The 72,089-nt window shown below is 44.3% G+C and overlaps 1 protein-coding gene across 1 annotated transcript; it reads left to right on the plus strand.

Annotated features, from left to right (window-relative positions):
- The first annotated feature begins 14,236 nt into the window (after nt 1–14,236).
- On the plus strand, nt 14,237–37,503 carry NUAK2 (NUAK family kinase 2). Its single transcript, XM_073666985.1, has 7 exons — nt 14,237–14,551; nt 22,326–22,446; nt 28,405–28,556; nt 28,649–28,714; nt 32,486–32,605; nt 34,691–34,823; nt 35,008–37,503. The coding sequence occupies exons 1-7, from the start codon at nt 14,402–14,404 to the stop codon at nt 35,970–35,972; spliced, it is 1,707 nt and encodes a 568-aa protein (XP_073523086.1). The 5' UTR covers nt 14,237–14,401; the 3' UTR covers nt 35,973–37,503.
- The last annotated feature ends 34,586 nt before the right edge of the window (nt 37,504–72,089 follow it).

The following is a 72,089-nucleotide window of genomic DNA, read 5'->3' on the forward strand; positions in this document are numbered from 1 at the left end:
TTGCCTAAAAAAGACTTTTGCACTTACCTGAGAGAAGCTTCCCGCCATCTGTACCCGTCTTCCCGCCATCCGGAGCCGTTTCCCGCCATCTTCAGCCAGTTCCCGCCATCAGACGCCATCTTCAGGACGCCGCGCGGGAAGAACAGGGGCGTGGACATCGAAAGAGCGCGAGAACTGAAGCCCCGCCTTACGTCTCGACGCTGCGCAAGGTCCTGGAAGGGAGAGAGAGCGACACTGACGTCACAGGAGCGTGACGCAAGGTCCTCAACCCCGACGATCGACTGCGGAGCCGCGGCCTACGGAAGAGGATCATCGCAAGGTAGGCCACGGTCCACTAGGGGGGAAGGAGGATGTCGGATACAGAGGGAAGCTCCACCGCTACAGCTGCCGCCAGCGCAACCGCTGCTGCGGTCATGCCATTCACCATGCCATATAACCCGGGGGCAACCTGGCTACCCCAGTACTCAGGGGAGTCACATACCCTATGTGACTTTAGGGAAAGACTGGATAGCCTCTTCCAGGTATACCCCCTCACGGAAGAGCAAGAAGTGAGCATCCTGGTGGCCCAGTTAATCGGGGCAGCGCAAAGGGATGTAAAGTCCTGGCCACCTAGGAAGAAGAGGACTGTCAGAGAAATACTAGCCCGGCTGAAAGACACATTTGATACCCGAACCTCAGCCGAAATAAAACTCAGATTTTACAGGTGCAAACAACGGGCACACGAAAGTATAAGAGACTATGCTCTAAACCTACAAGAGGCCCTGGGAGCCATTAAGCAGGCAGACCCTGACAGGGTGGGGAATGAAGACAAGCTGTTGACCGAACAATTTATTGAGGGTCTACTGTGCAATGCCCACCGAACCCAGTTGCGGGCAATGGCCTTACAGGACCCTGACCTGGACTTTGCACAGTTCAAGGACAGAGCCATCCGGGTGCTCCGAGAACCGGCACCAGGTGGCTCTGTGACCCACAAGCGCCCTGCTATCACTTATCACCAGGACGCGGCGCCCTTGTCTGCAGGGCCTGTGGGAGCTGATGCGCAGGCTTTGAGCAATAACCCGGCTACAGACCTGCACCATCAGGTCCAAGAGCTGACTAAGAGCGTTGCCGCGCTAACCAGAACTGTGTAGTCTTTACAGGTCTCTTCTCCAGGAAAGATCCAGCTGGCATCCGGACCGGAGGACGTCCCGTGGCGCCGACTGAGGAGGACCCCACCGGCCAGAGGAAGACCCAGCGACCGATACAACGAGGACGGACAACCCATCTGCCGCCGCTGCAATCAACCCGGACACATGGCAAGGTACTGTCATTTAAACAGGCACAACCTGGGGTAGAGGGCCAACCCCCAGGCCTAAGATCATCAGGCCCATCGAACTGGCGTGACAAATACGTAGGGGGACGTCCGGTCTTGCCTGTGGTACTGGATGGCATTCCTATGAGTGCCCTACTAGACACTGGGTCACAGGTGACTACTATCCCGTACGTGCTCTTCAAGCGGTACTGGAATGACTCGGACATAACCCGCTACCCAGATGATGACCTGAGCATTATCGCCAGCAATGGTCAGCCCGTGCCACAGATAGGATTTAAAGATGTGACCATCAAGGTCGGTAAAGTTGAACTGCCGGCACAAGTACTGATCATTGTGGACATTGACCGTCGCAAGAGTCACCCAAAAATAACCCTAGGTACTAACGTAATTAAAAACTGTCTTGCAGAGGTGATTCTTATTTTGCAACAGGTTGCCAAGAACACCAGTTCCAGCCAGCAGCGTGTCCTCCAAAAAGAGATCCGGGCACTGATGAGACGGCAACAGGTGGAACTATCTGGTGGTGAGATTGGTAGCGTGAGAATGTGTGACCCGTTCCCTATTGCCATGCCCCCGAAAAGTGAGATGATGATTTGGTGCCGGGCAGCTATTGGTCTAAGGGGTAGAGACTACCAAGCGATGGTAGAACCCGTCTACTCGGACAGTAGGCCCACCATTTTGACAGCACGGGGGGTGGTCGATGTACGCCATGGGAGGGTGCCCGTTCGCATCATAAACATCAGGGAGAGAGAAGTACACCTGCCCCGGTATGCCACGCTAGCCAAATTGTTCACCATCAACCAGAACTCTGTAAAGGCCTTGGAACCCTTGCCTCCAACTCAACCAGAGGAAGGTAAGGGCTCTAAGAAACAAATGGGGGACTGGTGCCAGCAACTGCATTTGGGTACTGACTCCACTCCCTCACACCAAAAACAGGGAGTCTACCGGGTGGTTCAGGAGTACGAGAGAGTGTTTAGCAAACACCCGCTAGACTTTGGGCGAGTAAAAGGGGTAGAACATCACATCCCCCCCGGGAGACCATCCTCCCATAAAGGAGAGATACCGACCCGTACCCCCGGCACACTATCAGCACGCCAAGGGGATGCTAAAAGACATGAAGGAGGCTGGGGTAATCAGGGACAGCTGTAGCCCCTGGGCAGCTCCACTAGTCTTAGTGAAAAAGAAAGACAACACCATGAGAATGTGTGTAGACTACAGGAAGGTCAACCGTATCACACACAAAGATGCGTACCCGTTACCAAGGATAGAAGAGTCCTTAGCTGCATTAAAATCTGCTAACTTCTTCTCTACTTTGGATCTCACTAGCGGGTACTGGCAGGTTCCTGTAGCAGAGGCGGACCGGGAGAAGACCGCATTCACCACCCCGATGGGACTCAGCGAATTTAACTGTATGCCGTTCGGGCTCTGCAACGCACCTGGAACCTTCCAACGGTTGATGGAATGCTGTCTGGGACACCGGCACTTCGAGACGGTCCTATCATACCTGGACGATGTCATCGTCTATTCCAAGACCTATGAGGACCATCTGGAACACCTGGCAGAAGTGTTTGAAGCCCTGGCAAACTATGGCCTAAAGGTAAAACCCTCAAAGTGTCATCTACTGAAGCCAAAGGTACAGTACCTGGGACACGTGGTGAGTGCTGACGGAGTGGCTCCCGACCCTGACAAGATCACCGTGATTAAGGACTGGCCAAGACCATCCAGCATAAAGGAAGTGCGGCAGTTCCTCGGGTTGGTAGGCTACTACCGAAGATTCATTCCCGGTTTTACCAAGAAGGCAGCTCCTATGCAGGACCTCCTGATAGGCCAGTCCAGGAAGGCCAAAAACCAGAAGCCACCCTTCAAATGGGAAAAGCTGGAAGAGGAGTCATTCCGCCAGCTGAAGATGGCCCTCACGGGGGATGAAATTCTGGCGTACCCTGATTACAGCCAGCCCTTTATCCTCCACACGGACGCAAGCAACATCGGGCTAGGAGCCATACTGTCCCAGATCCAGCAGGGGAGAGAAAGGGTAATTGCTTACGCCAGCCGAAAACTGCGACCCACGGAAAGAAACCCTGAGAATTACAGCTCGTTCAAGCTAGAGTTCCTGGCAGTGGTGTGGGCGGTAACCGAACGTTTTAAGCATTACCTTGCCTCTTCCAGGTTCACCGTGTACACGGACAACAACCCGTTGACACACCTGGACACTGCAAGACTTGGTGCCCTGGAGCAGAGATGGATGGCCCGCCTGTCCAATTATGAGTTCACTATCAAATACCGGGCAGGACGCTTCAATACCAACGAGGACGCCCTGTCCAGGATGCCAAACCTACTGGACGGAGGGGAAAATCCAGAAGAACTGGAAGAGGTCGAACTCCCTGCATTCCACAGTCATGGGATTACCCAGTATTCCCACCGTGTGAGGGGCCAGCGATCCGCTACGTTCAACCCCTTACCCCACTACAACTGGGTGGAGACGCAAGACAGTGACCCCGCAGTCCGTCTGGTGAAGGAGATGCTGACCCAGGCTGACGCCCGCCTGTACCCAGACGCTCCGGAAGAGACCAAGCAACTGTGGACGGAAAAAAGCAGACTGTTTCTCTACAAGGAGAAGTTGTGCCGCAGAATGGTCAACTCCCGGACACATGAACTGATCTGGCAGGTTGTGGTACCGAGACGGGACGCAGCTATGGTGCTGGAGGCCTACCACAATGGGGCAGGGCACTTCGGATGGAAGAACCTGGAGTTCCTGCTGCGTGAATGGTTCTACTGGATAGGCATGAGAGGAGCCATTGAGAGATGGTGTAGAGACTGTGGCCCGTGCAATCTAAGAAGACGGGACCGTGCCAGCCAGAGGACTCCCCTGCAGCCCATCATCACCAGGCAGCCGCTGGAACTGGTCGCTCTGGACCATGTTAAACTGGCTCCAAGCAGAAGCGGGTATGTCTACGCCCTAACCATCGTGGATCACTACTCCCGGTTCCTAGTGGTGGTCCCCGTCAAAGACTTAACAGCTCAAACAGCAGCTAGGGCCTTCCAGCAGCATTTCTGCCGCCCACACGGGTATCCGGAACAGGTGTTGACAGACCAAGGACCAGCCTTCGAAGCGGAGGTCTTCCAGGAGTTCTGCAACCTGTACGGCTGCCGGAAGATAAGAACAACGCCCTATCACCCCCAAACCAATGGACTCTGCGAGAAGATGAACCAGGTGGTGATAGATCTGCTAAAAACATTGCCCCTGGAAGAACACAGCCTGTGGCCTGAGAAACTGCCTGATCTGGTGGACCTGTATAACCGCATCCCGGTAGGTTCCACCAACTGTACCCCGGCTTACCCAATGCGAGCAAGACCTGGTAAGCTGCCTGTTGACCTGGATATGGGAGTCCTGACACCCGAGGACACCTCGCCAGAGGCAGACTGGGATACAGAACGGCAGCAGCAGTACCGGAAAGTACAAGAGAGCGTCGAGCAAAGTCTCTGTCAATCAAGAGAAAGGCAGGAGAGGACTTATAACCAACATGCTCCCGCTGTTCCCCTGGTACCTGGAGAGCAGGTCTTGAAAAGAAAAAGGCGGCTCCATAAGTTGGACGACCAGTGGGAAAAGGACCCGTACACCGTACTGCCCTCAAGCCACAATAATCCAAAGGTGTACGTCATTAGCAAGGATGGAGGAGAGACCACAGCCACTGTCTACAGAGACCACCTGAAAAAGTGCCCCGAAAAGTTGCAAAGCGTGGATGGAGATCAGGAAAACCCTCAACCCGTAGAGGAAAAGGAGGAAATGATCAGCACCGGAGACTTTCCCCGGTCCTGGACACAAGTAAACAACGCTATTGTGGTGCCCGTCCTCACCTTTCTCCAGCCAGCCCCTCAAGTGCCTACAGAAGACCAGGTAGAGCTGGAAGAGCAGCCGGCCCAGGAGGCAGAAGAGTCCACACCAGCAGCGCAGGAGGATCAACCCTCTGCTAGTAGTGAGCCTGCCGTGCCCCCAGTGAGCCAAAGAGTACGCAGACAGCTGCCCAGCTTACCCATAACACCTCCTACACCCTGTAGTGCAGGACAAGTTAGTGAGCTCCGTAGGTCCACTAGAGTCACTAGAGGTCAGATGCCCGCCCGCTGGAGAATATAAAGCAATGCACTGTAAATTTACCTGTTTCTTGAAAATGTTTATGGTTTTTGTTGTTGCCTGTTATTAATTATGTTTCTCAGTTACCATGCAGGGTTCTTTGGACTAACAGGTTATGGACGCTGGATAACCGGAACAATTTTGTAGATAGTTGCACATTGTGCCTCTTGCGAAGACGGCCGCGGAAGAGAAAACCTGTCTGGCATGGCCTCCTTGCGGCCCAAAGTAGTTAGCTTCAGCCTTGCAGCCACGCCCAAGGCCAACGCAAGGGGTTTTCTTTGGACAGGTCCCCTACCTCTTCTCAAAAACTTCACCTTGGGTGATATGGACACCCGGTTACGGACACGCCGTGACCTCTAAAGACTAAAGCTTCTTGTATATATGTTGTATTATTGTTTAACCCTGTATTTGTGTTTTCTTAAAAATGTGTTTAGTCCCAGAGTACTAAAATTCACTAGGGGGGAATGTGGCACCCCATGGGTCTGGCTGCCACAGTAATAGAAATATTATGTCTGAGAGCAAGTGGGAGTTTTCTCTGGTCAGGAGCCCTAAGCATGCAACACCGCCCGCCCAGACTTGGGAGGGGAGGAATCTGCCCTTATAAACTTGGTCTGGGGCGGGATTAGCAGAGTCAGAGTCTGGGAGTTAGAGCCTGGAGAGGGAAAGCAAGAACTAGGAGCTCTGTAGGAGGAGGAGTGAGTGCCAGGGGCTGGAAGCCAGATAGATTCTTCTGCCAGGGCGAGCTAAGACCGGACATGGAGTCCGAGGCTGTGGGGACCTCCAGGTCCAGCAGCAGAATCCAACCGGCAGGTGATTCCAGGTCCTCTGGCCATAGAAGCCCGGAGGCACGGTCACAAGCAAGGGACCAGCACCGCCAGCATGGAGCGGAGGCTAACCGAAGGCCCCGAGTCACCGGCCATACAGGTGAGCACCACACGGTATACTCAGGGACGTGGGCTACTTCTACCCGCATACAGCAAGGTAGCCAGGAAGAGTACAGATAGACGGGGAGGCCTACAACTCCACCTGGCCAGGGGAACTCCGGGTGGCAATCCACGGGTGGCGCAGTCGGACCATTATCATACTAATAAGACTGCCACTGAATTGACCACCCTGGGCACGGACCGGGTCATCGCCACGGAGACTACAACCCCCAGCGATCCGGCTCCGGCTATTCCCCGCACACACGTGCACGCACAACACAGGCCCAGGGCGCGAGTCAAGAGCGTTTCAGAAGACAGAGAAGCGGGATGGTGACCCTAATTATGGCATCATCGCCGCTCACCATCTTGGTGGAGTCCTCAAAGTTTTGGAGGATGGTACAGTGCTGGCAAAAAAAATCTTTACATTTGTGCAGTAAAAAAAACTTTACGTGTAAAATCCGCATCATGATTTCACTTCTTAAAAGTGCACACAATGAAGGAGATAATCAAAAACTATATAATAGCAAAACTGGCTTAGTAAAATGTAAATATCAATACTAATTAATTAAAATACTAATTGTAACGAAATAGCCACAATAAAACACTTGAACGTTAAGATTTTGTGGTTTTGTTGAATTTGTAAAGATTTTTTTTGCCCGCACTGTACATATGTCTGACATTCATGTCCACTCCTGAGGTCTTATGCATCTCGCAAGTACTCGGCGAGTACAGAGTACTTGCGAGTATGCTCGCTCATCACTATGTGTAAGGCAAAGTTATTTACTACTGATGCAATATATATTTTAATAGTAAAAAAGGTGAGGTTCACAGATGTGTAGCATTCTAAAGAAAAAGAACAGAAAGTAAAACATTTCAAGTATTTGGGTAGGTTCTGTTGTACACACCAAAAGGCAAGGGATACAATAAACAAGACCTAAAGGCATGAGAGCATGTGTCAACAAAAGCTTATCTTCCATCAGCATAGACTCTGCAGACAACCATATGGTTGGAGTAGGAGCTCTAGGGGATGTATTCTCATCAGTACATGCATTCCAAATCTAGGTCCACTTCAATTTGGGAGTTTACAGATGGTAATGGTCTGCTGAACGTATGCCTCAGATGTAGTCAACTATATACCAACAGAGCTGCATATGTCTGCTATTGATAGCAATAAAAAAAAAAAAAAACATACAAAATCTATATAGACTTCATTTTTCATACAGAAGTATAGGGAAGATTGTTAAACTATTCTTTTTGAGGCTATGGTATCCTATACCAGCTAAACGCACATCCAAATAATATTTGTTTGGTTTTGAAAGTAGGTGCGTAAACATATGCAGAATATTCTCCCACCATATGCACCAAATGTGATCATATCAAGGTCATTCACCCTAACTACACAAAGCGATGATAGTTATAGTCAGTCATTTTCATTCTAATCTTACCAATAATTGCTACGTGTAAATTCAACTGAAGCGTCAAGCATATCTTATCTACATTGAATGCAAACAATTTGTTCTTCCCTGTAAGTAGCAATTTCAAGTAGAGGAAAGGTTAATTGTAGTCATCCTCACTAGTAATGGAAGCAGTGCATAAAAAAAAAGTCTTCCTCCAGGGTCACTACTTTATCTCAGATTTCCAGAACTTTCAAGAACAGTTACATACAGGATTTCTATGGTTGTAGTCACCATCATCATAGTACTGCATACTGGTTTTAAGGCTTGATCGTATGTCGCAGTCCGAGTCAAGACTTTGATGCAAAGGCTGTCCATGAGTCTCTCTAAAGTAGCTTGACAGTTTCATAGGAATATATATAACTATCAATTTGAGGTCAGGAGACCTGTGATCAGTCTGTATATCGAGGTCTGTGCTCAGACCATGATGCATGGACGTCTGTCCAAGATTTTTGATAAAAAGAGTAGAGATCCTAGATCCCCAGAAAGATAGACATGACTCCCACATAATCAGAAGTCTTTTAGGGTGGGTCAGATGCTCACTGATCGTTCCACTGAACAGAGATCTCTTTTGTTGCACTAAATTATCTAGCTCACTGTTCCCCAACTCTTTTGACTTTGGGGCACCCCTGGGGGAAAAAAAATGTATCTCTTGTACCCCTACCAAATAGTTTTGTACAAATAATCAAAAAACCACATATTTTGCCCACTAAATACATGTATAAAAATATACACTGGCCCAACAGAATTGAACGAAAAAAAAAAGTCGCACTGTCCTCTCTAAATATATGTATAAAATATACAGTGTGCCTTATGGAGCCAAAGGAAAAAACAAACTTTGCAATCTGTAACATCCCTGGCGGCGTACTTGCATGGTGCACCACCTCCCACCATGCAAGACCGCAGTCTTACCTGTCAGTCCATGCTGCACTCTTTGCTCCAGTACCTGCTCTGTCCATATCTCTTGGCTGATTGCTTAGGGCGTCGGCGCAGCTTTCTGCTTGTTTCTTATAGCTACTGTGTGCACAGTCCTAATGCGTCTCCAGCCTATTGCTGTGAGTCACTGGATACTTCAACCCCCTTCACCCAGTAGGAGGTGCCTGAACAACACTTTCTCTCAGTTTGTCCTTTGCAACTGAATTGCCAGGTCCTGTCCTGTATCTAGTCTGTTCTGCCACCCTGGGGGCTGTATACCCAGGCCTGTTACCTGTCTGTTCTGCTACCCTGGGAGCTGATTACCCAGGCCTGTTACCTGTCTGTTTCCACCACCCTGGGGGCTGAGTTCCCAGGCTCGTTTCTGTATCTTGTTTCTGTTTCAGTTCCAGTCTGAACAGTGTCCTAGCCCGTTTCTTGTTTGTTTCCATGTCTGTACCTTCCCTTTTCCTGCAGTGTCTGAACCTGCACCTAACTCCAACTCGTTGTCTCTGTACTTCTGTTTGTGAGTTTTGTGTCCACTCGCTACTTCATTGTAAGTACTTTGTGTGTATCTGGTTCCGCTCGTTCTGTTTCCCTGCCTCTGTATTTACCTCCTGTGTTCTAGCTATCTTCCTGTATCTTCCAGTCTGTTCCATGTGAACAGAGCCCTGTCCTGTCTGCCTTCACCTTCCGCTTCGCTTCTTCACCGCACCTGCGGTTTCGCGCCGCTCCGCTTCTTCACCGCACCTGCGGTTTCGCGCCGCTCCGCTTGTTCACCGCACCTGCGGTTTTGCTCCTCTCAGCTTGTTCACCGCACCTCCGGCTCTGTTCCTGTATCCCAGTCTGTACTGGTCCCTATCCAGCCTGCGTTCATACCTGCCAGTATCTGCCTGTCTGCATTCCAGCCGTGCCTGTCAGCACCCGCCTGCCTTCATACCAGCCGTGCCTGCTAGTACCCACCTGCCTTCATACCAGCCGTGCCTGCCAGTGTCCACCTGTCTGCATACCAGCTAACCTGCCTGTTCCTGCATTCCACAGTGTGGGTCAACAGCTGTGACAGGGGTCTGACCTGGAGTAGCAACTAGTCCCTCTGCTCGGTTCCTCCCTGGTTCACGGAGTCGACTGAGCAGCCGTGTGACCTTGGTCGGATCGGGTTGATACTTAGTTACGCCCCTCCAGGCACTCCTCGGTTCATGGTACAGTGGGATCACTAATCACGCTCACGCCAGTCAGTCCGGGCGCGAGCGTAACACAATCTAAATATATAAATAAATTTAAAAAAAAAACAGTTTGCCCCCTGAATATGTATAAAATATATACTGTGGTCCCTCAATATATGAAGAAATATGCACTGTGCCTCCTGAAATAAAAAAAATAAAAAAAGAAAATCACTCATTTCACCTCAGATACTCCCATGTCAGCTGTCGCAAATCTACAACATCCAGCAGAGTTTGTGACTGTCAGATATGAAGCCCACACGTAAAAACCCTCTAATTGTGCCTTTACTTATCTTTATTCTTACTTAATATTACTGTACACTTGGTAGTTATTACATCGCACCAGTTTTGGACACATAATAAAAAAACAGTCTACAAGTCCAGACATAAAGGACAACTTGTAGTAGACAATAGATGTGGGAGCTGAGCCAATGTCTGTTGCTGATGCTTCAAATCTGAGACTTGGCATCTGGTATTCCATTGTATGGGGTTGAATCACAGATGGCATCATGCTATTTGCCCAGAGAAGAATGTCAAGACTACAGTTCAGGCTAGTACAGTCCTCAACCACCATAGCTTTCCAAGACCAGCTCTGTTTTGGGCAAGTGCCAGGCCCCCACTCTGCCCAGATTTCAGCTTGCGATGTTTGCCAACCAAATACGACAGATGTGCCTGGTACATGTACAGAGTGCACGTCTATACTGAGCGTGACCTGTGTTATACAGCAAGAACCTGTGTCTAACTGCTGAGAATGGAGCTAGCTCCGATCGCAGATGTTTAATCTCTTAGATTCTGCTGTCAATCGAGAGTCATTTAAGGGGTTGGAAATGGGGGGAAAGTGTCCCTTCTAGAGATGTGTAGATCGCTTTCTGTGAGCCTAGACGCATGGTCCAGGTCAGTAGTCTCGGGCTGTGTATATGAGCTGTGTGAATTTCCTTACCTCCAGAATCCCAGGTTCAGCGTATGAAGCTGCCAACGCTACTGTCATAGCAGTCAGAAGCCCACTGATGGCCATGTTTGTATGCCTGTGAAGACCAACTGAGATTAGTAGGAGATTGGTAATTTTACAATACACTAAAATATTACAGTATTGCAGTGTACTGTACAAGCGATCACGTGATCTCATGTTCAAGTGCTTTAGGTGGTCCTATAAAAAATACATAAAAAAAAAGAAGAATGATGAATTTTTACAAAAAATAAAAGAAATATAAAAATATTCAAAGAGTTCATACAACTCTGCCAAGAAATAAAGTAATAACTTTTAGAAAACTGGGAGAAAAATTAAAAGCAAATTGGGGCCCACTGGAACTCCCCCAAGAACCTGCATAAATCTGGAGCTGTCCCTGGCTCGGGTTATTCAATTCATATTTGCCATGATAAAACTGAAAGAAATAACAGCTAGGGAGTGATGGTGTGAGTAAAGAAACTTTTTCTTTTAACGCTTTGTATACCTTCATATGTTGATTGCATTGTTCTGTTCCATCTCAGAAGCAGAGAAACTAAATTAATGGCAGTGCCTTGTTCCATTAATTGACAGACATCGGTGGCACCTGAGAGTTGCCACTGACGATAATCAGAGGCCGCCAGGTTTCAGACATGGTGTCCATCATTTTGCCAGATAAAATAGCACAATGCACTGCGCTATTCTGTCCAGTATTTAGGGTGGAATCAGCAAAAGTTGTCTTTTTCAAGTGGACCCTGCCTGAAAAAGAATTAAAAATATATATACAATAGAATTAACATATGCACTGCAATGTCAAGACTACTCGCAGTGTAAATGTTCAGCCTTTAGTAATTTCTTTTAACCGCCCCTGGCTTTGAAAGCTGCGGAGCAGATAAAGAAACTACTTGTTCAATTTTCAGACGGCTTCCACTTGGAAGCCACCACTATTTTATACATGCAAAAATGACAAAAGAGACATTAAAGAAGATGCTTCAGAAAAAAGACCACTGGCATTTTACTGAAGCATCTTCCTATACCAGAAACTATGCAGGTACACTAGTACATAAAAATCGCTATGTGCACATACCATAAAGGGAACCGGTCATGAAAACAACGCTATTAACCTGCATATATGGGGTTAACCTGCAGGTTAATAGCGTTCTGAAGCTTCAGTCACCGCTTAGTGAATAGTGAGTGGCAGCTGTAACCACATCCCCGCACTGACTGACAGCCAGCTCTAATGCTGACCCCAAATTTAAAAAAAAAAAAAATTTTTTTTTTTTGTCGTTTACCCTTTTTTGCAAAAATTTGCACGTTTCACAAAATGGCGCAAAAATAACGGACGCGCATGAAATCACTACGGGGGAAAGAGAAACGGAGGTACATTTGTGCCAAATTTTGCAACTTTTTAAAAAGTCAGGTTTGATTAATCAGTTTAAAACATCAGGAAAAGCGACATTGATGTAACAGGAAAACCAACTAAACCAAAGAATCTAAAAAAGGTGCAAATCAAAAAGTCACTAGTTGAGAAGTATTTACACCAAAAAACTGGCAAAAATGCAATGATGAATCGGGCCCAATGTGTGCAGATCTGGCCACTGACATAGCTATTAGATACCCCTAAGGTCGTGCAATGCCTGCACATGAGGAAAGAAACAGTGAATCAGAACACTATACTACATTTCTAATCAGAAGTATTTGCTAATATTATTATTATTACACCTACTACATATTGGGATAGAATATTAAAGATAGGAACACCTCTTTAAATGTATAAATAACCAGATACTGGGAAAACTCCTTTAGACCTTCACATGTCCTTGTTTCCAGTATGTGTTGTATCCATTCTTTTCAGGGATACCACATGTACCCATTATAACCTATGGTGCTATTCACAGGCCTGTGCAAAACACAGAGACAGGTCTGCTTTTTCTTTCTGGCAGCAAGGATGTCCATGTTTAACCTTGCAAAGTATAAGAGAAGTTTTGCTAATTCTTTCTTTCTTTCTTTATTCATACTGGTAAACCACTGATGGTAAAACGGACACACGATTACACCCTGATCCACAACACTGATGTCACCGGTACCATTTTTTCATGTACGTGGTTAAACACAGACGTGACATCCGTTTTTATACATCAGCAGTGAATACAATTTATAACAGCAAGTACAGTTTCCTATGTTAAAGGGTTTATCCAGGACTATATTAATTTTTACTATGGGCCTATGAACTAACGGGCAGGTGGTTGCTAACTACCTGTTCTGCCCAGTGCAGATGTCACTGACCGCTCCTGCTGGCGATTCTAATGTCAAGTCGACAGAGCAGAAGCTTCTTTTCTGATGGAGTGTGACTGCTGATCGACAGTGGGCTCCCCGCTCCCTGATGAGGTCAGCAGTAAACCCCATAGACATGGCAGCCTGGAAGAAGAAGAGCTGCTCTGTTGACGTGGAGCAGCGGTCAGTGACTGCTGTGCGCCGGATAGAACAAGTAGGTAGTTGATAACTAGTTAGTAACTACCTGCCCGTTATTTTTTTATTTTTACTATGAGGGAAAAAAACTTAGCCCTGGATAATCCCTTTAAGAGCTGCAATGTATTGGTAAAAATCAGCCGCTGTACGGACGATCCATATGGGATTTCTTTACGCACCCATAGACTTGAATGGACGAGTCTCATCCAAAATACAGAATGTGGACATTCAATCCGTGGGGAAAAACTCTCCAGCATCTGGTCCGAAAATACAGTCGTGTGAATGGAACTTTAGATTTCAGGACTGCACAATTGGTGGCCTATAATAAAGACCCCTATATCTTGAGAATTTCTTCAATGTGGTCCTAAGCAGCCCTCATGTACTGCAGTTTGAGGGGTGCACGGTAGAACAAGTAGCATATGATATTTAGAGGTGCAAGGGGTTGCCAGCTGTGATTTTGTTGCTCACCTAGCAGCACAAGACATCAGTAATTGCAGTGTAAGGCCACATTCACACATTGAGTATTTGGTCAGTATTTTTTCTCAGGAGTGGGAGACAAAACCAGGAGTAAATACAGAAGTGGTGACCTGTTTCTATTATACTTTTCCTCTGATTGTTCCACTCCTTGCAAATACTGATGAAAATACTGAACGTGTGAACCTAGCCTAACATGGGACTGGCGCTGTTGGCTCCATGCTGCACAGGACACGGCCGCCTCACGGCTTCTCCTCTGTGCTCACCTGCTGCTGCTTTTCCCGTAAAAGGTGTAGGCGCTTACTACATCTGGACGAACAACCAATCAGTGGTGGAGGAGGAAGGCGGCGAAGCCGTAGGTGACCAGCCCAGCCAATCAGCATCAAGTGGGCGTGGAGGAGGTTAGGGCTAGCAGAGCGTGCCGCTGTGCATTACCTAGTGTTTAGTGTTGTGTGGAGGCAGGAGGTGCGCTGTGTCGCCCGGTGTTATCGCGTCCTGTTATACGGTATTCTGCTGTACGGTGCCCGGTGTAGTAACGTCCTGGTACACTGCACTCTCCGCTCCCGGGATGGAGCTGAGGGAAGCCGGGCTGCGCCGCCAGGCCGTCAAGAGACATCTTCATAAGCACAACCTGAAGCACCGCTATGAGTTCCTGGAGACTCTGGGGAAAGGCACGTACGGCACGGTGAAGAGAGCCCGGGACAAGCAGGGGAAGGAGGTGAGACCGAGCCCTGCATATACTATACGCTCGGGTGTGAGTGCGGGGGTTGTGTGCAGCGCCGGGCTGGGGAACACGAGCTGCCAGTGTTGTGTGCAGGCACGTGCCTAGTGTATGCCCACCCTCACCGCCTGTGCCCAGGGGCTTCTCTGCTCATCGCATGGCGTTTCTGTATATTGTACACACTGCATGTGTTGTTTTTTTTTTTTTTTACTATTTTTGTAAACTAATGTAGAGACTACTTACTGCTGATCACAAGCAATGTTCACACCTGCGTTTTGATTTCCAATTTGTTCATTAAAAGACCAGCTAAATGGAATTGCTGTCAAAAATGGATCTGTATGATCTTGGATGCAAACAAGGTGAGGACCCATTTTTAGACTGGGGAAAACTGCATCATTCATAACTTCTTCCATTTAAAAAAAAAAAAAAAAAAAAAATGGAAGGCAATAGACCCCCCATACTACTCAATAGAGCCCCTCTGCTTCTGTTTGCATCAGTGATACACGGATCCTTTTTGACATTAATTCATCTTCTGTTCCTAGTAAAACAATGTCCAAAACACATATGTAGATAGGCTAAGGGCTTGTGCAGCATTTTATAGTAGCCGCAAAATAAATGAGCTTTCTAAAGTCTCATTCGCTGTTTTGTTTTTGTTTTTATTTTTTTTTACTCATTCAGTTGAATACATTTAAAAAAAAAAAAAAAAGCATTTCTTTCCAATGCTGCGCTTTTCATGCGGGAAAAAAATGCTGCAAAAAAACAAGGCACTGTGTGAAGAGACACTAAAAGGATCTGTTTACATGGCTCCACTTACAGACATGTCCATGTGGCCAGAACTTGGCGATCCAGTCTTATCACTTGCTATTAAAAGAACAGAGAGCAGCATGTGTTATATGTAACTGCAGCTGACTTGCATAAAATATTACTAAGTGGACAAATAACAATGTGGGTTACAGTTAAAGTAGACAAAATGTAAAATTGGGGGAGGAAGGTTGAACTTGATGGACCTAGTTCTTTATTCAACCTACATTACTATGAGGATACAACCCCCACCCCACTAAATTGCCCAGCAGTTATCGGTGGTCTGTAGGGGGTGTCTTCTGCCATCCTGCCCGCTCAGTGTTGGATTCTGGTAATGATATTTCAGTGGATTGTTATTTGTGTGATACATGAATATTTGCTTCCTGCCCAGACTAGCCTCCTTTGCTTTTGCAGATCAACAATTGCAGACGCTTGTTTGTAGGTCTGTTTTGTTTGTGTTCCTCAGACATTACAGCCCTACTTGGCATTGCCATGCGTCTTGCCCTTGGGACTTGTTGGCAGACATATCCGCTTAGTAAATGAGATTTTTGAAGTCTTACTTCCTTATGACTAGAACTAATGATTAGTTAAGGTTACAGTAATTTACTGGTGTCCTATGTGACCCTTGTATGTACTGCTGTGCCAGGTACTCTTGGCACAGCATTCTTGTATAGAGTGGGCATTTCTATAGTCTCCATATTTCTTTGTAGTTTTTATTTATTGCTTTTTATACTTATTAGTAAACATGGGAACAGAACTCTGTTATTGACTTGAATGGGGAAAGTACAGGCAGAATAGGTTGTGAAATTGAAATAGCGAGCTGAATGTGTGCTTGTCCCTTGCTGTACTGATGTGTGGTCAGGACTCTCCCACTACAGAGACCTTATGGCAGAATACATGTTGTGTGGTGCCATGGCTTTGGTAAGTTGATAGTATGTGTAACCACTCTAGTGCCTGGTGATGGTGGATTCGGGGATGGCATTCCTCTTCGCACACTCTTTGTTGTTGCACGGTTACGCACAATAGCTGATTGGCTTGCAAACATTTGCACTAGCCGCTAATCTGTGGATAAAGGCTCAGTCTCTTTTATGGAGCAAATTCCAGGCTGTGTCCTGGCCTACAGTCACACGCTCTGCTCTTAACCCCTTCTCCATATCACCGTATTATATATGCGCACAGGTGGCTTTATAGCCCTGATGCCAGAACAGGGGGAAAGAATAGTGCTTATAAGACTGTGCTGATGGCTACCTTTTGTGGATAATTTTTCTCCTGATTGGATGTCCTTCTACTAAGTACAAGGGGTGATCTCATCATGTTTAGGGATATCCTTTGTATACAGAACCTCCTTTGTCATCTGCCCCCTATCTGTCTCATGATCCTTCGTCTGAAATTCCCCCATGCAGTTGTGTCCATTCTATCAACACAATGACACATTGCACTTCTGGGAACCGGCCAACTCAAAGCAAGTGAGCTGTGCAGAGCGTGGGTGCAGACGACTTGTTAAAAATAGCCCTCGAGTTTCGGGATTCCTGTTTTTCTTTGGGGTTATTTCTCTTTTACTACTGTTGACTTTTCAGTGGTGAATGAGCTCACAAATTCAGGATTTTTTTTTTAGCATCATTGCCAACAGGTGCCGCTCTGGAAATTCCAAGTTTTTTTTATTTCTCATAAGCTTTCCAGTTTATACATGAAGACAAACTTCCCATAAACTGCAAATGAGGTGAAGTCTATTTTTGCCCAGTTGTTGTCAGTTTTATTTATGTGCTGGTGCTTGTCTAATTGTTTCGTGTGACTAATTCTTAAAGGGTTGTCAAAGATTAGAAAAACATGGCTGCTTTCTTCCTTAAAATAAAAAAAAATTGCACCACACCTGTCCATAAGCTACTTCTGTTATCACAGTCTGCTCCATTGACTTCAATGGGGTTTAGCGCCTCAATTCTTAGCGTGCACCATTATAATACGTTTGGCACACACAGGAAGGAACATCTTGTGGTGTTTTGTTTTTCCTTTGAGGTCGTCTTTTTACAATGTCATTACTCTACTAAGGATAAAAGCGGTGTTCCAGATGACAGAATTCTACCCCCACATACTGTCACAATGTTTTGCATTCCCTATTTCTCCCTAATTAAACCTTGGCAAAAAAGAGTTGAATGGAGCAGCTGGTCAGATATACACCATGCCATCCAATAGAGTACAACACTGACAAAGATAGCAGAGTGCAGTGGTGCACATGGCTAAATTCATTTCTTCACTACCATTGATTTAAGGCCCCCCCCATACACATTGGACTAACTTCGGCCGATCCTGTCTGTATTGATGGGTTCAGGTGACAGTCTGTGTATGGAGACTTTCTGATTGCCCCCTAAAGATGTTGGGGGACAGAAGGATCTGGCATGTCTGATTTCGGACTGCTGATCCTTTTGTTCGCTAAGCGATAATCCACCGTCAGATTAGTCTGGCAGCGGCTCTCGTAGAGAACACAGGAGCATTCGATCAGCTAAGTTCAACTCTGTATGGGAGAGTCGGAGAAGATGGCTGTAGCCAGACCCATCGTTTTTCCAGCAGCTATCTAAAGTCTGGGGATTGCGTGGGTGTTAGAATAGCAGGAACATGCCAGGTGATATTTATTCAATAGCGGTAGGGGATCCAGCTCATGTGAATCGATAAAATCAATGTTTATTCCATAATTGTTAAAAACATCATCAGTGTATATTCCATAAAAAGATTAGGCAAGCGGTCTTTAAGACATGAGTTATTAATGTCTTACAGACATATTATATATAATATTTATTTCTCCATCAATCCCGAAGAGGGTTTCTGAATAGGACCCCTTAGGTAAAGTTTTTTTTTTTTTTATGAGCCCAATCTACACATGAAAAAAATCATGACATCTACTAGTTTTTTCCATATGTTAGATGATACTGGCCTATTTAAGTCGATAGCTGTACAAAAGAAAGTCGAATTCCAAACAGCCACTGTCTTGCATCCCATTTTTATGAACTCGTTGTAAGTCTTTGACATGGATAAAAGTAAATGGACTTGTACATTTTTAATAACTGCTACTGTATAAAAACGAATGTAAAAAAAAATTGCTACGTTTTCTGGATGAAAATCAGATGACTTTTTTTTTTTCATTTATACGTTCTGTGAACTGGGCTTCTGGGTAGGTTCACATGATCGGTGTCTCCACGTCCGAGAAAAACGGTTTGATTAGGCTGATCACACTTTGATCAGAGCAGCACCAGTTTTTTTGGAATTTGGAGAGCAAAAAAAAGTTTCTCCATTCTGTCAGTCAGTTTAAAATACGGCCACACTCTGATGTCATCCAAGCACGGTATGACTTTTTTTCATGGACCCATAGACTTGTATTGTCAATATTTTTTTGATATCAAAATTGGACATGTCTCTGATTTTTTTCTGATTACCACTTGGTCCCAGGAAAAAATCGGACATGTGCGCAGCCCCATAGAATATCATGGGTACTCGTATGAGAAGATTGGTTGTGTGCACGAGCCCTATGTATTTATCCATAGATTGGAAATAGGGGCCTGTGTATAGATCCTTTTGTTTGTGGATGACCATAATAAAACAAAACCTGTCTCACACGTTGGCAACCTCAGACTGATAACCATCGCTTAGTGTGACTACTATGCGTGATATCACTATAATCACAAGAAGCCTTTATAATTATGTTCTATCAATTTTATGAGTTTTTATTAATGCACTGTGATTAGCACCCATTAACAAGGTATCATCATTATATAGAGAATTTTCCAATGTAACAGCTGTCAGTCCACCAATGTATAACGATCTGTTTCTGTGTATGGATAAGGCCAGAAACCAGGATGCGCAGTCTCCTCTAAAATAGTTCCTGTTTCCGGAAAGCTAAAGAACAATATTTGTGTTTGAGTGCAATATATATACCCATGACTATCACCTAACAGGCTTGTCATGCTTATATTACCTGCTTTCTTGTTTATTTTTAATAATTACATGGCTTGTTTTGTATAGAGGTCATACTGTATAACTGAATGTCATGTGTCATCTATCTACCTGACATTAACATTCAGTGTCTGAGCACTGATCACCAAGGCTCTGTTGTGTGCACATCTATATGGGCTGTTTGCTTAGTGAGCAGCCAAAAGCCTAATCATTTTTTTTAAAAAGATCTGTTCATTATCTATGGAGCTGAAACCATAGTTATTGATATGTTGGACATACTGGTCATTGATTCATAATCTGCCATCAGATGGGTGCTCTTCAGCCTAGGGGCATCTATCTCCATCTCCCTATTGGGCAATTTTTAGGGTACATTATGAGATCTTTGTGTGTGTGTAGCCCATAGGCAGCCTAGCTTGTAACACTCAGTTCAGATGGTACTTGAATAGAGTAAGGATCAGACATACACAAAGCCTGTAATTGAATCCTACGAGTGATGCAACACATTTTCCACTGCTGCACCCAGCAAACGGACGCCCACCTGAAACAACAAAAAAAGCATGTCTTTACCAAATGTTGTCACAGCCCTTACTTGCTCCAAGCCCCCTGAGATAACAGTTGCCTTGGGAATAGGAACACTTGGGGTCAAAATCTCCTTCCACCCCCCATATGTGACACACATCCTCTGTCTGTCTGTGCACTGGGTTACTTCCGCATTCCTGCTCCTACAATTGATTTGGAGTTTCTTTTGTTTTCCTTTGTTCTGTTTTTCTTTATATATGAGGTATGCCCCCTCCCAGCCTATGAATTCCAGAGGAAGGAGGAAACTTTAAAGATTTGCGCTGCAGAGCATCTCGCCCAAAAGTGAACGTGCTGTTCCTGACAGCTGTAATATTCTGCAGGCTGTGTGCGCACATAAAATATTAAAATGACTCAGTTTTGTTTCTGAATAACCTGTGTTAGCCTCAGGAGCATATCTCTGCTTCCTACGTAAAGCCGAGACAGATGCAGGGTGTACATTTCAAGCTAATACACGTATACACTGCCCTCCGTTCATGTGATGTTTGATTGAAGAGTTTTATGCTTCATGCTTCTCAATAAACATTATCTTTTGTGCTGAAAAGGGTAAAGCTCCTTTTTTGGCAGCCCGCCACAGTCTCTCCTTCCAGGGGCATGGCCTGTACTATGGAGAACTGTGAAGATCAGGTTCTGTTAAACCTGGCAGGTGATAGAAACAAAGAGCAAAAAAATAAATTGCTGGAGTGCTACTTTAAATTTTTTTTTTTTTTTTGTGGCCATTCAGAAAACAATGAACACGTCGGAGAAAAGACGTGGCGCTATCTAAGTGTAGTGAGTGTGTAGTCAAATGAATAGGTGAGTAGAAAGAAATTTGCTCGCCTGATAAGGTTGTGCAATGAGAGGTAAAAAATGCAAGTGACTGTCGCTGTCCTGATGGAGTGGGGATGATCTGCTTGATCGAATTCCCCATGATGTGAAAGCCAAACCAGAAACTTAGAAATGGCGCTGTCTTTGCCAACAAAGAAGTTCAAGGTGAATGGCTTGATCCAAGCAATAAAAAAATAAGATTTTATGTTGGAAGGTATGAAGCAATAAAAGCTAGTATACACAATGCGTTTTCACTTTATAAATTTATATTTTAAATTATATATTAAAAAGTTACCTCCCCTTCATGTGTGTCCCCTCTCTCAATTCTCCGCCAATTTTTTTGTAAGCGTTTTATAAGATGGGTTAAGTTCATTTTACTCATACACCTGAAGAAGGCTTTAACCGAACGTTCATTTTAACCAATAGATTTTGGAATGATAATAGCTTCCACAATTGGATGTGCTTAAATAAAATGTTCCTGTGCTGAGATAATCTTATAAATGTGCCCCTGCTGTGTACTGTGTAATGGCTGTGTCTGACCGTACAGGAACATGGTCTGATCATACCACAGCTCCTGGGCAGGGGAGGAAGCAAAAGAGTATACAGACATTACAGCACGGGATCACAGCTGATTGCCTTAACGTTTTGCTGCTCCCAAAATGTTTTGTCATGTTGGCTATGGAATTGGACTCAATGTATTGTTCTCCTTTCTCCTTGAGACGTGTGCGTGTATGGTTGTGTTTGGCATTATTACAAATTCCATCATAAATGCTGGGCTGACGCCATGACAGAAACTATAGGGTCCAGCCCCATAATAGTCAATGGGGTCTGTCAGGCGCTGTGTGCATTCTTTTGTGGGTTTGAAGCTGCGTGTTATGCAGCATTAAACCTGCTACCGTCAGATGTTACGGCATAGTGAATGGGATTTCTAGAAAACCCTTGTCCTCTATTCGTCTCTACACGCAGCATGTCAGTTACTCTTGCGGGTCCGCTAGCAGTCTTTACCCGTAGACTAAAATCTATAAGGAAAGTCCGCAGGTGAAAAAAAAATAAAAATTGCGCCACAAATGCATATTGAGCGGAAGCTGCGTTTATTGTGATTAGGATTATATTTGCATAAATAATTTGTTCTCCCCTTCCTTAGGGTTAGTTACTCTTGTTTCCTTCAAAAACCTAATGGGTTGCCCCAACAGGACAACTGTCATATGCAGTTTTGGGTCATTATAAGAAATGAGGAGGGGAGTCCCACATTCGCCAGCTTCTTCAGTAGACAGGTCCTACTGGAAAGCATAGATTCCCAGTCTTTTAAATGGGCCCCATGTCATGAAAATGGTGACCATCCACAACTTCTAAGGCAAAGAATATCTCAACAGAACCCAACAGACCCTCTAAGTCCATAAATGTGAATACAACCCAATAGCTGACCCTTAAATTGGATTCCTTTGAAAAGAGGCCATGTGCCTGTATGTATATGAAGTAGGGAACATTGTGAACCTCCAAGGGGGCAGCACTGTATATACATGAATAAATTGACGTTTTGCAGGCAAACGATAAGCTGGCAATAATCATCATTGTTAATCTGCTTTGATCTAAGCTGTGTACTTCGGTATCATTCTTTAATTCTTCCTTCTCATTGTGTTACCAGGTGGCTATCAAATCAATCCGGAAGGACCGCATAAAAGATGAACAGGATATGCTACACATTCGAAGAGAGACCGAAATTATGAGTTCCTTGTGTCACCCTCATATCATTTCTATATATGAAGGTAAGAAGAACTAGGCATGTGTTCAGAGTACCCATCCATAAATCTGCCAGCTGTATACAGGCTGATTAATAAAGGCCACGTGAGCACATCAATTGTAGCAGTGATAATGACGGTCTGTAAGTCCAGCGGCTTCACAATAAAAAGACTGTGTAATTAACACTAATGGAGCACATAAGGTAACACATAAATAATAGTATGAGTAAGGAGCTTTCACATGCTTCATATTTATATAAAATTACCAAAAAACATACCCACCCACACAGAGTGGCATGCTGGCACAGGCTGGCTAGCTGCAGGGTACAGGGCAGGCCTGTACAGGTGCGCTGCATCATCTATTCCTAGCATTTACTGAGAAGATTGTCTGTCTTGGGAAGCAAAGTAAAGGCTACAGATGACTGTACTAGACAGACTGATGACCTGCAGGCAAACAGCAGAGAGATTACTCATAGGGACTCTTTTAGCATGTAAATGGGACTTTTAGTCTTCTCTACAGTCTAGAAAGTGAAAATAACTTATTTCACATTTGTGAGTTTTGTGCATCAATACTGGTACTTTACACAATGCCTCTAAGCTTGTTATTTATTCCCCATTGTAGTTTAACCCTTTCGCAACCCTGGGATTTTCCTCTTTTGCACTTTCGTTTTTTGCTCCCCTTGTTCCCAGAGCCATAACGGTTTTTATTTTTTGGACAATATGGCCGTGTGAGGGCTTATTTTTTGCGGGATGAGTTGTACTTTTCAGCGCCATTACTAATTTTACCATATCGTGTACGGGAAAACGGGAACGGGGGAAAAAATTCCAAGTAAGGTGAAATTGCAAAAAAAGTGCAATACCACAATGTTTTTTTTCTTTTTTTTTTTACCACGTTCACTGAATGCTAAAACTGACCTGCCATTATTATTCTCCAGGTCATTGCGAGTTCGTAGACACCAAACATGTATAGGTTCTTTTTTATTTAAGTGGTGGAAAAAAAATCCAAAGTTTGGTTTAAAAAAAAAAAAAAAAAAAAAAAAAAGCGCCATTTTCTAAGACCCGTAGCGTCTCCATTTTTCGGGATCTGGGGCCGGGTGAGGGCTTATTTTTTGCGCACCGAGCTGAAGTTTTTATTGATACCATTTTGGGGTAGATCCGATGTTTTGATCGCCCGTTATTGCATTTTATTGCAATGTTGCGGTGACCAAAAAAACGTAATTCTGGCTTTAAGATTTTTTTTCTCTTTACGCTGTTTACCGATCGGATTAATTCTTTTTTTTATATTGATGGATCGGGCGATTCTGAACGTGGTGATACCAAATATATGTATGTAGGGGTTTTTTTTATTTTATTTTGAGTACGGTGAAAGGGGGGTGATTTAAACTTTTATATTATTAAAAACATTTTTTTTTTTTTTTTTTTTTTGCTTGCTTCTTTAGTCTCCATAGGAGACTAGAAGCAGCACTTGTCTGATCACCTCTGCTACATTCAGGTCACCTGTATGTAGCAGTAATGGTTCTGTGCTATGAGCGCCGACCACTAGGTGGCGCTCATAGCGACCAGCTCATGACAGCCACTGGAGTCTGCTGCAGACCCAGGGTTGTCATGACCACCTATCGGTGACCCGCGATCACGTGACGGGGTCACCGATGGGCGGGGTAAGTGACGCGCTTCCGGCACGGCGCTGCTAAATGCCGCTGTCAGAGATTGACAGCGGCATTTAACATGTTAACAGCCGTGGGTAGATTGCGATTCCACCTGCGGCTGTTGTGGGCACATGTCAGCTGTAATAATCAGCTGACATGTGCCCGGTTCAGTGAGGGCTCAGCGCCGGAGCCCTCACTGAACCGAGGGATTACAGCCTGTGCGTACTAATACGTCACAGGCTGTAAAGGGGTATGTTTTATCTGGTGGATCTCGATGAACTTTTTTACATAGATCTGTTTCTTTTGATAAGAGAAATATCATAAATATGAAATGTACTCGAGCACAGTGAAACCTATAGTGAGGTTTCTGTTGCTGTGCCGTGCTCAGAGCGAAAGTGCACAGGATCGAAAGAGCACAGGACAGCTGCTTATCAGTCCAGGGAGATAATACTGCTGTAAAGACATAAAGCAGGCCAGCCACCTGGCACAATTACGCAGGAGGCTGCCACTTTACTGTAAATGGACCTGCTGTCATTTTCGGTCATTTCCTCCTAAAAGCTCTTGATGTATTGTAAGGAGCCCATAGATCCTTATACTGCATGCAGGAGGCACTGACCTACATTGCAGATATGAATCACATACTTTTTCCATAATTAGTTGTAAGCTGCAGATTTTAATGTTTTGTAGTGTTTTCTTATGTCACACAAGGTGTGGGAAAGACTAAGTGCAACACGAAGGGAAGAGGGAGAGGAAGCCCAAACACTAGGGAAAGGGGGAGTGGAGACCCCTAGGTAGATCTAATAGCACCCTGCCTACCCTACCGTCCCTATATAGGTTCCACAACTATCGCCAAGCAGGACCCTAAACCCTGAATGTCCCTAGAGCTTGGCCCTAGATAGGGAGGGGGATGGGTGAGCACTGGTCAGGCCCCACTACAAACTAAAGACAACAAGCTAGACCATTAAAGGGTATAACTTAGCTTGAGCAGACACCAGAGGAGTAATGCCAACTGTCCTCCAAGGGCACCAGAGAAGAAGCCAGCCAACAGCTAATGCTCCAAGCATGCACAAAGTTACATAGAACTATCACTGGTGATTCCCTGGAGCAAACTGAGTTTATAACTCCCATGCAAGGGTCAATTAGCAGCATTAGGGAGGTTGCACTGGGTCTTAAAGGAAAAATGATTAAGAAGGTGTCTGCAATGCCAAGCGCAGTGACCTTCTACAGCCAGATCCAGAGAGACTGTCTATTACACCTGACACACCCCTGACTCCTTACATGTGTTAGGGCATATGCATCTCTAGTCTTGGTCACATCCCTTCTAAGCAGAAGTATTCTGAGCTACAAACCAAAGTGGCAGCCTGCCTTCTGCTGAAAGGGAAATGTTTATGAGGTAAACACAAGTGATTTGATTTTCCTGCTTTTGCCTTCCTCCAATTCTTTAAGGGGTCATTCAGACATCAGTGCTTTATCATGTACGCAAAAAAAGTGCCATCAGTGTTTTCTCATCCAAGTTTCGTCAGTGTGTCAGTTTTTATCATGAGTGTTTCATCAGTGATTTTCACATATAAATAAATTAGAAAGCTCCTATCCTTTTTTAAATATTTATCACTAATGCTGTCTGGATTCTTGAAAATCACTAGATTTGTACTGGTAATTTTGATCCGTGATGTGAAGCCAAATCAGACATGGTTTGGTTTTGTTTGTTTTGTGCATACATGGCCTGCAGAAAAACAGACATGTGAACCGCTCCATAGACTATAATGGGTAGTTGTCCAATCCGTGAAAACCATGGATAGAACTCGTCCATGAAAAATGGACGTCTGATCAAGGCCTTGTTTTCAGTTTGGTAGGGAGTTGGTTTCTTTAGCTACATGTGTGACCTTGCCTTTGATGATTGCACTCAGGTCAGAGCCATATGCTTTTATCACATAGAGTTTAGAGTTGGCTTACTGTACACATCCAGAAGCTAAACGCACGTCAGAAGATGACATGAAAGGGTTAAGTATTAGTTTTTAGATACCTGAAAGGTGAAACTTGTCACTTACTGTAGAATTACTAGCTAAAGCTAGATGGGAAACTTATTATTTTAAGGGTGGATATTTGTGGTATTGGAACATTCTGAATATATATATATATATATATATTAGGTGGAGTGGGCCTTTCACTAGAGATCTAAAATCTACTTTTAAGCCATATTGTAAATCTTATTGTGTGTTTAGGTGTCTGTGATTATCACATTATGTCACTTAATTTGCATTAAGAATCGTTACATGTGACCACACTCCCATGGCAATTAGATCCACCTCTGTCTGTGCTTTCTCCAAACTTGTTATTGGGAAATCAGGAGAAATCACACCCTGAACTTTTGGTTCTTCATAGACGCTCACGTGTATCTGCTCCACCCTCCTTTTCTGCCTGCAGCATTGTTTACTTCATCCTCTTAGTATATTTGGTGGGGTCTGAGTGCTCCTATATACCGTGCCTTTACTAGATGTACGATTTCAATCACGACCAGTCTTATAATACACTAAGGGTCAGAGAATTCATCCTCACTTCTTGCGGAGATGGATATCTATAGCACAATCTGGATAAAGATGTTCATAGATTTAATACCAGTAAGGCTGTGTGCCCACGATGCATTTTTAATGAGTTTCTGCAGCGTTTTTGCAGCTGTGGAAACGCATTAAAAACGCAGGGTAGAAGGGCAGCAATGTTCCCCAATGATGATCCGCATGTGCAGTGCACATGCTGCGGAAATTTCCGCTGCGGATTATCATCACCAATTATTTTGCGGAAATGCTGCGTTTTTGCCGCCATTGACTTGCATTAGAACGCACCAATTCAGCAAGACTGCATCTGTACTTGCGTAATTGGCGCATTCTAATGTGCGGATGGTACCCGGGTGTAGAGGAGAGGAGTCTCATCCACACCCAGGTACCATTAAAAAAAATCTGTAAAAAAAGAATAAAATAAAAAATAAATATACTTGCCTTCCGGCGGCCCGCGCTGCGCTCCTACTTGCTTCCCGGCACTTCGCGGTGGATTGAAGGACCTGCGCTGATGTCAGTCATGTGACCGGTCACGTGACGCTGACGTCGGCAGGTCTTTCAATCCACCGCTGTCGGCACCGAGCGAAGCAAGCCAGCGCGGGCCATCGGAGGGTAAGTATACGTTTATTTTTTTATTTTTAACCACTCTCTCGGGTCACACTATATAAATCCATGCAGTTTGCATGGATTTATATAGTGTGACCTAGTTGTCACAAGCACTTTCCAAGTGATGCTAATTGCTTGGAAAGTGCCTGTCAATCCGCATGCGGAAATGTCAGTGAATAACGCTCCATTTCCGCATGTCCCTGGCAGGAAACCGCATGTACAATCCGCATGTGTTTTTTTCTGCCAGGGAGATGCAGAAACGCTCAGGAAAAAATCCACAGCATTTCTGCATCGTGGGCACATAGCCTAAGATGATTTGTTCAAACCAATCCATAACTGTCATTGACCATCTGCCTGATGCCCATTCATGGCTATTTGGGTAGTTTTACAGTTATTATTTTTTCAGTTTTATTTTATCCTTTTTTTTTTTTTTTACAGGTACTATGGCACCCGGGTCCAGAGGAGAGTCTCCTCATCTCCAAACCCGGGTACCATCCGCACATTGAAACGCATGGCTTCCACATGTACAGATCCAGTGATGCGGATGACATGCGGTCCAATGCAAGTCAATGGCGACGATAACGCCGCGCTTCCGCGAAATAATTGGTAGTGTTGCGGATTTTTCCGCAATGATAATCCGCAGCGGAAATTTCCGCAGCATGTGCACAGCACATACGGGTTACCATTGGGGAACATGGCAGGCCTTCTACCATGCGTTTTTTTTGAGCGTTTCTGCAGCCGAATTTCCTCTGCGGAAATGCTTAAAAAATGCATAGTTCGCACACAGCCTTAATCAGTGTTGGGCTGGAAACCCAGGGGCCCACCAGGGACACCAGCTTTGGGATCAGCTACATGCAAATACTTCATTACCCTTATTCACAAATTTATAGAATGTTCAGATGGATGAGATGCTGCCTTTGCGAATTGTGTATTAAGTTTATGGTGACATGTACTGCTCCATGTAGGAGGGCCCACCGGGGGATTCACCTTTTCCCTGATGGGCCAGTCCGAGCTTGTCTTGAATGCTTAATAATTATGATAGATGTTGTATGCATTAAGTTTTTAATTTATTTAAGGGTTTTGCTTTTGAGTGTTGTATTAACGGCTACAGTTTTTATTTCTTGTCCAAGTTCATAGACCTTTAATAACATTCATCTGTTTTACATTCTTCTCTTCTACAGTGTTTGAGAACAGCAGTAAAATAGTCATTGTAATGGAATACGCTAGCCAAGGTGACCTGTATGATTATATCAGCGAGCGGCAGCGACTTGGTGAACAAGAAGCGAGGCGATTCTTCAGGCAAATTGTATCTGCTGTCCAGTACTGTCATGTGGTATGTATGAGTCTTGTGTCAAACATAAAAAATGTTGTGTTGCTTCTTTTTCTGATCACAGGTATGCTAATCTGTATGTTTGTTTCTTTCAGAATGGGATTGTGCATCGGGACCTCAAGCTAGAAAACATTCTCTTGGATGAAAATAAAAATGTGAAGGTGAGCCTGCCTAGAGCACCTCCGTAACCATGCCGGTAGTGGAAATCGAAACTCACTGGTTCTCCCAGTATTGCGAGGTTGCGCTGCTACCCCCTGAGCCTACATGCCACTCACATTTTGAGTAAACAATTGAATTATTGACTTATTATTTTCTATGTTCACAGAGCAGAATAGGAGGTGGTATTAATGGTGTTGTGAAGGGCTAGCATGCCTGAACTACCATCTACTCTCCATTTACTATGACTGTATCTTACAAGTAGAAAATTTAGGCTGGAAAGAATCTGACTATTGCGATGACATCTTGCCTTAGAAAATGTCTGCTCCCCCATGGTCGCTAATTTGCTAGCATATGTCCACTTCTAAGAACCTCTTAGATGCCTGTGACTTGCAGACCTTAGAATTACTCAATATCATTTCTATACAGTAGAGCAGCTATGCCATCAATGTTTGACCAGTAGTGGTCTAACTGCTGTGTCATCTATGATGCCTAGAATGAGGGGCTGCAGTTATAGCAGCATCTGTGACCTGTTGGTAATTGCTACACAGCCCCAGTTAAGGTAAGAGCAGTCAGTACTACCTCGTGACGGTAATCACGTGATTATGTAAGAAAGTGTCCGTTATCCCACAAAAACTTGCCGCTGATTAGAATTCCCAGTGAATCAACGGTTTAACTACAAAATCAAGTGATTGCTCTCTAAACAATCACTAAACTGCAGAACTCAATTGCCGGCTGCACAATGGCTGTGACCTGGCTACTCTGTCTGGCCTTACCCTAAAGTCAGTGCACCTGCATAGCAAGTTTAGCACAGCATTGAATCATAAGTCCTGATTATGACCGATTTCTTTATACAGCATAGAGAGGTCTGCAGTGGTGCTATTTGGGAAAGAGCAGAAGAGGCTGCTGTTCACTACCAAGTGCTAAAATTCTATTGTTCTAGCCACTAATGCTTAGAGAGGAACTACTCTCGTGAACTTTTGGCATGTATTCGTAAATTGTTGGATGTTTTGACTGCAGAGGTCTACAACGTTGAGACTTCAATTGATCACTGAAACAAAGGGTAGGAAGCAATCTGCTCATCCTTAAAGCTCAAGCGCACCCTTATATGAACTCATAGGCCCCAATTCATCAAGGCTGGGCTTGTTCATGTCGTTCTTGATGAGGAGATGTCTCTTCATGAATTGGGAGTGGCGGATGAGTGGCTTGCACCTCTGTGTGTGCCTTACCACAAATTCTACTCCAGTCCCTGCTGGAGTTAGAATTATGCTATAACGAACACTGTTGCTCGTCATGAATTTGAGTGGTTGTCTTCCTGCCCCAGCTACTCCCAGTTTGTTGGAGCTGTGTGAATATGGTGGAGAAAATGGTCTCAAGTTACTCTAAAATTATGATACGTTTCAAAGCTTTTTATACCACAATACTGGTGTAAAAGCTTTGATGAATCATGCCCATACACTTTCTCGGGACCCAGAACTCTACTGTTCAAAACTTCTGACATGCTACTATAACATGTCAATCATTCTTAAAAGTTTAGTCACCCAATAAGTCCCAAAAATACTCTATTTTTTTTTTTTTAATTGCGGAAATTAAAACTTTACCCAGAGAATGGAATATCTTAAAAAGAAAAATTTTGTGTATATCCATGCAGAGACAAGAAGTGGTGATGTCACCGTTCTACCTTTCTCTGTGCAGACCATGGGGCAATCTGCGTTTAGATGGATGCCATAGATACAATGGAGTTAATTTTGATAATAAACCTGCCAGCTGGGCAAAGTTTTATTCTAACCGGGCAACCCCTTTTTAAGTATAAATAATTAAAAAAATAAATAAATGTTCGTTAAAGGGCACACAACTTAATATAAAGTGTTAAAAGAACAGCCAATATCTATTTACAAATGTCTCGAGCACTTCCACAATGCATGTCTTGCTTTCTCAGTGACCTGTGAGCTCGGGTACTGCTTACATATGGACAAAAGCGAGCTACTGATGGTCTCTTGATTGCTCCAGCCGGTAGTGACTTTTATTGGATTAAAGCACCCACTGTATTGCTGAAGTAATAACTTCTCTTGTGGGGAATGAGGAACAAAACATTGCTGACTCTGATGTAAGCCTCTGGGAAAAAAAAATGCAATTTGCTTTAAGCTGGGAATTCCCCTTTAGTCTCTCTATCTCTCCAACATGGTGAACTATGATAGTACACCAAGGTCATTTGTATCTGCAGCACAGAGTTTACGGTTCCCCAGCCCATAACTTGTATAACACTACCGGGTGTATTGACCAATAGCTTCTAGTACTTATGTAAGCAGGTGACCAAATGCAACTCGCAGCAACAGTCAATGAACGCTTTAATCCTTTTCAGATGCAGCGGGAATTTACAGTAGTTAAGAGACAATTGATGATATTAAACAATGCAGATTAATAATGAACCATACAACGATACAATTATAATATCAGGGAAAGTTTCTCAATATTATGCTAATGTTCTCCTTACAAGGGTGGTATGCCCTTTCATGGCAGCTACCACATTAGTTCTTCCTGAAAACCTGGCCCTAGCGGTGGTCACTGGGTTTTCCTGCTAGGTCGCAACTCCTTTTGACAAAGTCTATCAAGGCGCGTTGAGCCTCCCGCACACCAACCGGCCCCCACCCCACCTGTTGTCCTAACCCAGACCAACCCTGGTACTGTACGTTATTGCTGGAAGTGACGGCCCTGCTTACTTATGCCGTCCCTCAGTAACTGCAGGCGTGCTTCTCTGGTTGTCGTCTCCTCGCGGATCTTGGGTGCTCAACCATCGGCAGATGTCTCCTAGGCTTGGAGTGGAAAGGACTGGGCCCCGACTCTCGACTGGTGTCGTCTGGCCTCTAGGACTTGACTGACGTAGGGCGAAGGTTCTGGTCTTGAGCAGCACTGTCTGAACTCTGGGCCTTGACCGGCGTAGTGTGGTTTCTGGGTCTCACCGGGTGTTGTCCAGACCTAGTCTGGCGACGACCAGCACCTTGGTGGCGTACGCTTTCTGCTGCGGCTTGTCCCGCTGGCCTCAGCGCTGCCTCTGGTCCGCGTCTGCTCCGCTCTTTTCCTTGGCGCCAAATCCCTCTGTGGTTTGGCGTGCAAGACTTTTATATTCAGAAACTGTCATGCAGGCATCTGACCAGGTCTCGCACAAGAACTGTCCCCCTGCAATTTTTTTGGTGCCAGTTGGTTCCACTTGATTTCGTCCATCCAGCAGATGGCCATGTTTCATCACGAATGTCACAGGGGCTCTTCAGGGGTACCCTCACCTCCTCTATTTATATTGAAAAAAGTGTGCTCGTATTTGTGCAGGACTTTGGAACAAATCTAGCAATGCCAACATGCTGGATACAAACCTCAAAAAATAGTTTAATGAGTAATCCAGTATTTCTCAACACTTGTGTTTTGGTTTTTTTCTGCCTACGGTTATGGGGTGAGAGAAATGGCCTTGTCCTTTAGCCAGTATACAGCATCTTTTGAATGCTGGTGTTCTGCCGTTTGTGGACTTTATCCTCCAGCAGGAGAGCTGTTTGAATGTTCCATGCTGGCAATAGTCCAGTATATCTATGCAAACACAGGAGGGAGGGGAGCGAGAAAGAATGTTCCTCATTCATTTACATACAGGATCATGATCATCTCTTCCTTGTATGTGCCTGTCCAACCGCGTATTTAACCTTTTCTTGCTCACTCATTTAAAGCCATAAGTTTGTGCTTCAGCTGAATATTAGTTAACTATAATAATTAATACATAGTTTCATTTTTAGATTGCAGATTTTGGCCTTTCCAACATTTACCATTCAGACAGCTTTCTTCAGACCTATTGTGGTAGCCCGCTGTATGCATCTCCAGAAATTGTCAACGGCAGGCCATATAAAGGACCAGAGGTGAGAATACATTTGTTGTTTTTCCTTGATGTGCAAATACAGTGAAACTGTGTAGACCACCCAAAATTTAAGTTTACTAGGACGGTGGCATTTTCCAAAATGATGGCCAAATGTGCATAATACATGGAAATCTGAAAATCTGTCATAATGAATCTAGTCTGGATAAAGGTGGTGGTCTTCTCAAAGAGGTGGTCTTTTGTAGACTAGGCTGTAGTCTGTAATTTGTGATGGAGAATTAAGGACATTGACAACAATCTGTACAGTGCTTCAGAATTTAATTTCCCTATCACATATGCTCATGTTCAGTTTCTTTGGAAGTTAATTAACCTTTTAGTACAAAGGCCCCATACACATTAGACTAACATCTGCCGATATGAGTGGGCTAGGATGACATTAGTATGGGGGCCTCCCCCCCCCCCCCCCCCAACAGATAATATTTAGTGAGAGAAGGATCCAGCATGTCTAATTATGGGCTGCTAATATTTTTTCTTAACGAGAAGAGTCTGGCAGCGGCTCTGAGAGAGAGTACAAGAATGTGTGTGGAGCTTGTGGGAGAGAAACGTCTGGCTACACAATCATTCATCAACGGTTATCTATTGTGTATGGGTATCCCAAGTCCAAAAGGAAGGCATAGTATCTGTGCGCAACCACAGAGCAAATGGGGAGCAGATCTCCTCTTTCCAGATTAGAATATAAGGCCATAGTGTTGCAAATCAACAGTGCTGCTATAGTGAGCGCCATTGTTAAAGGGATGTGATTGAATGAATTAGTTTGAATTGGTAAAAACTTGCTTATTAGGGTAGAAATTCAGGAAAAAGCACAGAATAAAATGTGAACACAGTATCTGCTACTGAATGGTTAGTTCATTAGTGTCATTTTCACTTGGGTGTTAAGTACTGCTATTTAAGAGTATTTCCTACCAAATGTTTGTGAGAATCTTTTTCAACCCTTTTCCAGTATAAGCCATAAATGGTGCTTTTTAACAACACCCATTATGCATAAAACTGCACCTCTAACCCTGGCTGATTTTGCTAAAGGATAGATATTACTTACAGCTGTACTGTATACCTGCATTCTGCGTAATAGTGTTATCCTGCTGCGTAATACAGTGAGAAACCAAGAACAAGAAAAATACCCAAATAACTGAAAGTAGATGTATAAATAGCATAATACAGTGTAATGTAAGTAGATGAGATTTTAATAATCTCATTTCCACATTAGGGTGTGTCCACACAGATCACATATGCAGTGGTTTTCCATCTGGGCTATCTAGACTATTCCAGTATCAGCATTGTGGATGAGATTTTATGGAATTTCATTTGACATTGTAGCATTTCATCCTATCCTACGGATTTTCACAGCAGATTACACCCTTTGCTGCCATTTCTGGTACAGATGTATCACAATGTCCGCACAGTTGTGTGTGGATATTACCACTGTTTTGCTGAGGAAATTCATGACCAAATATTTCCTGTGTGGACATACCCTTAAACTTGTGTAGAATTGAACTTTTTTGTATTGTTTTAAGCATTTGTGGTGCACCCTGGTGTGGATCAACTTTGATTTTCAAAAATATGATAAATCCGTAAAACTCCTTCCATCCAGCAGAACTGTAAAATAATATGCAAGCTGAAGACGGGCCAGATATAAATAGCTTATATAATTCCTCTTGAAGGTTCTCCACTGGAGATGAACAAATCTCCCCACATTTGTTTTGAGTTGATTCATTTGGCTAAAAATAAAATTCAGTCCGCTCTTGGGTCTCTCCAGCCTGCAAAGAACAGTAAACTGGGAGGGAAGGCGCTTGTAAACACCAAAAAATTAATCCAGAAAAATTTCAGGAAATTTGTAGCAAATTTTACTTATAAATCAATTCGCTCATCTGCATGCTCTACTCTTGCATGTTACGTTCATATTATGTCTTGATAACAGATTCTTCAATTTAATTGTAGAATTTTTCTTTTAACTTAATCCAGGAAAATGTGTCATTAATCGGGTTCTACTGATGACCTCTTTGCCGAATTACAATATCAGTGGTGCATTTATTTTGCCTATTCATGATTTGCAATTTTGCCTATTTTTCAGGTCGATAGCTGGTCCCTAGGAGTTCTGCTCTACATCCTGGTCCATGGTTGCATGCCCTTTGATGGGCAGGATTACAAGAAGTTGGTGACTCAGATCAGCTGTGGTGCTTATAAAGAGCCAAGCCACCCCTCTGGTAAGCAATGTCTGCTTTCTGTTACTTTAGTAATCCCATCCAGACTTAGTTTGTTTGTATATATACAATGGGTTCCTAAGCTGGTTGGTGTGATCAGCAAATAATGTTATATTTACATTTCAGGTGTTTCTCTGCTGTTTACACCATCCTGTTTCCCACTAATAACCTGTCTTTCTGCTTGCAGATGCATGCGGACTTATTCGATGGCTTCTAATGGTTAATCCTGAAAGGAGGGCCACGCTTGCTGATGTTGCCTCTCACTGGTGGGTGAACTGGGGATATCAACAACCACTTAGTGAACCAGAATCAACCAAAGACTCTCCATTTTCAATCGTTGGTGGATGGCTTCGCAAATCCTCACGTCCTTTGTGGGATAATGGCTCTAAGATGCGCTCGTTTTTACGCCAGCATCTTCCAGGAGCAACAATTACCCGCCAACGTTCACTGAAACGATCCAAGCGAGAAAATATGAGTCAGGTAATAGTACCTCAGGAATCCCAGGAAAAGCCCCCTGCTGTTCCACCTGCACCTAAAAAAGGTATTTTAAAGAAGCCTCAGCAGAGGGAGTCTGGCTACTACTCTTCTCCCGAACACAATGAAGGCTCAATGATGGAAGAGAATGATGCACCCGCATCTCCTGTATTTATTGAGCCAACAAGTATGGAAGATTTGAATAAGGGTGTAAATGAACTTCAAGAGCCAGCTATTAATGTGGTTAGGAAAGGAATTCTGAAGCGCAATGGAAAGTTCTCTTCTGCTGGAGCTGCTCCTGAGTTGTCTTTCGATGCTGTTGACTGTGCTTTAGGGAATGAAAAGTTACCTGTGGGCACACTAGCTCATGACAAAGTACTGTCTACGGTTAGCCAAGAAAGCATTCTTTCCACCGAGTCGTTTGAATTATTGGACTTTCCCATTCGGTACAGAGACCGTCACCGGGGCAAAAATAGATCAATGAGGGCTAGTGTCTCTGCAGAAGATCTTCTGAAATTAAACCCCAATGAGGACAATGAAAAAGATGGTCCCAGGCTCTGGGATATGGGATGCTATCGGGCACGAGTAGCAGAGAGCTGCCTGTCTTTAGGAGTGGCAGAAGAGGAAGCAATGCAGGTTTACAGAACTGCGGTGCTCATTGGTCGAGAGCTCAGCTGACCTTATGTACTGTGTATACTTACTAGGAGTCTTCTGAGGGAAAAGCACAGCAGTCGAAGCAGCCTTATGAGACTCTTGGTGTTGCCTTACATGTGGTGATCTAAGAATGTGATGACAATGATGGTATTGTAGAATGAGAGAGTATATAATATTTTATGAAAGAAAAAAAGAGAGCGAAGTATATGCGGCAACAATGGTGGCATCCTCTAATGTTTGCACTGGAAGAGCACTTGGTGTGCTGCATAATTCAGGTTAATCCTTTTACAAGCTGCTGCCTTATTGTGCACTTACAATACAAGCAACATACTGCAATTGCTTGCATATTTAATTGTGCATGCGCACACCTTATATGTCCTTATTCTGCTGTGTACAACAAAACTGTTATTAATCCGTAGTGGTTACCCAGACTTGAATTGACTTCTATATACTCTGGTTGAAACGTCTTTCTACTTGAAAATGCTGCAGTTTACCCCAGTCTACATCCAAATACAAATCAAATGAAAAAAAAATCATACACTGGTTGAGAATTTCAATAAAAAATAACCTTGATAGCGCTAAAAACTTGAAAGAGATTGGAAAATATACCATATTTAGTCCCCAAGTTTTGTCCTCGGAGCCTTCTACAGAATGAGCTATTTTATTTGCACAGCTGGCCAGTACTATGGAGCAAATTCTGAATGTGTGCATGTGTTATATATACATATTTAGTCACGTATAAAGATGTGCACACCCCAAGTGACCTTGAGACTTGACGTGTATAGTTTTTTTTGTTTTTTTTAAGGGATAGAGAAAAATAGACTTTAAACGACAACATAATTAGTGAGAAAACTATAAACATGCCAGGAACAAAACTCAACCCAAAATTTTTCCCCTCAAATTTTTAACTTAACGTTATTATATTTATTTTTGTATTTGCTTTCTGATTATTTTTTATTTTTTTTTGCTTGCCAAATTTTTTTAAGAATCTTCAGGCAGTGTCATTATTTTATGCATTGTCGTGTTGTTTTTTTTGTTTTTTTATGAAAGTCTTAATGCTGGCAAAAAAAATTAAAATATTTTTTAATTGTCAGTTGTTCCGGTTCGCCTGGCGAGCAGTGTATTTCACTTGTACATGTGGAATTAAAGTGAATTGCTCAGCAGGCTGGTCCCTTTTTATTAACGGAGCGGTATGATGGTTCTTGAGCCCCTTTTACATCGCTTTCAGAAGGTACATTCTCCTATGTGTTTTTAGATGGAAAAAGGGAACGATTGGAGTGCAATTTAAGAGTTATAAATAATGTTTTTAGGGAATATTTCAATTCCATTTTGAGCTGCGCTTCGATCCTCCTATAAAAATCAGTGTGGGAAAATGGATCTTCTGGATGAGGTTTTATGCTGAAAAGAAAAAACAAATAGATAGTGGACGAGTGCATGACGTAAGGAGAGGGCATTTCAGAAGCGTCGTCTTTTTGTAATCTTTTTTTTTTTCTTTATTTTGGTCCAGATATTTTCAGCAAATTTAAACCAAAATTAAAACAAATGTTAAAACTTATTGTGTATTGTTTTTCATTGGTAACAGAAGAATTTAAAATCAAAAATGATCATGTAAATAAAAAATAGTTTGAGGCGTTTCAGTGGAGCACTTTTACGTGTAGTTGTGCAAATAAGGGGATAGAGTAGACAGTGAGACAGGACAGTAGGGGTCAATGAGTATTTTGGGGGGGCTGTGACATACAAGGAAAGTAGGGGGGAGGTAAGTAGGAGTAATGTGTGAATAGTATTAAATGTCTTCTTGCAAATGCAAGAAGTCTTGCAAACAAAATGAATAAACTGGAGACTCTTATATCAGCCACAGATTACGATGTGTCGGCATTACGGAAACCTGGCTTGATGAAAGCCATGACTGGATGACAAACGTAGAGTGTTAGGCTGTGTGCCCACGATGCGGTTTTGGTGCGTATTTGCAGTGCGTAAACACTCCAGAAACACATTGCATACCTTATCCCATGACTTCCTATAACATTCTGCCTGTAAGTTCTGTGCACATGGTCTGTATTTCTTCTGCGCAGATTTTACTCGCAGAAAAAATACGGACATGACCAATTCTTGTGTTTCTGCATGCCTGTTTGCCTATACAATGCATTGGAAAAATGCATGTCAAATACGCATGTAAAAACCACATGCATTTTTCTGCCAAGGAGATGCAGACATGCTCAGGAAAATTTCTGCTTCATTTCTGCATTGTGGGCACTAAGCCTTACACTACACTTACAAAGGACAGGAAAGACAAAAAAAGGTTGAGGGGTGTGTATTTTCATTAAATCCAACTTAAGATCTGTGCTCAATGACTACATTGGGGGAAGCTGCTACAATGTAGAGTCAGTATGGGTAAATGTACATAGGGATGGCAATAATGGAAAGCTGCTACTTGGCATTTGCTATAAGCCCCTTGACTTAGCTGGATAGGTAGAGAATGAAATGCAAAAACAAATTAAAAAGGCAGCAAATAATCATTTTGGTCCTTCTTAATGGGGGATTTTAATTATTCAGACATACAATGGGACATAGAATCTTCTGGTTGTGCTAAAAGCTGCACGTTCTTATCTGTAGTTCAAGACAGTTGCCTCTCTGTTGGAAGATGAACCAACCAGGTAAGATAATCTGCTGGATTTGGTCCTATCAAATAGACCAGATACAATTTTCCGATGTACATGTCAGAGAGCATTTGGGATGCAGCGACCATAAGTAAGTTTCTATGTAATATTCAATCAAACATTCAAAGGGGAAATGAAAAAACCTGCAACTTTAGGAAAGCTGATATCAACAAATTAAGGAAAGAGCTTAATTGTGTAGCCTGGGAGCATGTAATGGTAACTGGGGATACCGAACATAAATGGGGCATGATTTAAGGGAATACTACTAGAATCCTGTAGAAAGCTTATACCCTCTGGTAATAAAATGTCCAGGAATAAAAATAAACCATTATGGATAAAAAAGACAGTACAAAGTTTAATAACACACACACAAAGGGCATTCAAAATTTTGAAGGCCAAGAGTACAGACATAGCATTTCAGGAGTATAAAGATCACAATAGGAAATGTAAAAAAGAAATCAATTGGTGCAGAAAGGTTGAACTGGATGGACCTAGACCTTTTTTCAATCTATATAAGGCCGGTTTCACATGTCTGTGTATTTCCGGTACCGGAGATATCCGTGTCCTATGTGGCAACAGTGTGCCGCATCAGGATCACATGGACCGGCGCCTGGGAATCAGCTCTACAGTTAGTGCAGATCCCAAGCTCCGGGTACTGAACACTGCCCTCATCGTGGTTCCTTGCCGGCACTGCAATCACTGGGACAATGATGAGGGTAGTAGTAGTCTTCTCCTGCAGTGTCCCTGTGTAAAAATAAGAATAAAATAATGAAATCCATATACTCACCTGTCTGGACATGTCCCCCACTGTAATCCTCTGACGCCGAGGAGCCTGGGAGAATGAGCCGCTCTGGAGCGGTGTCCTGTCACTCGCTGACCGCAGCTTCGGAGTGGCTCCTTCTCACAAGCTTCTTGGCTTCAAAGGATTACAGCGGGGGACACTTGGGACAGGTGAGTATGTGGATTTTATTTTTACACAGGAACACTGGGAGCAGACTACTACTACTACCCTTATCATTGTCCCTTTTTCCTCTGATCGCAGCGCCGGCAGGGAACCATAATGAGGGCAGTGTTCAGCACGTGGCGCTTGGGAACTGCGCTAACTAGCGCTAATTCCCAGGTGCCAGTACATGTCACACGGATGTCACCGGTGTAGCACATCTTGCAGACTGTGCATCTGCAAAAAAAACCGGACATGTTAGTGTGTCACCCTGGCCTGGATGCCACAAATATAATAAAGCTGTGTCTGAGAGCAAGGGGAAGGTTCTCTAGTCAGGGGAACATTCGCATGCAATACCTCCTGTCTCAGGCCAGTAGGGGGAGCAGGCTGCCCCTATAAAAGCTGGAACTGGGGGCAGGGTTAGGGAGAACTGGACGACCTGTCTCAGGACTGAGAGGTGTCCCGGAGCAGAGAGGGACAGTTGTATTGCACCCTAAGAGGACGTGTGGCAGTAGGAGAGCCACAAGCCAGGGACAAGAGGTGAAGTGAGCCTGTCTTGGAAGACAAAGAACTCAATTTACCAGACTTTGGTGTCTGAGGCTGTGAGGATTCCACGTCCTGCAGCAGATAACCAGTCCGCAGGGGACTGTATGTTCCTTGGCCTAAGAAGCCCGGAGGCTCTGCCACAACAGAAGGGACCAGCAAATCCATACCAGGCCGGGAGTAGAAAGGGACCCACGTTGCAGGCCATACAGGCGAGAATACACGGTGAGCTCCGGACCGTGGGCTGTTACCCTATCAGGAGGAGATAACCAGAAGGCGCGCAGAGAGCACGGCAGGCCTACACTCTCACCCTGACCAGGGCCAATTTCCCAATTGCCTCAGACATCCAGGTCCCCTCCTAGCCGGGACTGTTTGTGGGTCAGTTCACCTGTTCTAGTAAAGACCCTGGACTGCAATCTGTTGTCTGTGTGCTCCTTGCTCCTCCAGCACTAACGGTACTGGGACGCCCTACACCATCACCCCCATCTTCCATTATACTGCCCTGGGGCCGCACTCTTCCCGTGGGGAGTCACACTATCCCAGCTTCATACATCATCAGCCCCAGCGGTCTACCTGGCAGCGGCGGTCCGCACTGACCGCAATCCACGGGTGGCGTAGTCGGATATCACTTAAAACTTATAAAGGGACTACCACTGGTCTGACCACCCTGAGCCACGGACCGGGTCGCCCCTACTACCCCCATCGTTCCCCTATTGCCCAGATCCGAGTGCCCCACAGCCCAGGGGGCGAGTCATCAGCATGTGGAACACAAGATCTGTGGAAACTGTCATGTGCACAGACTTATTCATTTGAAAGGGTCTGCTTGTGTCAGTTTCCACACGTACTGGAGACAGAGCCCTTACTATTTATCTAACTTGGATCTTTCAAACAAACATAACCCCTTCTTGACATGGCCAATTTCTGTTTTTTCTATTTAGTTTTCATTTCTTCCAAGAATCAGAACACTTACACACAGACTCATTTGGGCTTGTTTTTTGCAGGGCGAGTTCTACTTGTGAATGACACCTTTCGTTTTACCACTTATCTGGAAAATGAGGGAAAAAATTCCAAGTGTGGTGAAATTGCGGAAAAAAAAAGAAATAAAATCCACAACTCTGACATTGTTTTTTTTGGGAACTGGTTTTACGAGGTGCATTGTGTGGTGTAAATGACCTGGCAATGATTCTCCTCATCAGTATGATTACAGCGATACCAAAATTGTCCAGTTTTTATTTTATTTTAGTGGTGCAAAAAAATCTAACATTTTGATTAAAACATTTTTTTCAATTGTCACCATTTTCCAAGACCGGTAATGCTTTTGTTTTAATTTTTTTGGTCGCTAGAGCTGTGTGAGGGATTATTTTTTACGGGGCTATATACCATTGTTATTTATAATTTTGGGAGCGGTATATTTTGATAGCGCATTTTTTGGTTGCTGCAATATTTTGAAATTTTTATTTCACTCTAATCCCCTCCACGACAGCACCAACAGGAGGTTTCCTCCCCATCCTAATTAGGGACACGAAACACAAGACGTTTAAATAGCCCCCCCTCCATCCTCGGTGTTTTTCCTGTCCCTAAGGGATGAAGAGGTTTCCTTCTGGAGCGGTGTGACCGGAAAGCTACTTCTCCATTTTTATGCACCTTAAGCTGGGCCTTTCTTCCTGCTCCAGTGCGGGACCCCACCATCCTCCTACACTTTGGCAATGCTGGAAAGTGAGAGAGGTCTAGGGACCTCCTGTAGTACCCACCGCCCCCTCCCAGCCAGTTTTCGTTGTGCTCTCATCTCTTCAGGGCCCCACACATGCCGTTCTCCTCCGGAGCTTCTCGAGCAGTGTGGAGTGCGCATGGGAAGTGACGTCACTTCCTGTTGCGTTCCACGCACTGCCATTTTGGTGGGAAATTTGAACTTTGAACTGCGGTAAGCGCCAAACCAAGCCCAGACTTCAGGAGAGGGGAATCTCATCCTGTTGGATGAGGAATGCGCTGGATCTTGGTTTCCTGGATAAGAGGACCCTGATTGAAGACACCATAAGGTAGGACTGAGGTTCTAATGATGGATGTGTCTTCCCTTAAAACTGCATCTGCAGAACCCAGCGCAATCCCTGTCCCAGTGAGTATATCTGTTAAGGGTAGGTCCCTATGTCTTCCCTTTTTTTTAGGGTGACAAGGATCCTGCACCAAGGTCAAAAGAAAAACCTGCAAATCGCAAGTGTGCCATTTGCAACAAAAATCTCCCATCCGCCCATAAAAAGGCTCTTTAAGCGGTATACGGAGAAAATCATCCCTCTTTAATGGATGAAGTTAGAGGAAAAGTGCGACAGGAGATCCAGTTGTCCTTGGCCACCTTCTCACAATCCTATTATAGGAGTCCCTCAGTGTCAATAAAGAGGAAATATGCCCCAGATGATAGCTCAGACTCAGTGGCAGAAAATTCAGCTCTGGGGGAATGGTTGGAGGAAGGCGAAATTACTCCAATTTACAACACCGAGCAAGAAGATAAAAAAAATTCTTCTTTTCCTCTTATGACAAGGAGGAACTCTTACTCGCTGTCAGAAACGCAATGGGAGTAGAAGAAGAGAACAAGTCACGCAGTGTCCAGGATGAGATGTTCGGGGGATTAAGATCAAGAAGGAAAAGTTGACATTCAGGTAGCCAGAGTAGCAAAAAAGACTACATTACCCTTTGAGGACTCCTGCCAGCTTAAAGATCTACTTGACCGAAAGATGGATAGTATGCTGAGGAAGTCCTGGGAGACATTGGCCGCTGCCCTAAGAACAAATGTCACATCCACCTGCATCACGAGAACCTTGCTCCGTTGGTTACATCAATTGGAGGATCATATCAAGGGAGGTACCCCTAGAGAAGATCTTCTGGCCTCATTACCCCTCTTACAAAAGGCAGCCGGATAGCAGCAAGATCTTCGGTCTCTTAACACCTTAAGAACAGCGCTATGGTTAAAGATGTGGAGTGGAGACATCCTATCCAAATCCAAATAATGCTCCATACCCTTCAGAGGGGAATATGTGTTCAGTCCAGCACAGGACGATTTACTGGGGAAGTCTCTCCCGGAGCCGAAAACCCTCAAAAGAAGGCCATTTCGTCCTCCACAAACACAAAATCCTTCATACAAAGGAAAAGGTAAATCTGGACATAAGAGCTACCCCAAAGGGGGAAGAGGGAAGAGCAGCTTTCAAAACCAACGTTCTGATAGGCAATGACGCCAAACAAGTAGGAGGCAGAATCGCAGGATTCTTCAAACAATGGCGGGAAATAACATCAAACCGCAAAATCCTGGACTGGGTCAGGACAGGAATAAAAATAGAATTTTCCTCCTTTCCCCTGCAAAGACCATCAACAAAGCTACAGAACCTCTTAGAATCAGAAATTCAGCAAATGCTATTATCAGCAGTAATTGCTCCCGTTCCAAAAGCGGAACAGGGCAAGGGCCATTATTCATGATTTATTTCTGGTAAAAAAACAAATGGGACCTACCGTGTCATCATCAACCTGAAACAACTGAATCACTATATAATTTACCAAAGATTCAAAAAGGAGTCCGTAAAAACTTTGTCATGGCTACTGTAGACCTCAAAGATGCATACTATCATGTACCCATCCATCCAGATTACCAGCCACACTAAATCAGAGAGTGTACCACTTTCAGTTCAAGGTCCTTCCCTTTGGCATCTTGTCTGCTCCCCGGACCTTTACAAAAATGATCTCCTGAGAGCAGCAGGTTTTATACTCCAGGGAACTCATGTCAGAATTTATTCAGACAGCATGATGACGGTGGCCCATCTACGTCATCAGGGAGGCACAAAATTTGGGAGCCTACGAGAAGTCTTGGCAAGAATTTTCTTCTGGGCAGAACATAATCTTCTGTCTCTATCGGACCTTCATCTAAAAGGAGCCAACAATATTCAGGCGGACTTCCTGAGCAGGACAGACATATATATCCGGAGGAGTGATGCATCAGTTCAAAGGAGTTCCAGCTAATAACCAGGAAATGGGGTCATCCAGATGTAGACCTGTTTGTGAGTCGGCAGGAGACAAAAGTGTATCAATATTTCTTCATAGATCCAAGCGAGACTCAATCAAGGAGAGATGCTTTTCTCACCCATGGAGCCTCAGGTTGGCCTACGCATTCCCTCCAATTCCATTAATACTGAGGACATTGCAAAAAGTCAGATTGGACAATTTCAGGACCACTCTGATTGCCCCTCTATGGCCAAAGAGGAGCTGGTTTGGGGCTATGAACTTTCTAAACTCAGAGGAACCTCTTATCCTGCCTCCTGACCACTACCTACTTCATCAAGGTCCAATATTTCATCCAGCTCCCCACAACTTATGCTTGGCAGCCAGGCTTCTGAAGCCTTAACCCTGAAAGTCAAAGGTCTTTCGGATGTCGTCATAAGTACCCTTCAAAAAATCAGGAAGCAGGTCACTAATGCCATCTACCTTTAAACTATGGAAAACTTTCTCTGCATGGAATGGATCTACTCCCATCAATCCATTTCATCCTGATATTGCCAGAATATTGGACTTTTTATAGGATGATCTATCAAAAGGGTAGAGACCTAGTACCCTGAAAGTCCAGATATCTGCTGAGTTCCTTCTTTGACTAAAACCTGGCAGACCACCAGTGGATAAAAAGGTTCATGACAGCAGCCTCTAGAATATGCACAAGAAGGCCCAATGTGATTCCAACCTGAGAGCTGAATATAGTTCTGAAGGGACTATCGTGACCTTTGAACCTATGGCCCAAATTCAAATGGACAAATTAGCCCGGAAGGCAGCTCTTAGTAGCCATTACAACAGCAAGAAGTGTCGGCGAGATCCAGGTCCTATCCATTAGGGAACCTTATTTGAAATTTCTGGACCACAGAATAGTCCTCCGCCTAGATCCTTCTTTCCTTCCAAAAGTATCATCTCACTTTCATATTTCCCAGGAAATAATTCTTCCATCCTTTTGTCAAAATCCAAAGACAACAAAGAAACAGAATTCCATTCTTTATATGTTCGAAGAACCATCCTCTACTATCTAGAACAGACGTAACCTTAGAGGAAAGCTCAAAATCTTTTTGTCCAATACTGGGGAGCAAATAAAGGGAAGAAAGCCTCCAAAAGCTCTCCAGAAAACTGGATTAAAAAAGCAATCACAGCAGCTTATAAAAAATCAAGACTTGCCTCCTCTTGAGTCAATAAAAGCTCATTCCACCAGAGCCATGTCTGTCTTTTGGGCCAAAAGGGTCAGCATTTCCATGGATCTAAAAAGTTGCTACCTGGTCCTTGGTCCATACCTTTACCTAGCGTTACAGATTAGATTTGATGTCTGTTAAGGATTTAGCCTTCGGCAGAAAATCCTCGAGGCTCTAGTCCCTCCCTAACTTTATTCTTTATTTCTCCTGTTGGTGCGGTCTGTCGTGGAGGGAATTAGAGAAAATAGAACTACACTTACCGGTAATTTGGTTTCTGAGGCCCTCCATGACAGCACGGGTAATTTCCCCCTCCTCCCCCCAATGAAACTTTATGTTCTTTTAAATTCCTTGGTGTTAATAAATAATTCAAGCATTCATACTGTGTGGTCCTTGGGAAAGGGAGCGAGGGGGGGGGGGGGGGGGCTATTTAACCCCTTAATGGCCAGGCCACTTTTTTTTTAAAATCAGACCAGTGCCAGTGTCACTTTATATGGTAATAACTCTGGAATGCTTCAATATATCCCAGTGATTTTGAGATTTTTTTTCATGACAGATTATACTTTATGATAATGGAAAATTTAGGTTATGTTTTGTGTTTTATTTATAAAAATATCAGAAATGTAACAAATTTAAAAAAAAAAATCAATTTTCAAACTTTGGTTATCCTTTAATCCAGCTAGTCATACCCGGCAAAAATATTAATACATAAATTTTTCCTCATATCTGCTTTACATCAGCACCATCTGTAAAATGTTTTATTTTAACATTCTTGAAGGTTTAAAAATGTAGCAGTAATTTTTCATTTTTTTTTAAAGGAAATTTACAAAACTTTTATTTTTTTACGGACTGATTCAGATTCAAAATGACTTTTGGGGCCCTATATATTGGAAACCCCCAAAAGTGATAGCATTTCAAAAAACAGCATCCCTCAATGTATAAAAAATTGCTTTTAGGTAGTTTATTAACCCTTCAAGTGCTTTATCGGAATTAATGCAAAGTGACATGACCGGAATGAAAAAAATCAATTTTTACCACCTAAATGTTTCCATCTTCTGAACAGGCCCCTATAGCTGGAAGACTATAAGATCGTTATTTGGCCATGAACTGCCATGGCAAACATCAGGACCACATGATCAAGATCTCAGGGTGCCGATGGGGTGAGAGAGAGATCCCCTACACACTGTTAACAATCTAGATGATGTAGTCACTATTGACAGCAGTATATAAGGGGTTAAACGGCCATGGTCGGTGTCAACACTGATCATAGCTGCTGCAGCAAGTTGTCAGGTATAGTGTACAGATGATAGCTGCTGGATTGTGACCTGTCAGAGGATGCTAGTCTCTTATCGCAGGTCAGTTTTAAGTCATATAGGCAGTCTTTAAGGGGTTAAACCTCTTGTGTTTCCTGTCTCTAAGTAGGATGGGGAGGCAACCTCCTGTTGGTGCTGTTGTGGAGGGTCTCAGAAACTGAATTACCAGTAGTGTAATTCTAGTTTTTTTTCTGTTCCCGGTGTTTACCGATCGAGTTAATTTTATATTTTGATAGGCATTTTCTGGATGTGGCAATACATGGTTTATTTTTTTTATATATTTATAATGGGAAGGGGGATGGAAGATTTGAACGAACTTCTATTTTTTTATTTTCATATTTGTTAACTTTTTTGTGATCCTTGTCATTGTTTTTATTAGTCCCCTTAGGGCAGGGTTCCCCTACTCCAAGTCCTCCAGGGCCACCAACAGGTCATGTTTTCAGGATTTCCTTTGTATTGCACAGGTGATGGAATTATCACCTGAGCAATACTAAAGAAATCCTGAAAACATGACCTGTTGGTGGGCCTTGAGGACTGAAGTTGGGGAACCCTGCCTTAGGGGACTTGAACTTGCAATTGTCTAATTGCTTGTACTATATATAGCAAAACCACAAAATTACTGCATTTTGTAAAAATTACAGTCTCCTTTTGAAGCTCGGCCAAAGGCTGGGTTTCAAAGGAGCTCCATAATGACCTGCACCAGATCCTCGACTGTCATAGTATCCCATCGGTGCCCAGTCATCAGGTGACTGGAGTGTGGCGCCCCTGCTGGGCATGCGTGCCATAGATCCTAGAGGGGTGCATGAACGGATTTCTCTACAAGAGGCCCCCACAGCACACATACACCTTCCACCTCAGACCACCAGAGGGAGCCCGTTAGGGATATAAATAGGGAAGGTGGAGTTAGGCAGTTGAGTCTGTTGAGAGAGTTCCTGCAGTAGTTAAGCCTGAGAGAGGTCAGCCTGCAGTGAAGCACAGTCCAGACTCAGTTGTAGCTCAGAATTGTGAGCTTAAGGTGTGCCGACGCCATAAGAGCGGTTAAGCGCGGAAAGCTGCCGCTAGTGTGTATAGCCTAGTGAGGGCCTCGAGCGAGGCCGAAGGCTAGAGGAGTGAGTAGCATCGGGGGCTAGAGGAGTGAGTAGCATCGGGGGCAGAGGAGCTGTACAAGCTCACCCCAGAAAACATATACCGGACACCGGGTCCGCGTCTACAGGGTCGTATATCCCCCTGTAGAGACAACCGGAGACCCCTGGAAGACTTCAAGTCCCAGGATCACCCAAGAGCTGATGCGTACCAGAGCCAGGAGTCACGGAAGCCCCGCAAACAGGGAGCGCGTACTCCAAGAGAAGGCCTTACCATCAAGTCAGCCGGTGCAGGACAGAGACAAAGTTAGGCCTAGCTCCAGGCAGGTCAGAAACTTACCACACAAAGGCAAGAAACAGGAGGCCCTATACCCGCTCACTGGGGAGGATCCTGATATGCACCCTTCACCCTACAGTGCTCCGGATTGTGCCTTGAATAACATCAGTAAAAGGTATTGAAGTGACTATCGTGTCTGTCCCTGTTCTTGCTCTGACCCGGCTGGGTCCCATCTGTCCTGCATCCTTTCTTCCCCGCTGCCCTGAGGCTTAGCTCCACCTGTGGGGAGCTATACCACGCAAGCTGCCTTAACACTGGCCTCAGTGGGCTGCCGCAGTGCTGGTGATTCTCACCAGACACCACCGGTGGCGTCACGAACTTATAACCATAATTATCCACCCCTTTCTTTTAAAGAGAGGCCCAGGGTACGGGCCCGGGAGCCGACTACCGCGACATCCCCCAAAATCAGGCAACAAGGCCCGGGTGCCGAGTCATCCCCATCCCCTGGGCACACAGAATGACGCATCCCTATGCCGGAGCGCTGTTAATGCTGCTGTCAGAGTTTGACAGCAGCATTTAACAGGTTAACATTCCTCGGTGGACCTCCTCACCACCGGCGGCTTTTAGAGGCAGCTCCTGGCTGTAACACACAGCCATTACCTGCCAGGTATGGGACAAGCTCACCTCATGAGCCTGCTCCATACACCCACTACTGATTTTTGCCGTATATATATACGTCGGATGTCCGTAATAGGTTAAATAGAACCTATCACCATCTTATTTTATATTTATCGTATTTTATTTCCTAAACATGTATGAGTGTTTTTCATTTTCCTCAAAATTTTTTTTTATCTAGTCAGGATTTCACTATTTGATGTGCATCCCATATTGTCAGGTACAAGTGAGCCTGGGGCTGAGATAAGTGCCTGCGATTCCTTTTAATAGGTGAGTTAAGTTTATCACTAGAACTGCATATTTCCCTTTACATCCATGATTGCATTGATGAAGGAGCCCTCTTTATCCGGTGAAAGTGGAGGCTTATATCCAGTAACCCTCTGCATTGAATAATTTCAGATGGACAGACTCTAGGGAGGTGCTGCAATCACACTTGTTAGAGATGGCAGAACAAAAGAAATTCTTTAATAGGCAATATTTTTATTGGGCGGAGGGGAAGGAGTCAGAACAAGCTTGCCACCATTGCTAAATCTCAATGGCACACCCGATGTCACAACTATTCAGTCTCTTACCATAAAGTTGATTACGGATACTCCAGCGATTCTGGATATATTCCTTGTCTTTTATAGGAAGTTGTATATAACTAGATTAACCATGTTTTCCGATCAAATAAGATTATATTGGGTGCTATTGGTCTCCAGTTGCTGTCAAATGTGGTCGTGAAATGATTAGATTCTCCACTTCAGTTGTTGGGTTTGCAGGGGGTAACTGCATCCATGACTGATACAAGGACCCCAGGGACTGATGGCATTCCAGTAGTATTATAAAAGCAATATGGTCGCACTCTGTATACCACCGAAGTATAAAAAAGAAAGCAGCTTTATTTATTCAAGAATTTCATACTGAGTAGAAAAAAAAGCTTGGCTCTGTCAAAAAAATGTAGGACTTTCAAATTGCAGGACTCGCCCTCTAAGCAGTGGATTCGGTGGTGCCCTACCTGTAAATGTGAGTATAAAAAGTCCAAATAATCCAGAAAAGTGACACTTGCCATCTGTAAAATATTTATTGCAAATCACCATTAAAAATACATACCTGCAGAATTAGTGGCATGCATACAGACAACGGCCGGTTTGCTCTCTAGCGAGCGCTTCAACAGGTCACGCCCAACACTGTGTGATGGGCCGGACTACCCCAACATCACATCAATAACTGAGGAAATCCCGCATCTGTGCGCTGGCAACCAGGCACCCGGACATGTGCATTGAAGCCGGGTGTGCCTCCCCAGCTTCATTTGCTACATGTGCTAAAGCAATGTGGCCACATTTCTTCTGTCCAGCCACACTCTTCTTCACCTCTTGGCAGTGGCCAAAGCATTGTGGATGGTTCACGCTCACAACATGCAACAAGGCTCTGACTTGTAGCGACTTCTGGAACATGCAAGCACATATAGCAAATGAAGCTGGGGACATACACTCAGCTTCAATTCGCATGTTCAGGTAGCTGGGCGTCAGCCCGCAGGCATGGGATTTTCTCAGCAATTGGTGTGACATCTGGGCAGTCCAGCCCATCAACCACACTGCATTGGGTGTGACTACTGTCCCGAAAAACATGACTCAAAGCCAATGTCTGGTAGACAATTAAGTAAAGATTAAAAGTGTTTTTCTACTTGTGTACTGTGACGTTTAGCTTGAGAATAGCATGTCAGTATTGCACATTGCATAACCTGTAAGACATTGGAACAATTTAGTAGGGATAAATGTGACCGGTTCACTGTAAGTACTTAGTAATACGTGTGTCCACAGTCATATCTGACTATGAATGTCTTATCATAGATCCACATATCTGTAAGTTTAACCCCTTTACAGCCTGGGGCGTATTAGTACGCCCCAGGCTGTCACCCCCTGTTCAGTGCGGGCTCTGGCGGTGAGCCCACACTGAACCGGGCACATGTCAGCTGATTTTTACAGCTGACATGTGCCCGCAACAGCCGCGGGTGGAATTGCGATCCAATTTCTGACAGCGGCATTTAACATCGCTGTGCCGGAAGCACGTCACTTACCCCGCCCATCGGTGACTCCGTTCACGTGATCGCGGGTCACTGATGGGTGGGAATGACAACCCTGGGTCTGCAGCAGACCCCAGTGGTTGTCATGTGCTGATTGCTATGAGCGCCACCTAGTGGTCGGCGCTCATAGCACAGGAGCATTTCTGTTACATAGAGGTTATCTGCTCATCACCTCTATGTAGCAGAGGCGATCGGACAGTTGCTGCTTCTAGTCTCCTATGGAGACTATAGAAGCAAGCAAAAAGTGAAAAAAAAAATGTTTTTAAAAATATTAAAAAATATAAAAGTTTAAATCATCCCCCTTTCGCCCCATTCAAAATAAAATAATAAAAAAAAAACACATACACATATTTGGTATCGCCGCGTTCAGAATCGCCCGATCTATCAATATAAAAAAAAATTAATCTGATCGGTAAAGGGCATAACGAGAAAAAAATTCTAAACCCCAGAATTATGTTTTTTGGTCACTACAACAATGCAATAAAATGCAATAACGGGCGATCAAAACATCGGATCTACCCCAAAATGATATCAATAAAAACTTCAGCTCGGCGCGCAAAAAATAAGCCTTCATTTTTCAGATACTGAAAAATGGAGACGCTACGGGTCTTGGAAAATGACGCCATTTTTTTTTTTAACAAACTTTGGAATTTTTTTTCACCACTTAAAAAAAAAATATATACATGTTTGGCATCTACGAACTCGTAATGACCTGGAGAATAAGAATAGCAGGTCAATTTTAGCATTCAGTGAACGTGGTAAAAAAAATAAAATAAAAAAAACATCTGTGGTATTGCACTTTTTTTTGCAATTTCACCGCACTTGGAATTTTTTTCCACGTACACGGGAAATGATAAAACCAGTAATGTCATTCAAAAGTACAACTCATCCTGCAAAAAATAAGCCCTCACACGGCCATATTGACCAAAAAATAAAAACGCTATGGCTCTGGGAACAAGGGGAGCTAAAAACGAAAATGCAAAAAAACGGAAAATCCCAGGGTCCTTAAGGGTTTAAACTAAAGCTCCATGTGTGGCTGAAGCTGCCTCTGTCAGCAGTGGCCAAGTAAATTTGTTGTAACTGATTTGGATGCTGCAATAACTATGTTTGAACTGTTTTGTGCAAATAACTTTCTATAGTTGCAAACTTTTTATAAAAGCATTTATTTCTTAGTGGCTCAATTGCAACAGCTCATAAGAATTTTTTAAAGTCACTTTTCTTTTTTTCACCTTGTATCTGGTAACTTTTTTTTGCACTAAATTCATCAAAATGGTGTACACAAATTATGAATTTTGCATAAAATAATAATAATCTTTTTGTTCTTAACCTGTTTTGTGACTTTTGAGCGCAAAAAGTCACGTTCTGCTGAAATGGCGCAAGAATTGTGAAAAAACGCTAAACATAAAATCTCAAGGACTGGAGTACATTTGTGACTCTGGCAACTTTTCAAAAAGTTATAAATGATGTATCTGACGAAAACATCTGAAAATCTTAAACTCTGCTCACAATGGCAAGCTAAAAAAAAACAGGCAAACGCATTAAAAAGTGACTTTAAGGCCGGGAGTGGAAATATTAATTTCGAGGTCATGTCCAATTCAAATATCAGTTAATTCAGATCCCCAAGGACAGTACATTATTCTGCAAGGTACTTATAGGGACATCCCAATTATGTTCTGTAATATACTGTATATGTACCCAATGTGTCACATCTCATTCATAAATCAAGTCTTCTTGAGGCTCTCCCGCTTCTTCCTCCCACCACCTTGATTTATTGGAGGAGATTTTAAAGTTATTTTTTCGGATATATGGGACAGGTTATAGATACATGAAACCCTGCCATACAGGTCGATTATCAGCTCACTCTGGGAGAATAACACGTAAGTTTGCTTTAGGCCACGTGCACATGTTCAGTATCTGTTCAGTATTTTTCACCAATATTTGTAAGCCAAAATCAGGAGAGAGGGAAAATTGCAGAAGTGGTGACGTGTTTCTATTATACTTTTCCTCTGATTGTTCAACTCTTGGTTTTGGCTTACAAATACTGATGTAAAATACTGACCAAATACTGAACGTGTGAACATGGCCTTATATGATCTCTGACTTTCCCCTTTTTCTCTCCTCCACATGGACACTTAGATTGACAATAGATACAAATATTTGTTAGAACCCTCCTGTTAGTTTTTTCTATCTTGGGTTTTGCGGTCCCGTGACCATCTGCCTATATATTCCAGCTCCGCCCTTCTGGCTTTGCTGGACTTCAGTGTTGTTTTGACTGTCTCTCTAGCCAGGTGCTTCGGTGCCTATCTCTGTCAGCTCTTGGTCCTCTGGGACCGTTAGTACTTTTTGTTAGTTTGTCCTTTTTGCTCTGCAACAACTTCAGTTTAGGAGGTGTCCCATTTTTGTCCCAGTCCTTAGTTCTTTTAGGGACCCCTCCCTTAATTCTATAGGTCTCCGTTCAGACTAGCCGAGGACGAAGGTGGGTCTGTTCACAAGGAAAAGGCAGTCCGCTACATCGTAGGGATTCAGCTTAGTCTTACTGTAGGGACAGCTTTCCTTATCTTTCCTTAGTTTTGTTGCAGATCATAACAGTAAGTCCAGCCCCCCCAAAAAAAACCTAATAGGAAAGAAATTCGGGGATCAGTATGGTTTCCGTCCAGGATTTGGCTCAACGCCTGCAGGGATTGTCTCTGGAGGTGGCCGAGCTTCAGCAACACGTGAGTAGCTGTCCTGGAGCGCATTTTGTGGAACCGAAGGTAGGACTGCCTGACGTCTTTTATGGTAAACAGCAAGATTTTTTTTCCTTTAAAAATGCTTGTTTGTTATATTTTCGTTTGAGACCAAGATCCTCTGGGAATGAATCACAGCGGATTGGTTTTATTATGTCACTTTTGCGCAAAGAACCACAGGGTTGGGCCTTTTCTCTCCAACCTAATGATCCATGTTTAAGTTCTGTTAAAGAATTTTTTTCTGCTATGGGGCTATTATATGATGATCCTGATCAAATCTCATCTGCTGAATCAGAACTTAGACGTTTGAATCAGGGGTCAGATGATGTTGAAATTTATTGCACACACTTTAGAAGGTGGGCTTCAGAAGTTAAATGGAATGATTCTGCATTGAAATGTTTATTTCTTGCTGGTCTGAGTGAAAGGGTTAAGGATTTGCTAATTGCATTCCCTGCACCTGAGACTCTGCAGGAAGCTATGCAGTTAGCTGTTCGTATAGACAGGAGACTGAGGTCCAGGGTTAATGATGTAAAGACTCCTGTAACTTCAGGTCCTAGTTCCCAGAAAATCTGCTCTGACAGCGGAGAATCAATGGAGCTTGGGGCGATGTCACTCCGCTCTCAGGAAAGAGATCGGAGATTCGCCGAAGGTTTGTGTCTTTATTGTGGTAAAAATGACCATTTGATTAAGTATTGTGAGCGTCGTTTAAGTAAAGAAAAAAAAAAGGTTACGCCCGTATAGCTTGTTTACGCTCTGCAGGAGTATTTCTTTCTGGGAGTACTACTCTGCAAGGAGATTTGATTGAATTTCAGGTATTTGTGGATTGTGGTTCAACACTTAATGTGATTGATAAAGGGTTTTTGGAAAACATTAAATTGAAATCCAAACCTTTGTCATCACCTATTTCTGTGGTTGCAATTGATAACACTCCTTTGAAATGTATTACTCACAAGACTGCTGCATTTCCTCTCACTATCAATGGAGATCACCAAGAAATTTTGGACTTGGTTGTTTTGGATAATTTGCCCTCTCCAGTTGTTCTAGAATTGCCTTGGTTAAGACTGCACAATCCTTTACTGGACTGGTCTACTAATGTGATTAAGTCTTGGAGTCCAAAGTGCTATGATAAATGTTGTAATGGTCGCATTGCGGCTCTGGAAAAAGGGGAATTACCTGTACCTATTCAAGATTTTTGGAGGGTTTTTTCGGAGGAGGAGTCGCAAGTTTTACCTCCTCATAGGGATTATGATTGCGCCATTGAGTTTGTTCCGGGTGCTACTCTTGCCAAAAGTCGCTTGTTTAATCTGACTATCCCTGAAAGAAAGGCCTTGGAGGAGTACATAGAGACTAGCCTGGCTGCTGGTCACATTAGACCTTCTAAGTCGCCTGTGGCAGTTGGATTCTTCTTTGTTAAAAAAAAGGACGGCGGTTTATGTCCATGTTTGGATTTTTGTGAAATTAATAAGATTACCGTACGCAATTCCTACCCATTGCCGTTAATTCCTGACTTGTTTAACCAGTTAGTGGGAGCCAAGTGGTTCTCCAAGATTGATCTCCTGGGGGCATACAATTTGTTACGCGTGAAGGAGGGTGATGAATGGAAAACTGCTTTTAACACCCCAGTAGGTCATTTTGAGAATCTGGTGATGCCTTTCGGCCTTACCAATGCACCTGCATTTTTTCAGAACCTTATTAATGACATCCTGAGACCTTTGATTGGTAAGAATGTGGTTGTGTATTTGGATGACATTTTGATTTATTCACCAGATCTAGAGTCCCATTGGCAGAGTGTACGTGAAGTTTTGCAGTTATTGAGTGACAATTCACTCTTTGCTAAGCTGGAGAAATGTGAGTTCGCTGTGCAGTAAATTAGTTTTTTGGGCTACATTGTCTCCAGCGAGGGCTTTGAGATGGACCCTGTGAAGGTTCAGGCTGTGCAGGAATGGCTTGGGCCTATTGGTTTGGAACCTTTACAGAGATTTTGGGGTTTTGGCAATTATTACAGGAAATTCATTAAGAATTTTTCTGTAATTGTTAAACCTCTAACCGATCTCACCAGGAAAGGTGCGAATACGTCCCAGTGGACTACTGAGGCCATTGAAGCGTTTGAGTATCTCAAAGAGAGGTTCAGTTCTGCCCCTATCCTTATGCCGCCTGATGAGACCAAGCCCTTTTTGGTCGAGGTCGATGCTTCATCGGTGGGGGTCGAAGCAGTTTTGTCTCAGGAGAACAAGGGTGGAGTACATCCTTGTGCCTTCTTTTCGAAAAAATTTTCGGAAACCGAACTGAATTATGATGTTGGAAATCGGGAGTTGCTGGCTATTAAATTTGCGTTTGAACATTGGCATCATTTTTTGGAAGGCGCTAGATTTCCTATTCAGGTTTTCACAGATCATAAGAATTTGATCTATCTGGATGCTGCCAAGCGCTTGAATGCCCGTCAAGCTAGGTGGGCACTTTTTTTTTCTCGGTTTCATTTTTCTGTTACCTATATCCCTGGTACTAAGAATGTTAAAGCCGATGCTTTATCTCGCAGCTTCTCTCCTACGGTCGGTTCCGAGGAGGAGGAGAGCATTTTGCAGAAAGGAGTTGTGGTGGCGGCTTTGGACTCCGTTTTGGAGAATGGGATTCTGAATGCTCAAGATGATGCTCCATCTAACACTCCCCATGGGAGGTTGTTCGTGCCTAGAGCCTTTAGGAGAGATTTGTTTGTGGAGTGTCATGAATCTCTGTTGGCAGGTCATCCAGGAGTTTCGGAGACTAAGAGACTTATCAGTCGCAGTTTTTGGTGGCCTGGATGGCAGAAGGAAGTCATCAAGTGGGTGCGTCAGTGTACTGTGTGTGCTAGGTCAAAGGCTTCACATACTCCTGCTGCGGGGTTGCTTTGCCCTCTGGAGGTTCCTAGTGCGCCTTGGACGCATCTCACTATGGATTTTATTACTGATCTTCCGGTGTCCGAGGGTTTTATTGTCATCTGGGTGGTCGTGGACCGTTTTAGTAAGATGTGTCATTTGGTTCCATTCGTTAAGTTGCCCTGCGCCAAGACACTCGCTAAGGCATTTGTTAAGGAGATTGTCAAGCTCCATGGCGCTCCCATGGATTTTGTTTCTGATAGAGGACCTCAGTTTGTGGCTTGCTTTTGGCATGCTTTTTGTGACAGGTTGGGAGTCCATTTGTCATTTTCATCTGGTTATCATCCTGAGTCGAATGGACAGACTGAAAGAAAGAACCAGGATGTAGAACAGTTTTTGCGTTGTTTTGTGGCGGACAATCAAGAGGTGTGGTCTGAGTTTCTGCCTCTCGCAGAATTTGCTCTTAACAATCATACATCCTCCTCTGCTGGGTGTTCTCCTTTTTTTTGTACTGTGAGACATCCGTCTTTTGGTTCGTTCTCCAAATTGGGGTCGGCTGTGCCGGAGGAGGAGAATTTTTCCGGTGATTTGGAGAGGGTTTGGACTAATGTACGTTGTAACTTGCAAGAGGCTAACAAGAAGTCCAAGAAGTATTTTGACAGGAAACGTAAAGGGGTTTTGTTTACTGAGGGTGACATGGTTTGGTTGTCATCGAAGAACCTGCGGTTGAGGATTCCCTCTAAAAAACTGGGTCCTAAGTTTGTGGGTCCATTTAAAGTGCTTCAGGTTGTTAACCCGTCTGCTGTTAGGTTGGATGTCCCTATTTCCTGGAAGATTAATCCTGTGTTTCATGGTTCCTTGTTGAAAAAGGCTGATGTATTTAATAGGGACGCCACTGTCACAGTTCCCCCTGTGGTGGTAGACGGCGAATATGAAATTTCTCGTATTTTGAATTCTAGATGGCATAGAGGGAGATTACAGTATCTTGTCTCCTGGAAGGGTTTCGGTCCCGAAGACAACTCCTGGGTAAGGATGGATGATGTCTCTGCTCCTAGGCTTGTTAAAGCTTTCCACAGGAGGTTTCCAGATAGGCCTGGGCCTGGAGGATCCGGAGGATCCTCATAGAAGAGGGGGTACTGTTAGAACCCTCCTGTTTGTTTTTTTTCCATCTTGTGTTTTGCGGTCCCGTGACCAGCTGCCTATATATTCCAGCTCCGCCCTTCTGGCTTTGCTGGACTTCAGTGTTGTTTTGACTGTCTCTCTAGCCTGGTGCTTCGGTGCCTATCTCTGTCAGTTCTTGGTCCTCTGGGACCTCTAGTACTTTTTGTCAGTTTGTCCTTTTTGCTCTGCAACAACTTCTGTTTAGGAGGTGTCCCATTTTTATCCCAGTCCTTAGTTCTTTTAGGGACCCCTCCCTTAATTCTATAGGTCTCCGTTCAGACTAGCCGAGGATGAAGGCGGGTCTGTTCACAAGGAACAGGCAGCCCGCTACATCATAGGGATTCAGCTTAGTCTTACTGTAGGGACAGCTTTCCTTATCTTTCCTTAGTTTTGTTTCAGATCATAACAATATTGGTGTAATCTCATGGTCAGATTATGTGCCCATAACTCTTACCCTCACTCAAAATTCAACCCAAACTAAGGCCTGCCACTGGAGACTTAATGAAACCATGCTCAAAAAAACAATTCATAAAAGCGAATTGGATATATCGATTACTGAATACTTTGATATTAATAATGGTTTGGTTTCTAAATTCTCAGCCACCTGGGAAGCCCATAAGGCTGTTTTTTCGGGGCAACTGCATACCATTAGGTTCCCACATTAAAAAAGATAGGACCTATCTAATAGATTAACAAATCAATTAAAAACCCTTGAAACTAGACTTTGTTGCTACCCCATCTAAACAAATTTTTAGAGACATTGTTTCAACTCGCTCACAGCTCAAGGAGCTCATCATTTCTAAAACGGAAAACATTTTACTATATAGTAAATAAATATATTATGAGAAGGGAAACAAGTCACATTCGCTTTTAGCAAGGCAACTCGGGGAAGAAAGGGGCCAAATGTTCTTAGGGACAAAAACGGAACAACATTGTATGATCCTACAAAGATTGCTAGGATATTCCATGATTATCTATCCAAAGCGTACTCTCTCCCAAACACATTGCCCATTGACCCAGTTAAGAAAATCAAAGTTATCCAAAACTTCCTTCAACAATGTAAACGTCCTACACTCCCTGCGGAAGTGATCAATTCCCTTAATAAAGAAATCACTCAGGAAGAAATGAATGACGTTCTCACCTCTCTTCCCATTGGCAAATCTCTGGGGCCAGATATATTGACTTACTTATACTACAAATCATACAAAGCATTTTTAACTCCCAATTTAACAAATGTTTAACTGGATGACTGATACCATCCACCATGCTTCATTGTTCTGTCACTCTCATTCCAAAACCAGGAAAAGACCCATTAGATTGTGCTAATTACAGACCCAGCGGTCTACTTAACACCTTTAAAAATTTTCACCAAAATATTTGCATTACGTCGGTCTAATTGGTTACCCCATTAAATCAACAAAGATCAGGTGGGTTTTATTCCATGTAGACAAGGAGAAGAAAATACAAGAAAGATAATAGATCTTGTCAAGGTTGTGAATAAGACAGAGAGTTCAGCATTATTACTCATCTTGGATACAGAAAACACTTTAGACTGCCTGATCTGGTGATTTATGTTTGAAACTCTATGGCTATGTGCCCACGATGCGGAAATGCTCCGGATTTTTCCTGAGCGTTTCTGCATCTCCCTGGCAGAAAAAACGCATGCGGATTGTACATGCGGATTGTACATGCGTTTTTCCTGCCAGGGACAAGCGGATGTGAAGCGTTCTTCACATGAATTTCCGCATCACTTGGAAAGTGCTTGACAACTTGGTCACACTATATAAATCCATGCAATCTCCAAACCTGGGTACCATCCGCACATTGAAATGCATGGATTGCGCATCTACATATACAGTGATGCGGATTCCATGCGTTCCAATGCAAGTCAATGGCGGCGAAAACGCAGCACTTCCGCAAAATAATTGGTAGTGCTGCGTTTTTTTCCGCAATGATAATCCGCAGCGGAAATTTCCGCACCATGTGCACAGCACATGCCGATTATCATTGGGGAACATGGCAGGCCTTCTACCAAGCGTTTTTTAAGCGTTTCTGCAGCTGAATTGCTGCTGTGGAAACGCTTAAAAAACACGCATCGTGGGCACACAGCCTAATTCAATTTGGAATTACAGGACCGTTTGCCACTCTCTTAAGAAGTCTTTATTCACAGCCTTCGGTTTCTGTTAAACTGCCACATGCATTATCCCAGCCTTTTCAAATACACAATGGCACTTGCCAGGGGTGTCCCTTGTCACCCTTTCTTTTCGTTCTATGTATAGAACTCTTTGTTGCAGCCATACATCTTAACCCAAATATAGAGGGTGGGCCATTTATTTGGATACACCTAAATAAAATGGGAATGGTTGTTGATATCAGCTTCCTGTTTGTGGCACATTAGTATATAGCAGGGGGGAAACAACGGATACTGGAAGCCTGTGCTAGCATTTCTTCTGCGGTGTTGCTATCAGTGTGTCAAGAGTGCGAGAAGATGGTTGCATTGACAATCCAACACAATGGGCAGCACTTTAAACACATTTTATAAGTGGTCATAAACTTGTAAATAACTCATGAAAGAATAATGTTACGTTAAAACCAAGCACACCATTGTTTTTCTTTTGAAATTCTCAATAGGTTTGATGTGTCACATGACCCTCTTCCCATTGAAAAAAGTAAAGTTGGATCCAAAATGGCTGACTTCAAAATGGCCACCATGGTCACCACCCATCTGGAAAAGTTTCCCCCCTGCCATATACTGATGTGCCACAAACAGGAAGCTGATATCACCAACCATTCCCATTTTATTTAGGTGTATCCATATAAATGGCCCACCCTGTACACGGAGTGATGGTGAGAGATAAGGAATTTAAATTATCATTGTTTGCTGATGACTTCTTACTGACACTAACCCAACTGCATGTTACACTTCTTAATTTGCATGATCTATTACCATTTAGTTACCAATCAGGTTACAAGTTCAACAATAGTAAAACATAAGCCCTCCCTCTTAATATCTCTAGAATATTATTATGCCAATTAAAAGAAAACTATAATTATAGATGGAAAGACACCTCACTGACATACCTGTGGGTTCAATTGACCCCTAGCTACAAATCACTATACCAACAAAACTACCCCCAGTTGTTCATTGAACTCAAACTGTTCCTCAATAAATGGAACAACTTTCCACTATCTCTATTTCCCAAATCTCAGTATCTCAGCGGTCATAATGACTAGGGATGAGCCGACGGAAGTTGGAAGTCCGGATTCTGGTACCCGACCTGAACTTTATTCCTAAGTTTGGTTCGGATACCAGAACCTGAACCCCATTGAATTTTCTGGCTCAAAAGTTCAGGTCCTCATTGTTTTCAAAGGTGTTTGGTTCTGGTTCATGTTCGGGTAATGTCCTGGCCCCTAGGCTGCCATGGTTTTCGGCAGGTCCAGTGCTTACATAGGATGATGCACTGCCTAGTGCAATAATCTTTTACGATGCACAAAAGATTATTTCACCCAATGACCAAGCATTTTGCTTGTTCATCAGGTGATCGTCAGCCTGTTTGCACGGCAACATAGTTGTGAAACAGGTGTTTTTAAAAATGCTCGTTTGTGATTATCTTGTAGTGTAAATGCGGCTTAAGGCTGCGTGCCCACTATGCGATTTTCAAGCGTTTTTTGCAGCGGTATTTCCGCAGCAAAAGCGCTTAAAAAACGCTTGGTAATACATGCCCCATGGATTATCATTGCGGAAAAATTGCGGAAAAATACGCAGCATGTCCATTAATTTTGCAGACACGCAGCGTAATTGCCGCAATTGACTTGCATTGAATCACATAATATCCACATGACTACATGTGCACAAGCGGATATTATGAGATTCAATGTGCGGATGGTACCCGGGTTTGGAGAAGAGGAGACTCTTATCCAGACCCAGGTACCATAGAACCTGTTAAAAATAAAGATTATACTTACCTTCCGATGGCCCCTGGTGTTTTCTCCGCTACGTCCGGTCTGTTGTACGGCTCACGGCGGTGTGAAAGGACCTGCCATGACGTCATTTAGTCATGGACAACAAACCGGACATAGCAGAGAAAACACCGGGGGCCATCGGAAGGTAAGTATAATCTTTATTTTTTATTTTTCTTATTCTTTTTTTTTTTTTTTAAACTATTACTTGGTCACACTATATAAATCCATGCCGGTTGCATGGATTTATATAGTGTGAACAAGTTGACAAGCACTTTCCAAGTGATGCTAAAATCGATTGGAAAAGCGCTTGATAACCCGCATGTGGAAATGCATGCAAAAATGCTTGACAAATGCTTCTACCTGACAGGAAAAACGCATGTAAAATCCACATGCGTTTTTCCTGCCAGGGAGAAGCAGAAAAAATATGCAGCATTTCTGCATCGTGGGCACTTAGCCTTAGAATGTCCCTGGTTAAATATCTTGAGGTTTCTGTGGAGTGGAGGAAATCTTAAAAACTCTTTGTTTTGTTCAAAGATAATAAGAAAGGAGACACGGTCTCTAGCAGAACCATAGATAGATGGATTATTTGTCTAGACCAGACCTTGGCAAATTCCAGACCTTTGGCTGTCACCTCTCAGTCCCTGGACTGAGATAGCCAAATGGACCTGCATTGTGCACTTGACCTGCCTAGACATGTGGCGATGCAGGTCAGGTGCTCAGGCTATACTGCACATTTCTGCCTGTAGAAGTGTGCACTTGTTGCACCACCTGAACAGACACCAAAAGAATACGTGCCTGAGCATCACACAGTGAATCCCTGCGTCTTGTGAATAAAATCTATTAAGGAACTTTGTGGAAGGTCCATGGTTAGCAACCATATAAACATGTTGATTCCTGTTTGAATGTCCCAAATATTCTTTCACCCGACTCAAAGTGTGATTCTGGAATAGAAGAGGCTTATTTTGTTCCAGAATCACACTTTTGGACTAAGTGAAAATGTAGCACCCTGAGGATTCGGCTGCTACAGGGGTATTGCACCTCAACCCAGAGGTGTGATATTCCACTCCCGGGCAAGGATGGAGAGTGGGACTGAGCTCGGTAGGCTGCATGCACTACACACATCCCATTTCCGAGGAGCAGACCGACGGTACTCCCACTTAGAAATGTGCAGGTGCGACCGAGTCTGTTCCTGGCTGGAGTGGGAGGGGGGTGGTACATCCCAAGTAGTGTAGGGGCAGATAGGGGGAGCAGCCTGGGTAAAGATAGGAGCTCATTGGGTGCTGGTCACCTGAGCTCACACATAGAGGGTGTATATAAGGTGGGCACCAACTAAGAACAGGGTCAGATGCAGAGAACAAGTCTGAGAGCAGAGAAGAAAAGACCCAGAGTGAGAGAGGAGAAGAGAAAGAGAGACCCAGAGGGGGAAACAGCAGAAAGGGACTCCAAGATCCCAAAGATAAACAGCGGGTGAAGAGTCGGCACAGGGTACCGGATCCCAAGCTGGTGGGGGCAGAAAACACACCCTAGCCAGAGACCGGAGACCGTGGGCAGCGCTTGCCACGGTCACCCATCACATCCACCCCGAAGGCACACCACATGAAGGGTCAGGGAACCCAAGGCCAAGGGTGTCCCAACAGAAGGCCCGAGGGAGCTGGACCTAGGTGGATCACTGGTGGGGACGGCCAGAGAACGGGACAGAAGGAGAGCTCAGGGCCACGCTCCGGACTTGTTTGGGGGTTGGCTGGATCCAGGACCTGGTGGACGTAGCACGGCTCGGGTGGTCACTCGAAGCTGGAGTGACCAGTACAACATCTGCAGTAAGTAAACACCCTTAACTGCACAACCCGACTCTGTCTTCATTGCCGTCTGCACCGCACCACCACAACCCCCATCCTCTGCACCTGTCCCCCCTGAGGCTATACCCCTCCCGTTGGGGGTTATCTCACCAAGCTGCGCACCCACCATCAGCCTCAGCGGACCCTGCTGCAGCGGCGGCCACAGTGACCGCATCACAACGGGTGGCGTAGTCGACACAAAAGAACTCTTAATAACATCTGTAGGACTGCCACATAACACTGAGCTTGACGCCCTGGGCACGGGCCGGGTCACAGCCGCTCGGAGACTACAACCCCCCATCTGATCCGGTGCCGGGTATTCCCCTCAAAAAGGAATATGTCCCAGGGGGCGCGTCAAAAAGATACTTAGGACTTATGCGCATGTGACATGTGGATCCATACCTGTGAAACGAATAAAAGACACATTCATGAACCCATATATGTAACATGTGCATAAGTCTGAAATAAGTTGAAAAAATGTACATGAATTACATAATCATATTATGTAAACCCACCCTTAACCCCTTGCCTCCACAGCCAGAAATTTTTTGTTCTTCTTCCTTCATCAAAGAGTCATGACATTTTTTTTTCTGTTGACATAGCTGTATGAGGGCTTGTTTTTTATAGGACTAGTTGTAATTTTGGATGACAATATACAATGTACAGAAAAACAGGCAAAAAATTGAATGTGGGATGAAATGGAAGAAAAAAATTCAAGTCTGCCTTTCCTTTAAAGGTTTTGTTTTGATGGCGTTTATTATATGGTGAAAATGACCTGGTAGCTGGTCAGTATAACTAAGCCGGTAATAAATTTGCATCTTCTTTTTTTATTTAAGTGCTCAAAATACTTCGAAAGCTTTTTAGTCTATGGTGCTGTGTGAAAGCTTGTCTTTTGCGTTGAGAGCTGACTGTTCTATTGATACCGATTGGGGATACATACAACGTTTTGTTTGGTTTTGTTGCATTTTTTTAACAATGCGTAGTGACCAAAAAGATGCAATTCTGGCGCTTTGACTTTTTTTTGCCTACAGTGTATACCACATGGGTTAAATATATTTATATTTTGATAGATCATATATTTACAAATTCGGCAATATCAAATATGCTTATATTATTTTTATTTCTTTATGTTTTGAGGAAAAGGAGTATGATTCAAATTGTTAATTTTTTGTTTTTTTAAAACTCTATTTTTAGTTTTACTTAATTATTTAGTCTCCTTAGGGACTTGAATCTGTGACTATTTGCTTGTACTATACACAGTAATACCACAGTATTGCAGCTTATAGTGAAAATATGGCCCATGGCTGAGCTTCACAGGGGCACAGCCTTCAGTAGGCCCCATCGGTGCCCCTCGATCGTGTCGTAGTGGGCTTCTATGGGAGCTGGTACGGCATCCGTTCCATTTAAAAACTACTTTCAGGGATTGAGAACTGCATTTTTAAATAGTTAAAGCAGCGATCTGAGCTCAGCTCTGGCCACATCTGTAAGACACAAATGCTAGTTATGCTGACTCACTCAGGGGGATACGGGGGAAACTCGGTACCCGGGCCTTGACCTTCTGTGGGATGTCACGGCAGTCTGCTCCCGGGCCCGTACCCTGGGGTCACTCTTTAAAAGGGGTTTTGTTAACAGTTTTTGTCTCGTGACGCCACCTGTGGTTACCGGTAATGAGTACCGGCACTGCTGCAGACCTTCAGGGGTGATGGGATGGCAGCTGGGATGTTTCTGCTCCCCACAGTCGGAGCGGGCCCCCGGGGCAGGGTTGATGGAAGGGATGCAGGTGAGAGGTGGCCCGGTCGGGTCAAGGGGAATGACGGACACACACACAGGGGATTCGCTTCAGTACCTTTACTGGTGTAACGGCAGGTATGGTCCAGGGTACCTAGTAGGAAGGGTGCACTTCTGGACTCTCCCCAGTGAGCGGGTAATAGGCCTCCTGGTCCGTTTCTTCCTTTCTCTAAAACTTCTGGCCAGCCTGGAACTAGGCCTAGCTTCTATGCTGTTTCACTCTCCCACCTGTCTGCTTGTAGTAGAACTTTTCTTTGGCTACCACTATCCCTGGATGCTGGGGCCTTCGTGGTTCCTAGTTCTCTAAAATGATGGTAGCTTCAGGTGAACCAGGGGTCTGGAATCCTCCTGGTATGCCGGTTGTCCCAACTGGGTGTAGAGGACCCTGTAGGCGTGGAGCTGGTGTCCGGCTTGTGTCCTGGGGTGAGCTTCAGATGCTCCTCTGGCCCCTTAACTCCTCTCTCCTCTCTCCTTGCCTCGGCCACACTCGGGGCCCTCAACACAGCAGCAGACCTAACTCCACCCTCCAGTATATATATCCCTAACAGGGCTCCCTCTTGTGGTATAGGGTGGAAGGGTGGAGGTGTCTGTTATGTAGTGAGGGCCTCTGGTGGGGAACTCCGTCCATGCACCCTTTTGGGTTCTGTGGTACCTGTAGTAGCAGGGTGCCACATTCCCCCCTAGTACAATTCAGTACTCCTGGACTGAAGCATTTTAACCCCTTAAGCCCTGAGGGTGGTTTGCACGTTAATGACCAGGCCAATTTTTACAATTCTGACCACTGTCACTTTATGAGGTAATTACTCTGGAACGCTTCAACGGATCCCCCTGATTCTGAGAAGGTTTTTTCACGACATATTGTACTTCATGATTGTGGTAAAATTTCTTCGATATCACTTGCGTTTATTTGTGAAAAAAACAGAAATTTGGCAAAAATTTTGAAAATTTTGCAATTTTCAAAATTTGAATTTTTATCCCCTTAAATCAGAGAGATATGTCACACAAAAGAGTTAATAAATAACATTTCCCACATGTCTACTTTACATCAGCACAATTTTGGAACAAAAATTTTTTTTTGTTAGGGAGCTATAAGGATTAAAAGTTGACAAGCGATTTCTCATTTTTCCAACAAAATTTGCAAAACCATTTTTTTAGGGACCACATCACATTTGAAGTCACTTTGAGAGGTCTTTATGACAGAAAATACCCAAAAGTGACACCATTCTAAAAACTGCACCCCTCAAGGTGCTCAAAACCACATTCAAGAACTTTATTAACCCTTCAGGTGCTTCACAGGAATTTTTTGAATGTGGAAGAAAAAAATTAACATTTAACTTTTTTTCACAAAAATGTTACTTTAGACCCAATTTTTTTTATTTTCACTGGGGTAACAAGAAAAAACTGGACCCCAAAATTTGTTGTGCAATTTCCCCTGGGCACGCAGATACCAAATATTTGGGGAAAAAACACTGTTTGGGTGCACGGCAGGGCTCGGAAGGGAAGGAGCGCCATTTGACTTTTTGATTATAAAACTTGCTTGAATAATTAGCGGACGCCATGTTGTGTTTGGAGAGCCCCTGTGTGCCCAAACATTGGAGCTCCCCCACAAGTGACCCCATTTTGGAAACTAGACCCCCCAAGGCACCTATCTAGATGCATAGTGAGCACTTGGAACCCCCAGGTGCTTCACAAATTGATTCGTAAAAATGAAAAAGTGTTTTTTTTTTTCATTTTTACGAATCAATTTCTGAAGCACCTGGGGTTCCAAGTGCTCACTATGCATCTAGATAGGTGCCTTGGGGGGTCTAGTTTCCAAAATGGGGTCACTTGTGGGGGAGCTCCAATGTTTGGGCACACAGGGACTCTCCAAATGCAACATGATATCCGCTAACACAGAGGTCCCCAACCGCCGGTCCGCGGACCAGGACAGGGCCGTTGGGGTTTTTCAGCCGGTCCGCGGGGAGAGGGGGCCCCTCCAGCCTCCAGCAGGGCCGCCATCAGGGCATGACTGCCCTGACTCCAGTATGGGGCCCGGCCGGTAGGAGCCCCCTCGGAGCCCCCCTCTTGTGCGTCTCTCTCCTCATGGGGCCCCCGGCCGCATGCTAAGCGCCGGGTCCGGGACATCTTAGCGCTGCGCTGCTGCGGCAGCACCTTCATGATTCCCCTGACTTCCGGTCATGTGACGGCGCCGTCACATGGCCGGAAGTCAGGAGAACCTGGTGTCAGCGATTTGGACGAGCGCCAGGATTCTGCAGGGATCGCATGGGGGTAAGTATAACAAGTTTTATTTTTTTTTAAATACAATTAACTAGGAGTGGGGGGAATGGGAGATGCACATGGGGGGAGGGGAGAGATGAGAGATGCACATGGGGGAGGGGAGAGATGAGAGATCCACATGGGGGGAGGGGAGAGATGAGAGATGCACATGGGGGAGGGGAGAGATGAGAGATCCACATGGGGGGAGGGGAGAGATGAGAGATGCACATGGGGGAGGGGAGAGATGAGAGATGCACATGGGGGGAGGGGAGAGATGAGAGATGCACATGGGGGGAGGGGAGAGATGAGAGATGCACATGGGAGGGAGGGTGAGAGATGAGAAATGCACGGGGGGGTGAGAGATGCACGGGGGGGATGAGAGATGCACGGGGGGTGGATGAGAGATGCACGGGGGGGTGAGAGATGCACGGGGGGGATGAGAGATGCACGGGGGGTGGATGAGAGATGCACGGGGGGGTGAGAGATGCACGGGGGGGATGAGAGATGCACGGAGGGGATGAGAGATGCACGGAGGGGATGAGAGATGCACGGGGGGTGGATGAGAGATGCACGGAGGGGGATGAGAGATGCACGGAGGGGGATGAGAGATGCACGGGGGTGAGCTGCACATGGGGGGGTGAGAGATGCACATGGGGGAGTTATGTTTACATAACTTTGTTGCCTTATGAAGGGCGGGGGGGGCCCCCAAAAATTTCTTGCACAGGGGCCCACACAGTCTGTGTCCGCCCCTGGGATGAAGTAAATGCAGCTGAACAGCAGCTGTCAGGACAGCTGCCCTGTCCTGCTGCATGGCGTGATGGGGCCTTAGTGATGCGGCTCCTGGCACAGCACATTATGTGGGGCTCCTGGCATAGCTCCTGGCGGGGACCTGGTCTACACTATATGATAAGTATGCACTAAACTCCAAATCCCTCCATTACCCCGCCCCCATATGACCAAAGCCCCGCCCACCCCACCCCCTCCTTGCTGGGCCATGGAAAAATGATCTTGCTTCAAGCCGGTCCCTGGTGCAAAAAAGGTTGGGGACCACTGCGCTAACACATTGTCGGCTCAAATTGTTAGCGGACACCATGTTGCGTTTGGAGAGCCCCTGTGTGCCCAAACATTGGAGCTCCCCCACAAGTGACCCCATTTTGGAAACTAGACCCCCCAAGGCACCTATCTAGATGCATAGTGAGCACTTGGAACCCCCTAGGTGCTTAACAAATTGATTCGTAAAAATGAAAAAGTGTTTTTTTTTTTTCATTTTTTCATTTTTACGAATCAATTTGTGAAGCACCTGGGGTTCCAAGTGCTCACTATGCATCTAGATAGGTGCCTTGCGGGGTCTAGTTTCCAAAATGGGGTCACTTGTGGGGGAGCTCCAATGTTTGGGCACACAGGGACTCTCCAAATGCAACATGGTATCCGCTAACAAATTGAATGGAAAATCGGCTCAAATTGTTAGCGGACACCATGTTGCGTTTGGAGAGCCCCTGTGTGCCCAAACTTTGGAGCTCCCCCACAAGTGACCCCATTTTGGAAACTAGACCCCCCAAGGCACCTATCTAGATGCATAGTGAGCACTTGGAACCAACAGGTGCTTCACAAATTGATTCGTAAAAATGAAAAAGTGAAAAAAAACACTTTTTCATTTTTATGAATCAATTTGTGAAGCACCTGGGGTTCCAAGTGCTCACTATGCATCTAGATAGGTGCATTGGGGGGTCTAGTTTCCAAAATGGGGTCACTTGTGGGGGAGCTCTAATGTTTGGGCACACAGGGACTCTTCAAATGCATCATGGTGTCCGCTAACAAATTGTCGGCTCAAATTGTTAGCGGACACCATGTTGCGTTTGGAGAGCGCCTGTGTGCCCAAACATTGGAGCTCCCCCACAAGTGACCCCATTTTGGAAACTAGACCCCCCAAGGCACCTATCTAGATGCATAGTGAGCACTTGGAACCCCCTAGGTGCTTAACAAATTGATTCGTAAAAATGAAAAAGTGTTTTTTTTTTCATTTTTTCATTTTTACGAATCAATTTGTGAAGCACCTGGGGTTCCAAGTGCTCACTATGTATCTAGATAGGTGTCTTGCGGGGTCTAGTTTCCAAAATGGGGTCACTTGTGGGGGAGCTCCAATGTTTGGGCACACAGGGACTCTCCAAATGCAACATGGTATCGGCTAACAAATTGAATGGAAAATCGGCTCAAATTGTTAGCGGAAACCATGTTGCGTTTGGAGAGCCCCTGTGTGCCCAAACTTTGGAGCTCCCCCACAAGTGACCCCATTTTGGAAACTAGACCCCCCAAGGCACCTATCTAGATGCATAGTGAGCACTTGTAACCAACAGGTGCTTCACAAATTGATTCGTAAAAATGAAAAAGTGAAAAAAAAACACTTTTTCATTTTTATGAATCAATTTGTGAAGCACCTGGGGTTCCAAGTGCTCACTATGCATCTAGATAGGTGCCTTGGGGGGTCTAGTTTCCAAAATGGGGTCACTTGTGGGGGAGCTCTAATGTTTGGGCACACAGGGACTCTTCAAATGCAACATGGTGTCCGCTAACAAATTGTCGCCTCAAATTGTTAGAGGACACCATGTTGCGTTTGGAGAGCCCCTGTGTGCCCAAACATTGGAGCTCCCCCACAAGTGACCCCATTTTGGAAACTAGACCCCCCAAGGCACCTATCTAGATGCATAGTGAGCACTTGGAACCCCCTAGGTGCTTAACAAATTGATTCGTAAAAATGAAAAAGTGTTTTTTTTTTAATTTTTTCATTTTTACGAATCAATTTGTGAAGCACCTGGGGTTCCAAGTGCTCACTATGCATCTAGATAGGTGCCTTGGGGGGGTCTAGTTTCCAAAATGGGGTCACTTGTGGGGGAGCTCCAATGTTTGGGAACACAGAGACTCTCCAAATGCAACATGGTATCCGTTAACAAATTGAATGGAAAATCAGCTCAAATTGTTAGCGGACACCATGTTGTGTTTGGAGAGCCCCTGTGTGCCCAAACTTTGGAGCTCCCCCACAAGTGACCCCATTTTGGAAACTAGACCCCACAAGGCACCCATCTAGATGCATAGTGAGCACTTGGAACCCCCAGGTGCTTCACAAATTGATTTGTAAAAATGAAAAAGTGAAAAAAAAACCACTTTCATTTTTATGAATCGATTTGTGAAGCACCTGGGGTTCCAAGTTCTGACTATGCATCTAGATAGGTGCCTTGGGGGTCTAGTTTCCAAAATGGAGTCACTTGTGGGGGAGCTCCAATGTTTGGGCACACAGGGACTCTTCAAATGCAACATGGTGTCCGCAAACAAATTGTCGGCTCAAATTGTTAGCGTACACCATGTTGCGTTTAGAGAGCCCCTGTGTGCCCAAACATTGGAGCTCCCCCACAAGTGACCCCATTTTGGAAACTAGACCCCCCAACGCACCTATCTAGATGCATAGTGAGCACTTGGAACCCCCAGGTGCTTCACAAATTGATTCGTAAAAATGAAAAAGTGAAAAAAAAAAACAATTTTTCATTTTTATGAATCAATTTGTGAAGCACCTGGGGTTCCAAGTGCTCACTATGCATCCAGATAGGTGCCTTGGGCGGTCTAGTTTACAAAATGGGGTCACTTGTGGGGGAGCTCCAATGCTTGGGCACACAGGGACTCTTCAAATGCAACATGGTGTCCGCTAACAAATTGTCGGCTCAAATTGTTAGCGGACACCATGTTGCGTTTGAAGAGCCCCTGTGTGCCCAAACATTGGAGCTCCCCCACAAGTGACCCCATTTTGGAAACTAGACCCCCCAAGGCACCTATCTAGATGCATAGTGAGCACTTGGAACCCCCTAGGTGCTTAACAAATTTATTCGTAAAAATGAAAAAGTGTTTTTTTTTTTTTCATTTTAACGAATCAATTTGTGAAGCACCTGGGGTTCCAAGTGCTCACTATGTATGTAGATAGGTGCCTTGGGGGGTCTAGTTTCCAAAATGGGGTCACTTGTGGGGGAGCTCCAATTTTTGGGCACACAGGGACTCTCCAAATGCAACATGGTATCCGCTAACAAATTGAATGGAAAATCGGCTCAAATTGTTAGCGGACACCATGTTGCGTTTGGAGAGCCCCTGTGTGCCCAAACTTTGGAGCTCCCCCACAAGTGACCCCATTTTGGAAACTAGACCCCCCAAGGCACCTATCTAGATGCATAGTGAGCACTTGGAACCCCCTAGGTGCTTAACAAATTGATTCGTAAAAATGAAAAAGTGTTTTTTTTTTTTATTTTTTCATTTTTACGAATCAATTTGTGAAGCACCTGGGGTTCCAAGTGCTCACTATGCATCTAGAAAGGTGACTTGGGGGGTCTAGTTTCCAAAATGGGGTCACTTGTGGGGGAGCTCCAATGTTTGGGCACACAGAGACTCTCCAAATGCAACATGGTATCCGCTAACAAATTGAATGGAAAATCGGCTCAAATTGTTAGCGGACACCATGTTGCGTTTGGAGAGCCCCTGTGTGCCCAAACTTTGGAGCTCCCCCACAAGTGACCCCATTTTGGAAACTAGACCCCCCAAGGCACCTATCTAGATGCATAGTGAGCACTTGGAACCAACAGGTGCTTCACAAATTGATTCGTAAAAATGAAAAAGTGAAAAAAAAACACTTTTTCATTTTTATGAATCAATTTGTGAAGCACCTGGGATTCCAAGTGCTCACTATGCATCTAGATAGGTGCCTTGGGGGTCTAGTTTCCAAAATGGGGTCACTTGTGGGGGAGCTCTAATGTTTGGGCACACAGGGACTCTTCAA

This window comes from Phyllobates terribilis, unplaced genomic scaffold (genome assembly GCF_046119375.1).
Source record: "Phyllobates terribilis strain yellow unplaced genomic scaffold, ASM4611937v1 Scaffold_2__4_contigs__length_985480577, whole genome shotgun sequence".
Lineage (NCBI taxonomy): Eukaryota > Metazoa > Chordata > Amphibia > Anura > Dendrobatidae > Phyllobates > Phyllobates terribilis.

Excerpts from the sequence above, each read along its gene's own strand:
- NUAK2 (XM_073666985.1), top strand. The coding sequence starts at position 14,402 with ATGGAGCTGAGGGAAGCCGGGCTGCGCCGCCAGGCCGTCAAGAGACAT. Across the intron at positions 22,447-28,404 it reads TATCATTTCTATATATGAAG|TGTTTGAGAACAGCAGTAAA; the intron begins GTAAGAAGAACT and ends TCTCTTCTACAG. Across the intron at positions 34,824-35,007 it reads AGAGCCAAGCCACCCCTCTG|ATGCATGCGGACTTATTCGA; the intron begins GTAAGCAATGTC and ends TTCTGCTTGCAG.